At 44.0% G+C, this 71,058-nt stretch overlaps 6 protein-coding genes and 1 pseudogene across 9 annotated transcripts; 3 read left to right on the top strand and 4 right to left on the bottom strand.

The window, feature by feature from the left end:
* Positions 1 to 15,510: 15,510 nt before the first annotated feature.
* On the bottom strand, positions 15,511 to 18,895 carry LOC101784639 (probable carbohydrate esterase At4g34215). Its single transcript, XM_004974944.3, has 2 exons — positions 18,206 to 18,895; positions 15,511 to 16,073 (listed from the first exon to the last, which is right to left on the bottom strand). Exons 1-2 carry the CDS (start codon positions 18,860 to 18,862, stop codon positions 15,861 to 15,863), a joined length of 870 nt encoding a protein of 289 aa, XP_004975001.1. The 5' UTR covers positions 18,863 to 18,895; the 3' UTR covers positions 15,511 to 15,860.
* A 6,511-nt stretch (positions 18,896 to 25,406) lies between these two features.
* On the bottom strand, positions 25,407 to 29,392 carry LOC101771691 (annotated as a pseudogene).
* Positions 29,393 to 29,644: 252 nt separating this feature from the next.
* Positions 29,645 to 30,636, bottom strand: LOC101784245. The gene has a single exon (XM_004974943.3). The coding sequence runs from the start codon at positions 30,424 to 30,426 to the stop codon at positions 29,830 to 29,832; it is 597 nt and encodes a 198-aa protein (XP_004975000.1). The 5' UTR covers positions 30,427 to 30,636; the 3' UTR covers positions 29,645 to 29,829.
* Positions 30,637 to 38,884: 8,248 nt separating this feature from the next.
* LOC101783834 lies at positions 38,885 to 40,064 on the top strand. The gene has a single exon (XM_004974942.3). The coding sequence runs from the start codon at positions 38,889 to 38,891 to the stop codon at positions 39,819 to 39,821; it is 933 nt and encodes a 310-aa protein (XP_004974999.1). The 5' UTR covers positions 38,885 to 38,888; the 3' UTR covers positions 39,822 to 40,064.
* Positions 40,065 to 40,844: 780 nt separating this feature from the next.
* On the top strand, positions 40,845 to 41,982 carry LOC101771298. The gene has a single exon (XM_004977650.3). The coding sequence runs from the start codon at positions 40,872 to 40,874 to the stop codon at positions 41,754 to 41,756; it is 885 nt and encodes a 294-aa protein (XP_004977707.1). The 5' UTR covers positions 40,845 to 40,871; the 3' UTR covers positions 41,757 to 41,982.
* A 6,775-nt stretch (positions 41,983 to 48,757) lies between these two features.
* Positions 48,758 to 52,724, bottom strand: LOC101783429 (protein REDUCED WALL ACETYLATION 3). 4 transcript variants are annotated; one of them, XM_022828111.1, is made up of 16 exons: positions 52,646 to 52,724; positions 52,480 to 52,571; positions 52,115 to 52,234; positions 51,943 to 51,999; positions 51,768 to 51,840; positions 51,415 to 51,573; positions 51,088 to 51,237; positions 50,714 to 50,969; positions 50,512 to 50,633; positions 50,245 to 50,331; positions 50,064 to 50,152; positions 49,909 to 49,971; positions 49,645 to 49,701; positions 49,317 to 49,413; positions 49,083 to 49,241; positions 48,758 to 49,011 (listed from the first exon to the last, which is right to left on the bottom strand). In XM_022828111.1, the coding sequence occupies exons 1-15, from the start codon at positions 52,655 to 52,657 to the stop codon at positions 49,083 to 49,085; spliced, it is 1,593 nt and encodes a 530-aa protein (XP_022683846.1). In that variant the 5' UTR covers positions 52,658 to 52,724; the 3' UTR covers positions 48,758 to 49,011. The 4 variants fall into 4 exon arrangements, with proteins under 4 accessions (XP_022683846.1, XP_004974998.1, XP_022683847.1 ...); XM_004974941.3 differs by having other exon boundaries at positions 48,758 to 48,991; XM_022828112.1 differs by lacking the exons at positions 52,480 to 52,571; positions 52,646 to 52,724 and having other exon boundaries at positions 48,758 to 48,991; positions 51,415 to 51,626; positions 51,938 to 51,999; positions 52,115 to 52,156.
* An 11,846-nt stretch (positions 52,725 to 64,570) lies between these two features.
* Positions 64,571 to 66,021, top strand: LOC101783028 (BTB/POZ and MATH domain-containing protein 1). Its single transcript, XM_004974940.3, has one exon. It carries the CDS (start codon positions 64,701 to 64,703, stop codon positions 65,769 to 65,771), a length of 1,071 nt encoding a protein of 356 aa, XP_004974997.1. The 5' UTR covers positions 64,571 to 64,700; the 3' UTR covers positions 65,772 to 66,021.
* Positions 66,022 to 71,058: the final 5,037 nt, after the last annotated feature.

Here is a 71,058-nt window from a genome sequence, read left to right as displayed (position 1 = left end):
TGAACACGCCCGTACATATCCACCATGATGTAAACAGGGTTAGCCATCTGGAAGAAAACAAAAATGAGGGAGTATGTGAGCTAGGAAAACCTCTTATCCAAGAATGATAACTTATTTCTTGATGGATAGTAAAATGGCCATAACTCGAGAAGTACCTATCCCAACCTCTCCAAATTTTACCAGAATATCCCTTAGGTATTTGGCCACAACTTTGTTATGACGCTGTTGATGCCTTTTTCGGTCAACACACAAGTGCGCTGGCTCGTGCATGCACTAGTTGATCACCTCGTCGGAGCCTCTGCTCCTAGCCGATCAAACCGGCCTAGCATAGGGACACCGCGAAAGCCTAGAAACACCACCTCAGGATGGATCCCGTTGGAGATGGCGTGCCTAGGGTTGCTCTGAGATTGGTCAGGCCACTCAGAACGTCCTCAAACGCAGTTGAGACGAAGGAGGAAAGCAAGGGGGTTGGAAAAGTTAGGGTTTGGAGATAAAAAGGTAAATAGATTTGTTTGACAATTGGGTGCTAGCCCTCAATCGGTCAGGGCCCTTCATATTTATAGGGTGGGAGGTCTTTTCCTGCAAGGAAATCCCGATTTATCTCCAATTCAACCAGGACTCCAAATCTTGCCTCGGACTCAGGCTAACGGGTCTAACTGGTCGGGGCCACCGGTCAGACCGGTGGGTGCTCGCCAGATCGGCTTTGAGCTTGATCAGTGCCACTGCCACTTTTGGGCGTCAACACATGCCCCCCTGTTTCTTGGTAAAGCTTGCATACCAAGAAATAAATCTAAGGGCGATGGATTCAACCAGCCATTTGTCCTTTGACATACAGCACTTTCAGATGACTTTCAGTAGCTTTAGGCTTCTGGAATACAGCTTCCTTAGGCCCAAAGTCAAGGTCAGCCAAATCGTACTCCGATATCACATAACCATCCATCGACATATGAATCACATTTGTATCCAGGGTCATGCTCTTAGGCGAGGTATTGTAATCATCGAGTTGTTCATCATCCTTGAAGTCACGAACTGATGTCGACTCATCATCACAAGCCGTAGAGACCGAAGAAGCGAACCCGGGCGGCAACACTAGCTCGACTGGTCTGACCGACTTGGGTGTCAGCATAGACGCCTCAACCAGTCTGACCGGTTCCTCATCCGATCTGATCGGTGGAGCTTGGGCGGCAGCCTTGAGTCTCCACTCCTTCCTTTGAGGTGTCGTGGGTCTGTATCTATTGAATGCCTCATCCCTTTGCTTTTCTAGCTCCTATTCCTTCTTCTCTTGCAACCTCAGCCTCTGCAACTTTCTCCTTTGTGTGCGAGTCAACCCGGGAGGACACCACCTTGGCAAGAAGTACTTGGAGCTTGACCTGCTACTGCTAGCGTCATGATCATTAGCAACGGGAACCTTTTGATTAGACGACGTGACCAAATTGCTTGTGCCAATCCGTCCTTTTGCATTAGCCTCAATGGGAACATCCATAGACCCAATCTGGATAGTAGCTTTCTCTTTGCCCTTCCCTGAGTCTACTTTCATCTTCTAAGCCTCCTCCCCCCTCTATTTAGGGCAATATACTTGCTTCGGGGGAGGAGTCTAGGGTGCTTGGACAGACTGGTCCTACCGGTCAGGGTGGACTGGTCTGACCGGGTGAGTCTATGGACCCTGACCAGATGAGCAGGGTGCCCAATGGCCTTGCATGAGGATGAGATCCTGTCCAAAGCTGACTTTCTAGAACCTCCCCATCTAGGATGGAAAGACAGCTGCTGCACGAACTGGTAGGGCACCCACATTATCCCATTGTCATCCCACACCGAGCGCGAAGGATTTGGTGCCGGAGGAGCCCAGGATGTGGAGGGGTACCATTTTGGTTGAACATGGTCACTTCTCTGTTTAATAATCTCTCTCGACAGCGAGCCTTGTCTCCCCTGATGAGTAGGCAACCTCATTCTCTTTTTTACTGGCTGATCACTTGTAACGGCCTTTTCTTTAGTATACTTGTCTAGAAGCATATCGAAAGTGACTTTTTCCCTAGGATTGCTCCCCTGATCCTTTGCCAAGTTGAGCTTCCGACTCCCAATATCTGGATGCTTTTGTTTCAGCATTTGGGGGCATTCCTGGGTCTGAGCGGTCCCCTAGACCGATCTGACCAGTTTGGCCTGACCAGCAGACTTGAGCGACTTTTGACCCGATGCCAACAACGTCACTTGCCCCCCGTGCCCAGAAGCTTTTATAGTGATTTTGAATGACTCTTTACCATCTGGTGTTCATGTACCACTTCCCTTGTCAACTGTTTTCCTCTCAAATCGGGTTTCTCTTCCCCGATGACCACATTGTTACCCTTAGTGGCTTCAGCTTGATGTGGCCAAACCAGTACCTTGGGCTGCTATATTTCCATTGTATTGATAGGGAACGGTGCCTTATCCACTTGCATCTCATGGAATGTCAACCGGCCTTCATTTATAGCCGATTGAACCTGACGACGGAACACATTGCAATCATTAGTAGCATGAGAAAAAGTATTATGAAACTTGCAATATGCTTTTCTCTTCCATTCTTCAAGTGGAGGCATAGTATGAGGTATTTTCAGATGTCCAAGTTTAAGCAATTCATCAAAAATACGATTACACTTGGAAACATCGAAAGTAAATTTCACTTCTTCTTGCTGACTCTTTTGGGTCGACTTAAGAGATGCACGGGAATAAGATTTAGCTTTAGAAGGCCACACAAATTTAGTAATATAAACTTCATCATTCGAATTATCGGAATCATACTCAATAGCATGTGTATTAGACCGACGAGACTTAAAGTTATCCTTTTCTTTAGCAATTCTAAGCTCCATTGTCGAAGCCTTCATAAGCACTTGTGCAATAGTATGAAGCTCAAAACCTTCTAGTCAATCCCTAAAGGATGAACTAGGCACAATAGCGAGTAGCACGGGCGTTTCAGGGACAATGGCTAACTGGCCGGCTTGGGAGGCCTGACCGGTCAGACTGCCTACCTAGACCGGTCGACCACTTCAGCCATGTTCGGCTTGGCAGTTCGGTCCGGGGCAGCGTCTGTCCCGCGTAGAAGTTCAACGGCATGCCATACTTAGGGTTTTCAGGAGTAGCCCTTGGATTTGCCGATGCACTTTATGCATGACCCCACATGAATCAACTTGAAAAAAACATCTTTATTAGACGTAACAGATTTACTTTCTACCAGTTGATCTATTCGTGCCATTAAAGAAGCAGTAACCTAATTTTGCTCAGCAAGGTTTTTACAGAACTCTTCATTAAAAGCGGACTGATCGAGGGGAAGATTACTCACATTGCCCACTTCCTCAATCATGCTATCTTTCATCTTGATCGCGGGCAACTCGAAGTCCTGCACTCTCGTCACCTTGCCCTTGCGATCTTTCTTGACACCCATAAGTTATCGCATCTTGATGTATTCCAGGAGCGTCGCAATGTTTCGCTGCTTCTCCTCGCTAAGATCCTCCATGGACGCCGTGATGATGTTGTCCTTCTCGATGTTCGTAGTAGATCCCATCTTACTAGGGTTTTTCCAGAACAGTTGAAAAACAAGATCTTTTTTCCCTAGCAGATTCGCCAAAATGTGTTGACGCCATTTTCAGTCAAAATATGAGTGTGTTGGCTCATGTGTGCACCAATTGATCACCTCGTCGGAGCCTCTGCTCCTGGCTGGTCAGACCGGTCAGGCAGGCTGGTCAGACTAGTCCGGTACAGGGACGCCACAAAAGCCTAGAAACACCACCTCGAGAGGGACCCCATCAGAGATGGTGCACCTAGGGTTGCTCTAAGATCGGTCAGGCCACTCAGAACGTCCTCAAACGCTGTCGAGACGAAGGAGGAAAGCAAGGGGGTTGAAAAAGTTAGGGTTTGGAGATAAAAAAGGTAAATAGATTTGTGTGACGATTGGGTGATAGCCCTCAATCGGCCAGGACCCTTTATATTTATAGGGTGGGAGGTCTTTTCCCGCAAGAAAATCCCAATTTATCTCCAATTTGACCAAGACTCCAAATCTCACCTTGGAATCAGGCTGACCGGTCTGACCGGTCGGGGCCACTAGTCAGACCGGTGGGTGCTCGCTGGATCAGCTTTGAGCTTGATCAGTGCCGCTGCCACTTTTGGGCGCCAACAGACGCGTTCCCCAGATTCCATCGTTAATGTTGCATAAAATGACTTTGTTTTACGGCTGTCAAATCTGGAATTTTCTGGAACTGAGCACCACTAAACTGACCATAAATGTTAAGATACTCATCTAAAAATCTTGAAATTTTACGAGAATATTCTCCACTATGTTATCTACAACTTTGCTTTTATGGAAATGGACCAAAACTAATCCCAATGTAGTCAAACAATTCAATTTCGGTCAGCTGTAAACCCAGAAATTCTGGCAAACAGTCGGTTACCAATTTGAGCATAACTTGAGTTATACTTTGCCAAATTTTATGAGAATTTTATAGCATAACTCATGCTAAATTTGGAACAAATTTTGTATAGAACATTTTTAAAAAAAAGATCATTTGATAGCCCGAAAAATTCCAACAGTAGGTAGTTACAGTTTGTGGACAGCTAGAAAATCCTTAGGTGATTGGCAAGAGTTTTTGTGAGAGAGACACTAGGTTGATATGCCGCCCATAACCAATTTGTAGGTTTTTAGCATGATGCATGCATGTCCTGTATGTCCTCACAAAATTCAAAGAATTGCCAATATCTTGGACTTACGGGGTTAGTGCTGGTGACATGGCATAAATTACGGCTCTCCCTATAATCTCTAACTGAATCTCTAACCGTTCTTAACTTAATGTAATCATGGTTAGTGTACTAGCAGAAGATCATCCAGAGCATAAATTGAACCTTTCGTGCTAGCATTCATGAAAGCGTCCCCATTCATTACCATTCACTCCAGAAAGCTCACTTTTTATGTGCTGCCATCATACTTTCATATGATGCCGTGGGTACGTTACAGCAATCATCGTACCCCTGCGCCAACCATATTTTTATGTACCGCCACCATATTTTCATACGGTGTCGTGGGTACGTTACAGCAATCGTCGTACCCCTGCGGCAACCATTGTGCAAGAAAGTAAGTTTTGTCTGAAAGTAATGTGCTAGAAGTCAGTATTATATAACCATAAGTTAGTTAGCCACCTGATCAACCCACAATCCCCTAGGGCTTCACAGACTATATTTCATCCTAACGAACCAACGCACTTTTCAAACGCGATTTTTCTGGGCAAGTTTTATCGAAATAAGTTTTTAAGGCTCGTTGCTTTCTCTGGTGCATGCTTTTCGCTTTGAAACTAGCTGTGGCAGAACCACGCAAATTAACCAGACTAAAGTGAGCTAAACATCGCCATAAATGCGACCAAACACTTTAATCGGATCAAGATGGTAGTCTATCAGGTTTCACCCGATACAACCATGTATTTGCGATTGAAACAAGCATACAATACTCGTACAAAGATGAGCCTAGAGATTATAACAATCCAGATGAGAACATTACAGAGGTCCATATTTATTTATTACAAACCAAGTTCAAATTCATAAAGTAGTTCAGAGATCAAGTGAAGTGGAAAGAAACGATGATCTAACGATGATTTATGATATCATTGTGAAGCCATCCATAACATCACTCACCACGGTCTTCGCCCGCTGAGGACATGTCTCACTCAACCGTCCATCCCGGAGGGAGCTGGTACAGCCATGTCACACTAGCAACTATTGCATCAATTGCATTACCTGAAAATAAAACCACAAGCAAGGCTGAGTATACTAATACTCCGCAAGGCTTACCCGTCAGGTGGTATCTACTCCACTGACTCCTAGACATGCAATGCTTTTTGGCTGAGGGGTTTGTTTTTGCCAAAAGCTTCTAAAGTGGGTCCTTGCTTTAAAGTTTTAGCATCAAATTCTAGTTGATTAAACATTCTAGATAAGCATCTATTCTAAGCAAGCATGCTAGAACAATCAATTTAACCAAGCCTCAATATTAAGTATCATCATTGTTCACCTTCTTACTAAGTGCAGCATAGTGATCAAGTAGTCTCAATAACTGCGAGAAACAGACGATTCGAATTGAATTTCTTAACCTTGTAAGGTGGACCTAAACACACGATATGTGCATACCAGACGGGTCCACACATTATCAACGGTTCCCATCGATCCCCGGTGCATGTCAGAGGCCCACTTCCCTTGGATACAAGGCCCCACCAGTCCTCGGACGACGTCGTGCCGTGGCCGCACTTGTACCCACATGATGCACCAAGGGAAACTATTTCTAGAGAGAGCAGGGAAAAAGTCCATGACCTAGCTCAATGAGGTACTAGGCTTACTGATTACCATAAGTAACAAGAATATTATATAAATTTGGGAAACCAGGGTTATGCTTCGGGGCTTCCCTTCTTGTCCTAAATCAACCTTGGGCTCTTCCGAACTTTGGTTTGGACCTTGGTTTGCCTCGATCCCGTTCAGCTCACCCATCAGCTCACCCACCTGCTGTCCTTCTTCGTGTTCCGGGATGAGCTCGTACATTCCGTCGGCGAGGTTATCTCTACACGAGATGCATATACATAACATTTCTCTTATATTCTTTCATGATGTAGGTTTCATTTCGTTAACCATTACAAATATATGGGGTGTATTTTGTTTTGGCCACATTCACCTAGACAAGTTTATAACCATTTCTTCTTTTTTGGCCACATTCACCTAGACAAGTTTATAAACATTTCTTTCCTTTTGGCCATATTCACCTAGACAAGTTTATACACATTTCTTTTTCTTTTGGCCACATTCACGTGGACAAGTTTATAATTATTTCTTTTCTTCACAAAACAAGCTTGGTTGGAAAGAAAACATAGATTTTATTGTGATGGTGATTGTGTACACATATAAAATTTTTAGAAATTTATTATTCAAAGGACAGTAGGTGGTGGTGTTTTTGTACTGTTTAGCAAACTCTTAGTAGCAATTTCTTTACTAAATTAACTAGCATTCGACATGAATAAATGTTCAGGAAGCATCTGCTAGTATATGTGACATCCCTAGAATTTAAAGGGGCCAAATAAGAGCATTTAAGAATGAAATTAGAAATGAATCAAAATGGACAAGTGTCAAGTTTCAAAAACCTTTCAAATTCCTTAAGTGTTGAAAAACACCCTAAAATGCAATTATTTGGGGATGGATTTAAAAAAAGAATTTCATATGTAAACTCAACTTTTGGCCAATATAAAGTTGTAGAACTTCTCAAGTCAAGAAACTTTCATAATTTGGACTTCCTCTGATTTTGAGCGGAAGGCATTCAAAAATTGGATCAAAAGTTGGCCAAATTTGGGCAAATTCAAATTTCAACGTAGCCAGCGTTCTACCAAAATTTGCACAAGTTTATTTCCCAATCTGTTGAGAATTAGACCAAACAGCTTTCGTAGAGGTTGTAGCACGAGGTTCAAACTCCAACTTTTAGATTTGAAGATTTCAAAGTTTTGTTCAAATTTTTGGATAAAATTCAATGGAAAGACCCAGCCCTCGCACGCCTGACGCAACGCCCACATGCACTGGATCAGGGTGATCGCGCACGGCGCGTCGCACAGCGCCACATCACGCCGCGCGGCTGGTGTAGCGCCGGCGACCAACCCCCACCGGTGAGGTGACCCAACGAGCCCGGCCTTCGCCCAGTCCCCAGCCACACTATCACCTCTTCTCCATGCCAATCCCCGCCAGCCAGTCGCTGCCCGCTGCCCATGCGCTCCCGCGCCCCACACGCCACCGGCGGCCAACCCCGGTGCCTGCTCTACCTGCGCCTCTCCCGGCCACCTCTCGCTCGCCCAACCATGCCTCGAGCTTATCCTGGCACCGCTTAGTCGCACATGTCGCTTTGCCGCTATAAAAGCCCCTCCCGAGCTCGCCAGTGCCCCCTCGCCATCGAACCACCTCACTCGACCCTCACCAGAGCTCCCTGAACCCTTCGAGCACCACACGCGCCCAACAACACCTCCCCGAGCACTCCCTCGGCCTCCTCTGCCACCGCCGTCACCGGAGAAGAAACACCCCCGCCGCGCCTGAGACCTCACCGTCGACCGCCGCCTCCATACCTCCTCCGCTCGTGACTCCCACAACCCGCCAACCCTCGGTGAGCCCCTCAACACACCTGTGCCCTTAGCTCGCCCTATCCTCGCCGGAATTCCTGTCGGAGCGCCGCCGGAGCACCGCCGGCCAAGCCCCAGGACATTGCAAAACCCCAAATCTGTCCAAGGTCCTCAGCGCAAGAACATAGGAGCCAAGTTGTGAAACTTTAAAAGTTTCAAAGGACCAATCTGTAAAACGCAAAGTTCAGATTTGAATTTAAAATCCATTTAAATGGCTAAAACTTTGGAAATGTGTAGAAAAATGTAGAAACCTGGGAAAAATATGAAACTAATTTTGCTAGGTTCCTGATGATGTCTAGTTTCATTTAAAAATATTCATGAGCATTTTAGTGTCATGTATCTAGCCTAGAAATTATTTTGTATAAAAGCCATTTAAATGCATAATAAATCATAGGATGCTCTGAAAAAATGAAACCACTTTTGTTAGCTTCCTTTTGACATGCATATTCAGATCTATAATTTTTGCCCTATTGTTTTAAATTCAAATAATTAATTTCTATTTTAATCTTGTTATTTGCGTAATAAATAGTGGAAAATAGGTCAGCATGCAAAGTAAATTTTGTTAGGTTCCTGATGTACATGTGTGACTAGTAAAAATAATGGCTCCTGTAAAATATGTCTTTTAGATTGCTTAAGAAAATACATGTTGTTTAAGGTCTTTATTATGTAATAAATAGTTTGCATGCTCCTAAAACTCTAAACAATCTACAGTAATATATATTAGTGTTGGTAACCCTTCTGTAAAATTTGTGGAGCTAGACTGTTGATGAAACTTAAGTTAAAAATAATTCTTCATGTTCTGCAAATTAATATTATTTGATTTTTAATAAATGCTGTAGAAGTCAAATGCATCTCAAATTTTTACAGTAGATCACTTGTGCAAAAGGGAAGCATTTGTAGAAATTTCAGAATCATATCTTCACAAATTCTTCCAAAAACATTTATTCATGTTCAAGGGCTAGTTTAATTAATAATCACCATCGCATCGTTATGCGAGGCTGTTTTCAATTTGAAATCTTCTTCTATGAAAGAGATGGGCATGTGTGCCGACTCTAGCTTGGCTGGAGGCCCATCACGTATGATTGTATTTACTTGCCTGAAGTAATCTCTCTTTTGTCTTTTATTTTTGAACTCAAGAAGAGATCCTCCAGCTATTGGCATTATCATGCCATAGGTGGGCAAGGCGTTTGGACTGTCTTTTGGGTGTTCAAGTTGCGAGGATCCTCCTAATATTGGCATTATCATGCTGTAAGTGGGTAAAGCATTGGGGTTGTTGTTCTATGTGTTGTTAGCCTCGGCTTTAGGAATTTCGTTGGATAGCTTTGGTGAAGGTAGTGGTATCTCGTGTAGAGGCTGAGAGGACGCGAAGCTCGCAGCTTGTGAGGCTTGCTAAGTTTGAGGCTGGAATTGTGGTGAATGTTGCCACATCATAGTAGGTTGAAAGTTTATGAGGTTAGTGTTTGGGAAGTATGGTTGTTGTGGCCAAAAGAAGTATGGTGGATGGTTTTGGGTGCCACAGCAGCTTTTTTCTCTTCAGCTATTCTTTCCAAGGTTTTTTTTAATTTCTAGACAAAAGTCAGTTCTGTGGTTTGCTTGCCATGGAAGGTGCAGTAGAACATTCGAGGTTGGTTGTTGTCCTCTTCCTCGGCCTCTTCCTCTTTTGGTGTAACTACCTCTCCGTCCACTACCAAAATTTGGTGGTTGCTGCTGCTAAGGATGCCTGTTATAATTTTGATTTTGTTGCTGCGAGGATTGAGCACCCTTGATTGACAATACTTGTTGAGCTGGGTATGGGTGCTGATGTTACACGTAGTTGTACCTCGAGGCTTGCCAGTTTTGATCTTTTTCGGCTTGCCTTTGGTGGTTTCTCTCCATCACTCTTTTTTGTGATCTTCATCTAATCTGCAATACTTTTCCAGCTTAGCAAACAGAACCTCCATGGTTTTTGTCTTTCCCTTGTTAGGTGCGAGGCTGTTGGGCCTGGAGTTAGCCCTCGGATGCAAGCAGCTATGGCTACACTTTCATCCACATCAGGAGTTTATGACTTTAACTGCACAAATCTTTTGACATAGCTAGCCAAAGGCTCTTTGTCTTTTTGGATGCAATGGAATAGGTCACTCGGGTCTGAAGCTATCCAATGGAAACCTTGGAAATTTTGTATCACCTTGGTTTTGAGATTTATCCAGCTGTATGCAGACTGTGGTGGAAGTAGTGAGTACCAATAAGCGCTGCTCCCTCGCAGGCTATGATTAAGGACTTGGCTAAGACCACATCATCTCCTCCAGCAGATGCTACTGCAGCCTTGTAGCTCATTAGGAATTGGCGAGGCTTATTTTGCCCATTGAATTTTGGCAATGTGACCACCTTGCAAGTTGTAGGCCACGGAACTGTTTGCAAGCTCAAAGATAATGGAGAATTTTTGTCAGTTGTTATGCAGGTGTTTGTCATCGTTGTGGTGTTATGTCCAACAAGGCTAGAATTTGGCTGTGGGATAGGTGTGTCATTTGTGGCATGTTGTTCAAGAAGTTGGCGGTTGTGGTGGTGTGGTGTGTAGGTATTGCAGCTCATCCAGCTCTTCTTGCAATTCTGCTAGCTGTTTTCTTGCTTCATTCAATTTTGCTATTTTGCTGGCTGCTAGTCATTGAGCTTGCAGCTCTTGAGCGAATTTTTCTTTTTCTTTTTTCAACATTTCAAGTAGCTTTAGTACCAAGGCTAATTCTTTCTCCATCTCTCCAAGTGGATCATTTTGTGTCCTTGTTTGTGGTTGCGCTTGGCTCGAGGTCTCCTACTCAGCTCTTTTTTTCTCACTCCTTGTTCTTAGGCTGGCTTCTATTCTTTTCAGTTTTTCTAAAGTGTTCATGTTGTCTTCTTCAACAGGAACGAGTTGTATCTACTGCTCTCTCTCACCCTCAACAGTCTTCTTCTTCTTTTTTGGTGGCATCATGGGTTGCTTCGTTGTTGAGAACACGGTGGACGCTTTGTTGGTCTCAAAGGAATTCGAGCACAACTGATGGAATGGGTAAAACACTTACAATCTCTTGAAAACCATCCGCCTTTTACAACGGGGTAGGGCTCCCCTTTTATAGTGACTTGGAGGTCATTTTACATACCGTAAATATCCTTCCTCACCTACTACATTCCTAGGATATACCCTACATAAAGGTCTTTAGGGTAACATGTACAAATTGAACTATCCTACGTGGTCACGCAACTCACGCTTCCTTGTAGTCACGCTTCTCACACCTTCATGTAGTCATGCTTCTCATGCCTTCATGTATTCACGCTTCTCACGCCTTTGAGTCCTTAACCTCGGGGCTTCTTCTCTGCGTCAGTTTAAGTCTTCTGCTTCACAACCTTAGCCTTGTGTTGAGGGAATTCCTTAGCCTTGTGTCTCCAACCTCGAGGCATACAGATCAGTCCTGACCCTGAGTAGAAAAACATAGCGAAAAGTTTGGTGCTCAAGGTTAGCTTCGAGCGCTTGAGGGTATCTTAGCTATCAAGCAGATAACCATTAGTCTCGAAGTCGAAATGGCAAACGAATTGCGAGGACCTAGTTTATAGGTTAGTTTAGAACCTGCGAGGTTAAATGAATTTTGTCCATTGTCCTCTATCTTGTGAGGTTAGAAAGTTTTTGTCAATGCACGCTGCTCGAGATTGCTCGGTTATTGGGCGTGTCCCAACACTCCACCAACGTATAACATATTCATTTTTCCTTTCGTGTTTCCATCGATCTAGGGGGGGTGTTTGGATACAAGGTATTAAACTTTAGGAGGGTCACATCGGATGTTCGGACGTTAATTAGGAGGACTAAACATGAGCTAATTATAAAACTAACTGTAGAACCCCTATACTAATTCGTGAGACGAAACTATTAAGCCTAATTAATCCATCATTAGCAAATGGTTACTGTAACACCACATTGTCAAATCATGGACTAATTAGGTTTAATAGATTCGTCTCGTGAATTAGACTCCATCTGTGCAATTAGTTTTGTAATTAGATTATATTTAATACTTCTAATTAATATGTAAATATCCGATATGACATGTTCTAAAATTTAGAACGCTGGATCCAAACAGACCCCTAGTCTAGATCTACATGATTTTTTCAATATTTAATTATTTTCTTTGTTAGCTGCTGTATCTGCCCTTTTATTCCAGCTACACAGAAGCACAACCGTTTCGTAACAACCTGTTTCCCCAATTCATCCCGCATGATTTACTTTGATTTCTGCTGACCTTTTGATTTTCTCCAAAATCCGATTTGACCACAGCCATCAATCAATTGATGGCCACCGGATTCCTCGATTGATAGCATTTACTTGTCCGATTCATCAAACCACACTACCATGACCGAATCTCTGATTTTTTTGCCGAATGTTTGTACAAACTGATATAGAAATTGCTTGTTAGTAGTTCTTCTCCATGCTAAGTAGTTTCTCCTTTCAGGTTAGCATATAATTGGTTTAACTGGCAGGTTAGCATATATTAACTAGTTGTTTTCTGGTACAGGCAGTGCTCGCTGTCCGATCATGAAGGTGAGCAGCATTAGCCAGAATTAAGCTTGGAGCACATTCTGGACAGCATCGCCCACAAGATCACAAAATCAGTTTAATGTACTTTTGTTTTTGTCCAGTACATCATTTACGTCACTAAAACTGATGTTGTAATTCATGCCCTATATCATCCATATTTTTCTATTAATTCAATTCAAATTCCAGTACATTGTCCCTGCCGTTGTCGGAATTCATACTTGTGCTACTGCTACACAATACCTAACATATTGGTCTAAAAAAAAATTTAGCTACCATTTTATAGTAAATAAATTACACCATTTGTGGCAAATGCCACCATGGTTTTACCATAATTTGTATTGCATCCTACTCTTATTTCCATTGAGTTACATCCTGCTATTCCTCGGAGCATCTTGACCTATCCTCAAAGCATCTTGATGCTAAATAGTTGTGGTAACTCCTAGTCTAAATTATGTTACAATTGATTTATAATAAATTATGACATACAAAAATGGACATATCAATTCTAGTAAGTCGACTACATTGTTGTCTGAAACCATATTAGTTATAAAATAGCATGATAAATTAATCTTTGTTATAGTAACTGGTTCCTCGTAACTTCAATATAACAAATCGTACCTTATTCTGTAGTAAATTGATACTACTACATGTAAATACAAACAAATAGTAAGTTGTGTCCAAAATAACCAAAGTAGTAGTACTTGCGCCATTGTCGTAATTCACGTGCTACCAAATTAAATAGCAAATTCCAATATGTTACCTGAGCCATTCTCGTAACCATTGTGCACTGGCATGCACGTGTGAACAAAAAGAACTCAGGCACATTCTGTAGCCCTGCAGCGCGCTCACATGAACCATGTAGACAAAATAATAGGCATGCATGTTTTATTTAGTAGTAAATGCAACGGTAATAACGGTCATTTACTAGAAAAACCTGGCCGGCTCATGCAGCCTGCACGTCGGCTCGCTCGCCCTGGCTGGATGGCTTGTAGCTCATGCAAATGGAAACGGAACAAGCAAGGAAGCCGCGGCAATTGGACGGGGAGGACTGTGGCCGTGTGAGGAACCAAACGTCAGTGTATCTAATGCGTTGGATGTGCAGAATAAGCTATTTTATGGCTGGACATAGATTATAGTCATTCTCTATAGCCAGCCACAAAATAACTATTATGTAGCTGTTGACGTTATTTATTGACACGTATTAAAAGTTGGCGTCAAAAGGAAGCAGAGATGCTGATGCGTGATATAGGAGCAATGGCTAGTAAAATTGGCCGATGGAGTCCTGGAGGATCGGCCAATGAGGACAGGAGGATTCAGCCAATGGGAACCGATGGGGTCTAGCCGATGCAAGTAGGAGGGTTCCAGCCGATCAGAGGTGCTGGAGCTTCGACCGATAAGAGGCAAAAAAAAAAGTCTTGATCGACGAGGAGGTTGCAAGATAGTGGATATAGGGTTGGTTAATAGAGTCCAAGTTCATTTTCGACTCTTATACGAGTCGTTTTGTTTAGAAAGTTTGTTTCTTTGGTTATAGATATTGTAGTACGTCGTAGTCGACCAGGACTAGGAGTCTTGAGTTTGGGATATAAATAGAGACCCAGAGAGATCTAAAAAAGATGTACACACCAATAAACAAATTCACTTTATTCACAATTTACTTTCAAGTCGGCGACTTCGCCAAAGTTCCCTTTTTCACGGGTTCTTCCAAGCTTGGAATAGATTCCAATCAGCTGCTTATCCTGTTTTTCAATCAAGAATTGTTCTATAGGCGACTAGATCTGTTTCAAGTGCGGTTCGTGTAGCATTGTTTAGGTTGTTTTTTAACAATTCCTTTGCATTGATTACGCATACATCAGCTGACCTAGCTGATTGTCTTTTTCTGCATCGGCTACTTGGCCGTTTACAATCTCTTGGAGCTAATCGGAACACCAGCCGATTCGCTCTCAGATTTAATGCCTTCATTGTCCTTGTCAATTGGTAGGTCAAATTGACTGGCACGCCTTGGATCGAGAGGGTCAACTTGTACTTGAGCGAAGCAGATCTCTCAGGTTTCGTGTGTTAGTACACGAAGGTTACTGTCCGATTTTTGCATTAACAGTAGCCAGATCCGACATATATATACAATTCTATTAGATTCATATATAGATGTTAGGATCACGACCATATATATGGAATTGAAATTAATAGGTTCGACTTGAAAGACAATCTCACTATAGCTCGGCTTGGCTCGTTGAGCACGGTTGAACTTGGATTTCAAATGATAGAGACCATAATAAATACAAAAAAAATCAATCTGAAACTTTGCAGCTGAATGCTGGTCGTTATATGTATGGGTTTTAGAGAGTTTTACAAAGATATATGCAAAATGTGTTTGTAAATCTCTGCATAGTACTACCTCCATCCATAAATATAAATGTGTTTTTCAAAGCTTGTCATAAATGTCATATATTTGAGAACGGAGGAAGTAGGGACCGAATTGGTTTAGGCACTTAAATGGATAATTCGTATCCGAATCCGGACATTCAATGTCCGTACATATTTGATACTCAAAGTTGAATTTTCTAAGATCCGAATAGGATGAATATCAATAGTTGACAAATCTTGGCACTATTCCTATTCGAATTCGATCCGAGAAAAAAATAACTATATGTATTTGTATCCGCATACATCCGTTCATATCCAATCTGTTTTGTATTTGTATCCGCGTACATATGTTCATATCCGATCCGTTTTCATCCTCCTAGGAGGGAGTATTACTATTGCATTCTCTTTTTCTAAGAAAACAAAATAGACCTGTAATCGTTCGAGACCACGCTAGAGCTAAAATCGTACCATTGAAACACAGCCTTGGTTCCATACATTTCCAATCATCGAATATGATCATAGTTTGCAAACATGATCTAAATGTGCAATGACTCCATCAGAAACTAACAAAATGCTGGCAAATTGTATTTCCTGAATGGAGGGGAGGGCTCTGTTTTTCTTGTGTAATATACAACACTTGAACTATTTGTGCTAAGTTTCTACCGGGTATCCACCCTTTTATTACATGTGCACCCATGAGTAGAAACTCATTCCTCTTGTACAATGATCTACACTCTACAACAGAATATCCCCAAAGAATGATGGTATTCGTCATTTGACCCTACACCTAACAACAGGTTCAGTGAATATCGACATCATTGTCTTGAATCTGTGGATGAGTTAAATTTCAAATAGGCTTGGCCCAGCATGTCACCCAGCCGGAGATGAGCTTCTGTGGAGAGGTGCAACTGATCGTCCCGAAGTGGCAATCCAATTGCATCCACAAGAATGACGTTAGGAAGTTTGATATTTTTCTGAGCTTCCCTTACAATATCAGTGTAATTCCCCTCTCCTGATGCAAGACCAACCTGAAGGGAACAAGTGACAAAACAGTTTCTTATTTCTCACTCTGGATACACTGACGTAGGAAAAATAAAATAAATGATCTTTTCACCAAGGATAATAAAGCTGAAAACAGAGGTAAGTGGGTGTAGATTCGTTAAATGTTCAGAGCTTAAGATCCCAGAACATGTTATTCACAGATTTTTAGAACTTTACTAACACATAAACATATCCAGATCAATGGGGTAACCAGAATGTACATGTGTAAACAAAGTTAGTCTTGAGGCATAGAAACAAGAATAACCAATGTTATTTTCCCTACATCATATTCACTGAAGCTTCATTAGACAGAGTACTGTACTGGACTCCAGTTCATATCTCAACTAAAGCCCAGAATCACAAAAAACATGTGAATTGACCGCTGGTAAAGGTAGTGCCTTAAAGGGTAAACTGCAGAGTGACTAGCAACAATCTCCTAGCTCCTGGTGGTAAAGTGCCCTCCTTGGACCATTCGGATTAAGCTTGTTCAAGGAAAAAATGGATCATTAAACCTGATAAAAAGGATCTACTATACTTTTATCAGAAAATGAAAATCTCAAATTAGTCATCAGTCCTGTGCTATTCTCACAAAGACCAAAAACATAACCACTTTGAGTCAAAGGTAAGAAATATGATAGTGATGTTGGGCGCGCTTGGTACCTTGGCCAGCCTAGCCTCACCTCGCCAGCTCGAGCAAGGCCTAGCAAAAATCCCTCTCCCTCAGAAGCAAGCAAAAAGCTTGCCATCACAGACTTCAGGAAGAGCTTGCTCAGAAACCAAATGCAAGTTTTCTTGCCTAGCTAGGCAAAGCAAGGTCCAGCAAGGGATCCAAGCACCCCCGTAAAAGTCATACCTAGTTATTAGGTAGTGTGTATTGTGTCCTGTAATATACTAACTGTTGCTTGGAGGAAGACCATTATTTAAAAAGATGCTTGGCAAGAGCCACAAAATTTCTTAAAACAAAGTTATTGCGTTTAGTTTGGTTGTCTTTAGCATGCTGCCATTTCATATGGCATCAGCCATTTGGTAGGATGTACTATTTCCTTAAAAGGCTTGGTAGCTAAATGAATGTTCCATTCTTTACTCCAATGGTTCACAGAAGGGTGGCCCTAGTTAGCACATTGACAACTAGAGTACTTTCAGTGAGTCACAAGCAACTTTTTGTTACTTATGTTGGAACTTTAGTACAACATGTTTTCAGTCATGCCATTCTTGCATGGAGGTTTTCATATGTACTACATGTTGCATATCTAAGAATCAACCAATTGATTTACATTAACCTGCAGTTATGAGATAATGATGACTTCCTCACCCACAAAAAAATGCATTAACTTAACTTGATCTACTACAGAAGTTGTACTCGATGCAGAGTTTCAGTGTGTTTCTATGTTTCATTTCCACAAAGAGTGATGGTCAAATGTATGGGAGCTCTCTATCAGTAGTTCCTCGGGTCATGTATCTCTTAACATTTTGCAATAATTTCATGTGGATTGAGTTCTAAGGACTCAAAGGGTCATAGGTTTCCAGCTGGAGTATGTCAAAGACATGACCCTTTCAATCTGGTTTGATTTTCAAGTGAATGCAAAAGAGTAGAGTGAAAGTAGCGTACATGAGGAAGGGTGACTGGCATAGTGGCATGTTCAGCATTCTTTCCCCCATACAAGGCCAATCGTCGGGCTACTAATTTTATAGTTAGTCAAGATGAGCCCGGAACAGCAAGTACACCTGGATTGAAGGGACAATTTTGCCCATAAAACAGCCAAATTTTGTTTAGCCAATTACTAGTTCCTCAAGCAATCAATTTGCATGGAAACGAATGGAAATTGAGCAGAGCATTTGTAGCATCCACACTGTTTGACTAGCAATGGAAATTAAGCTGAATTTCAGCAAAATTCTTCGAAATGACCAGGCTGATGACCTAAACTGATCAACTTTATCACTTGCTTTCAGTAAAAGTAAGGCCACCAATTGCCTAAAAGAGTGTTTACGCTATCAAGCAGTACTGGCGCTGATGTTAATCAGAAAGGAGCCAACTTTTAGTAGGCTCAATAATGCCTAGACTAGTTTTCCCGTAAAGAAACAAATTTGGCCTGATGCCACGACGGAAGCAGAAGTTGACCTGTATGACGAGCAGGTCGGGGATGCCGAGATCGGCCCTGAGATCGTTGACGAGGCGCTCCATCCTTCCACCGTAGGCCGTGGCGTCGTCCAGCTCGATGGTGTCGCTCTCCCCCTGGAACCAGAGCACGGCGCCGAGCGTCCCTCCGCCGGCGCCCAGTGCGGCGCGCGCCCGGGCGACGGCGGCCTCGTAGAGCGGCTCCCCTCTCGCCCACATCCAGATCCTGGTGCCGCCCACCGCGGACGGCACGAGGCCCAGCACGAGGGAGGAGTCGCCGCCAGACTCCCGGAGGAGGCGGTGCGCGAAGGGCATGGCGGGGCCGAGGCCGCAGGCCTTGTGGGTGTCGATGTCGGCGTGGAGCGGCGGGGCGGCGACGACCCAGCGCCTGGAGGCGGCGAGGCGGAGCACGCGCGGGTGTGGGCGGAACGGCGGCGGCAGCGGGGAGGGCGCGATGCCCCGGCCGGCCATGTTGGACTGGCCGGCGAGGAGGAAGAGCAGCTTGGGGCGCGGCGCGTAGGGGGAGGCCGGGAAGGTGAGGAGGAGGGTGGAGAGGTGCGCGGCGAGCGGCGGCGGCGGCGCGACGAGGAGGAAGGAGAGCGCCGCCGCCGCCGCCAGCGCGCACAGCAGCAGCGGCCGCCGGGCCGCCGCCGGCTTCATGGTTGACTGGGCTGGGCTTGTGGCTCCGGCTCGGCCCAGCAGCTTTTGAGAAGGGACGGTTGGCTTGCCCGCTGCGTTGGTTGACTTGGACGTTTCGGCTGGCTTTGGCCTTTGGGTGACCCCCACCACACCACGGCACCACCTGTCCACCCACACACGTGCGACACACCCTACCTGCATGTTCAGACTTTGGCCTACATTTGCTAAATTCTGTGTTACGTGACAATTTTTTTTTGAAAAAAGACGCGACAAAAATTTGAGATTGAAGCAAAACGGTACTAGCACAGAATTTTCTAAACACCACGGAATTCCGGCATTTCAAGTAAAGGACTTGGAATAAACGGCCCTGGCCAACACGTGGGCATACTTAAAAGTGGGGCTATTTCGTACAAGTAAAAGCTGTGTTGCGTTGAACAATAATGAAAATAGAGATCGAGGAGGATGATGGCAGTGTTTGAACCAAATCTTCAGTGCCGTTTCCTAGAACCCGTTTTTATCGATGCCATTTTTATAGATTTTAATCCTTTACCAGTGGTGCCAGATGTATTCTCCCCTGTGAATTAGAAGGATAGGATGAAAGATCAAGCCAACATACTGCTGAAAGTGTACTGTGAGCATCTATGCAGTGCAGTCCACACGAGCATCGAATCCTACATCTTCAACCAGTGTAATACTTATACCGTACGGGTGAGATTACATTCCTACATAAATTCAGTTAAACATAGCATGGTAACAAGCTATGTACAGGGTCTTGATTTTAACCACACCCTTAGTCTCACCCTAAAATTAAGAGAGTGTTCGGATACTAGGTGCTAAACTTTAGCAGTGTCACATTGGATGTTCGGATGCTAATTAGGAGGATTAAACATGAGTTAATTATAAAACTAATTACAAAATCCTTGGGCTAATTCACAAGACGAATCTATTAAGCCTAATTAATCCATCATTAGCAAATAGTTACTGTAGCACCACATTGTCAAATCATGGACTAATTAGGCTTAATAGATTCGTCTCGCGAATTAGACTCCATCTGTACAATTAGTTTTGTAATTAGTCTATTTTTAATACTCCTACTTAGTATCCAAACATAGTTTAGCTTATTCAACAGCCCCTAAGTTACCTGGACGCAGTAACACTAACACTGGATTTTTACCAGGAAAATTAGCGCGACAACAAAAGCCAGTCCTACATCATTTTATATACTTCTAGAAGTTGGATCAGTGGGTCAGCACAGCAGCTAGGCTTCAAGGGCGCCTCAGCTGCTGAACCTGGGCTACCGGCAGAGACAGTCTAGTCCCAGGAGCCCCATGCTGGTTTGTTCTGGATGCCACGGCAGCCATTAGAGAAGCGATTATCACGCTCCGCTCCAACATAAGCTTCTTCCGCATCTTCTCTGTCAATTCTCTCGATCGTAAGACCAGATTTTCAACATCAGAAAGAAACGACATCTTAGCTTCCATTTTCTGAAACTGCATGAGAAAGGACGTCAGTGAGCCAAAGCGCACAATGTTAAACAAACAAAGAACAGGTATAAGTATTTTCTGAAATTTCCTAGTACAAACGCCTAGTCAAAAACAAAAGGTGACATTGGAATCTGAAACTTTGTTGGAAACGTTCCGCTTATTTTTAGCACTCGTCACATCGAATGTTTAGATACTAGAAGTATTAAACGTAGACTATTTACAAAACCTATTACATAAGTGGAGGCTAAACGGCGAGACGAATCTATTAAGCCTAATTAGTCCATGATTTGACAATGTGTTGCTACAGTAAATATTTGCTAATGATGGATTAATTAGGTTTAGATTCGTCTCGCCGTTTGACCTCCACTTATGTAATGGATTTTGTAAATAGTCTACATTTAATACTCCTAATTAGTATCTAAACATTCAATGTGACACGTTCTAAAAATAAGAAGGGGAATTAAACACCCCTAGAATCATTGCCACATGAGTTACCTGTTTTTCGATCACAAGTGCAGCTATTGCCGAATATGATCTTCCTGCTGAAACGGCAGGTAGCCTTATTACGGGATCAGCAGCAGCAGCAGTAGCAGCAATGATGTTTTTTTTGTTGCTATTAGGTTCTGTGATCATATACGAGCCAAATTATTCCTACGTCACAGAAATTATTTTGGAAACAGTGTACCTAGAAATGATATAAAAGCTAAGCTGCATTTACAAGTCACTTTCCATATAATATTTAATAACTGAAATGCCAATGACTCCCTATGCTACATGATATAGGAACCTCATGCAATACGAGAATTAAACTTTGTAAGTATTGATGATCAGTCTGTTAAAGGATAGGTATATTTCTCGTAAAGAGTCCTGTGTTAACATGTCAAATGAACGTGATAACATTGAATACATAGATGCGTTGGTTAAACCTCGAGCTATAGATAGATCATGTATAGATAGACAAGGTTTAAACCATCTGTGTCTTGTATCACAGGTTGTAATCAAACTCTTGTAATCTATTGGGAATTCCTCCTATATTAACGCGGAGTTGTGCGCTAGCCTAGGCAGGCAGCCACGTTCACCTAATCACCATTACTTCTTTCATGGTAATCAGAGCCACTTCCTCAAAATACATCTACTGCCATGGCCTCCAGTTCCTCGTCGTCGTCGTCAAGTGCTCTCGGGCCACCCATCTCCGAGAAGCTCACGCGAGAGAACTTCATTCTTCGGAAGGCCCAGGTGTTGCCACCGATCAGGGGTGCTCGCTTCCTTGGCATCCTTGACGGCTCAATTCCGGCACCAACAAAAACAATCCAAGATGACAAGAAGAACGACGTCTCCAACCCAGCGTATGAGATCTGGCTAGCGCAAGACCAGCACGTACTCGGCCATCTCGTCAACTCCCTGTTGTCCATAGTGTTTACGCAGATAGCTACGTTGACATCATCGTCCGAAGTTTGGGCGGCATTGGAAGACATGTACTTGGCAGAATCACATGCACGAGAGTAACCAATCTACAGATGCAACTTGCAAGCCTCAAGAAGGGAAGCATGAACATCGCGACGTACTTCAACAAGATGAAGGCCATAGGAGATGAAATTGCTGCTGCAGGGAAGTCTATTGACAATGATGAGATGATATCCTTTATTTTGAATGGTCTTGATTTTGAATACAATCCCATTGTCTCCTCTGTCTTGGGACGGTCAGATCCCATCTCTATCAATGACCTTTATGCTCAAGTCATGGCATATGAGATGCGCCTGGACATGTTTGATCAGCGTTCAGCTAGTCACTACCAATCCTCGGCAAATTCAGCTTCTAGAGGTTAGGGAGGCTTCAACCCTCATGCCCACGATGGATCTAGTGGAAGTCGTGGGCGAGGGTCAGGCGGCCGTAGCTCTGGAGGGCGCGGCAACTTCTCCAACAGCAGCAATTCCTCCAACAGCAACTTCAAATCTAGAGGACAGTTAAGCAGGCCCCAGTGCCAGATCTGCGGTAGGACCAATCACACCGCTCTTGAATGTTGGCACAGATTTGAAGAAGATTTCCAGCCATCGAACAACAACAAATCAAGCTCAGCCGCCTATGGTGTTGATAGCGGTGCGACTGATCATATTACTAGTGAATTGGACAAGATGACGGTACATGACTAGTATGGCGGCCATGATCAAGTCCACACAACGAATGGTTCAGGTATGAAAATCAGAAGTATTGGTCATTCAACTTTACATACCCCAATTCGCAACCTTTTATTAAAAAATATATTGCATGTTCCTAGCGCTCATAAAAGTCTTGCTTCAGTTCATTGTCTTGCCTTTGATAATAATATATTCTTTGAATTTCATCCAAATCTTTTCGTCATGAAGGACAACCGGACAACAAAGAAAATTCTTCATCAAGGCAGGTGTGAAGGAGGCCTTTATCCCCTAGTTTCAAGCTCTTCTGAAGCAAGCACAAATAAAGTACAGTTTGGAGTCAATAAGCCATCCGTGTATAGGTGGTGTAGTCGTTTGGGTCATCCATCTTTTCCTATTGTTAGGATGTTCTAAAGAATAATAAATTATCTTTTCTAAATGATACTAGTAGTAACTCAGTTTGTGATCCTTGCCAAAGAGTCAAGAGCCATGAATTACCTTATGCAAATTCAAATAATGTGTCTACTTTTCCTCTCCAATTGATTCACTCTGACGTATGGGGTCCAGCTCTAGAATCTGTTGGTAGACATACATACTATGTGAGCTTCATCGATGACTATAGTAAATATACATGGATCTATTTGCTTCGAAAGAAGTCTGAAGTTTTCTAAGTCTTTCATAATTTCCAAAACCTTGTTGAGCACAAGTTTGATAGGAAAATTTTATCCATGCAAATAGATTGGGGAGGAAAGTATGAGGGGTTGCATTCCTTTTTCCAGAAAATTAGCATCTCCCATCGAGTTTAATGTCCTCATGCTCATCAACAAAATGGTTCTGCAGAAAGAAAACATAGGCATATAGTAGAGGTTGGGCTTGCTCTTCTTGCAAACGCATCAATGCCCTTAAAATTTTGGGATGAAGTTTTCCTAACCGCTACTTATTTAATTAATCTTTTGCCTAGCAAAGTCATCAATCATCACATGCCAATAGAGCTTCTTCTTCAAGAAAAAACCAACTATGCCTCTCTTCGTGTCTTTGCATGTTGGCTAAATCTTAGGCCCTTCAACACAAGAAAACTTGCCTTCCACTCAAAAAGAAGTGCCTTCCTTGGTTATAGCTCTATTCACAAAGGATTCAAGTGTCTTAATATTCCAATTGGTCATGTGTATATCTCCCATGATGTAATCATGTGTAGCATTGATGATAGAAGATCTACTAGTGGATTTGTTGTTTATTTTGGTCCAAATTTAATCTCATGGAGCGCTAGGAAACACGCAATTGTGTCTAGATCAAGCACTGAAGTAGAATATAAGTCATTGTCTAATGCAATAGCTGAGACTATTTGGGTAGAAGCGTTACTGTCCGAGTTAGGTGTGAAATTAAAGGAACCTCCTTGTCTATGGTGTGACAATCTTGGTGCAACATATTTGTCAGCTAATCCTATTTTCATGCACGTGCTAAACATATTGAGATTGATTTTCACTTTGTAAGAGAAAGGGTAGCAAGGAAGTAGTTGGAGATTCGCTTTATTTTGTCTAAAGACCAGCTGGCCGGTGGTTTCACCAAGGCAGTTTCAACTGGAGAGTTTGAGAAATTCAGAGACAATCTAAACCTCAGAAGCAAGCCTGGTTAAGATTGAGGGAGGCTGTTAAAGGATAGGTATATTCCTCGTAAAGAGTCTTGTGTTAACACATCATATGAATGCGATGACATTGGATACATAGATGCGTTGGTTAATCCTCGAGCTACAGATAGATCTTGTATAGATAGAGAAGGTTTAAACCATCTGTCTTGTATCACAAGTTGTAATCAAACTCTTGTAATTGTTGGAATTCCCCCTGTACTAACATGGAGCGGTGAGCTAGCCTAGGCAGGCAGCCATGTTCACCTAATTACCATTACTTGTTTCACAGTCATCAGTTATGCAACTTTGATATGTTGATTTTCTCTCTCTCACACACACACAAGATCCCATTACATCTGCGATTTAAATGGGTTACTTCCACATGACAGTAAGTTATAGTCACTAGTAATCTATCACAAACATCATCAATTGTCAAATTTAGTTTCTGGAGACTGTCTATAGGAGTGGGCTGCCTATTAACGAAACAGGGGGAGTAAATAAGCACCAGCTGCAATAAAATTATCTTATTTTGAAATTGTTGTTTTTTATCCAATATTTTGGATAACCACAGCTTTCCATAAAACAATTGAAGCTGGCCAGTTTCTTAATCCTGGTTGGGGCCAGGAATTTGATGACCGGTCAATAGCCCCACTTGCAGGAGTTCAAAACCATGGGACTGAGGCACATTCCTCAATGGTGTGCAATGTAAACAATAATTACAAAGGTCGAATGAAGTACCTTCAGTGTTTCCATTTCCAGTTTGGTTGGACTCGTGTTGTTGCATGCTAGATGAGGCAGCAGGTGCATGTTCAATCTCCTCTAGCTCTACCTTTCCATGTGAAGGTGACTCATCATCTGGTAAATCCTTAGAACTTGGTTTGTCCCCTTCTACTCGTTCAGGGTTGGTTGTGTCCTTTGTACTTGCTGCCCTGGCTTCTTGGGAAGCTATGGAACTAGGTTCGTTTGTATTATTTGAAGTAGCAGAACATGGAATGGTATTAGACCATCTCTCATCTTATCAGATGCAACACTACTCTCCACAATAGCAGTTTGATTATCAGAATCCTTTGTGCTGTTGGATATGACCTCTGCTTGGGGATCTTCAACAAATGATTCCTTTATGTTAGATAATTCTAGTTGATCTTTCTGTGAGGTGAATGTAGCATTCTCCTTTTCCAGAGCTAAAGCATTTTCTTCACATTTTGAGCAATGTGAGCACCTCTCCTTGGCACTCATCGCCTGCGCAAGGGCCACAAGTTCCAATTTTTATCAGTAAAATTTGGCAATTGCAAATCGATGCTAAACATGAGTCTTAATGAACTACGCTACCTGAAATTGCAAGTGGGATCTTCGTGGTTACTCGGTGGATCTGGAAGAATAAAACAGTGCCCAGTTGCCAATTCGAAAGCAGGAGATATTTCTGATATAGCTCTCAGTGAATTACAACATGAAGTAACAGCATCATCAAATTCCACAAGAGAAGCCAAAAATGCAGCCTGCAGGTTATTTATCCAAACATCAAAGAGCACTCTTGTTATGTAACAGGTTTCCCCTTGGTAACAGGTGATTAGTCCTATGTATGTAAGTTGATGGTTTTTTCTGCTCAGGTTTTTTCCTTAAAAAACCTGGCTGTACCTTGGGTTTCTCAACCCTTTCTTCTTAATAATATATTGATACGCGACTCTCCTGTGTTTTGAGAAAAAAAACTCTTGTTATGTAAGTAACAAAAGATTAATAAATGCAGAAATGTCTACTCACTAGTGCCATAACAGGATTTCCTGCTTCAGAAAAATGAACCCAAGTCTTCATTATACAGAAAGTGACCAACTGCTTCAAAAGTAGATCTCAGGACATCAATAATAAAGTTGGATGCGTGTTCCCCAGAGACATCAACATCAGCTGAATTTTTCTTATTTTCATGATCCATCAATGAAGATTTGTTTGATTCATCAACAATGGAAGATGCAACTAGATCATTATCACCAGGATTCATGGTACCCTCTTTAGCAGAAACAAAGTGAGCTAATTTTGTTTCTGTTTCTGAAGAACTAGCATTTGCTTTCTTGAAAGTTTTTCATCAGTGCTCTCTTTTCCTTTTGCATTGTCATCTACATCCATTTCCTTAGATACATCAAAAGTGCCAGTTTCTGCTGACTCCTTTTGTATGATCTTCTGAGGTGTTTCATTGAAATCTTCACCCTCTAGAAAGGAGTCCAAAATTGGCATTTGGAGAAAGTATAGCATGCACTGTTCTTTTGTTTTTGTAGCAACATGCTCAGCAATCATATCCCATTCTTTTCCTTAAAATTTCTAACGCTTCCAAAAGAAGCAATGTCTCCTGATCAGTCCAGTTAGAACCACCTGAGCCTGGAATCTCTGCATATTCCATAAGGATGAAATCAGCTTTTGACATGCCTTCATCAAACTTTCCTTCATTGTAGCAATCAGAACACAAATCAAAGTCTACCTGGAAAGAATTGAGGTTAGATCAATCAGCATTAGACCCCAAATGAATAACAGATTATCAGAGTTCAGGAATGATGATTAAATAATATTTTGTGACAGGGTAAACACGCCATAGTAAGATGGGGGGGGGGGTACCACTTAGCATGGTCAAGAGTAATCTAAAATATGCACGGGTTGAAGCAAATAGGTGAATATGATGTACCATAATAATTGGAATGATCACGCTACATATTAGGTTAAGTTGCCTCATGCAAAGCTAAAGGTTGCCCCTTCTGGGTACAAGTGTAGAACGCACATAATGCACAAGGTAAAGTATGATTCCCAGTTGCGTAGAATTTATGTGAGCCTATGAACACATCATTTCTTAACCAAAATAATAAGTTGTTGAACACACCCTACTTGCTACTCGAGGGGTTACCCAACGACTACCGTTTAGTGTTTAGGTGAAAATTGGCTAAAAATGACACTGTGCAATTAATTCCAAGTAACAATTTGAACGTGACAATGCATTGGGCATCACCACACAAACAGCCTAAGGAAGTGCCAGTATGCACAGAGCAGGTTTCAAAAGTTAGATATGAACTGCAATACATGTCTTGTTGTGTTTTTTTTTCTATACTGTACTTTCCATAGGCTGGCTGTATGATGAAATGCATTAATGTACTGACGGTGCTGCTCATATGCAATATCATGCAAAACATGTTTATTTGGTAATTGGTACCAAATTTCAAAAGGTCAATTTTAGCCTAATTCAAATTCTGGAAAATGAGCATACGCGTGCATTCAGAAAAGAGTGAACACAAAAATTGAATAATATGGTTGTTGATTATTGCATCTATACGCAAAACTGCCATGGGAGTGTAGCTCCTATCACATTGACAACTATTTCTTGGCAAGGCTTACCGGCAAAGGTAAGGATGATATGTACAAGTACAAGGACCGAACTAATTTGGCAAACTTGATTGCAACTGAATCAAGTTAAAATTTAAAAGCTAGTGCTGGCTAATCATGGGCTTACCGGCGAAGGTGGGGGACGTGTACGCCGCGGGACAGGACGACCTCGATCTCCTACTCCAGCGACGGCCGTGGCAGCGGGGGAGGGGGCGGCGCCTCCTCCTCCTGCTCCTGCTGGCGCGGAGGATCAACGGCGTGGCGCGGCACTTTCTTCCGCGCGGGCTTGCCCCGCGATTTGCGGGCGGCCAGGCGGCTACCCGGTGCAAGCGGCGGCGGTGGGAGGGGCGGCGGCTCGACGACGGCGAGCTCCCGGGACTGGCGCTTCGGCAGCCGGGACGCGGAGAGCGCCGCGGGTGCGGCTCTCTCCTTGCGCTTGGTCGCCGCCCCGCGGCGAGGGTTTTGGGCTCCATGTCGAAGCAAAGGAGCTGGAGTGAGTGAGAGTGCAGGGTGGCGTGCGTGCGCTACTGTTGACTGGAGAAATGAGCCGTTTGAGGTGGACTTTGGCCTTTAGCAGGGCGATGCCGTTTCACTGAATAGTGGGACCTTTTTTTGCTCCAACGGAGTGAAAAAATGATTTTGGAGAGAGAGAGAGAGCGCACGCTTATAGTTGGTACTCACGGGTGAGAGAGAGAGCGATGTATATATAGAACAAATCCAAAAAGGGATAGATTTAGAAAGAATTAGGTCCACCCTAAAAAAATAAGGTTTGATGGAGAAATCATGTCCAGTTATCAAGTGAAGTTTTTTCAATATGATGTTTATTAGTCCATACTATCAAAAATAGAAATTGAACCATGCTCTGGGAACCCTGCCTCAAAAATTCACACCACAGCCGGGTTGTTCTTATATATGGAGTAGTATCCAATGATGCAGCTAGATAAAACTAAACTTTAGTATTCGCGTTAATTTGCAATAAGGTACACATATAATCTTTAGGAATGTTCAAATTCTTTGACAACTGAGTCTCAACAAGCCGGCCAACTAAATATGACTAAACTTTAGTGTTTTTCTTAATGAAAAATGCAAATTGATTGAATATAATCTTTCATCAGTAATTTTGCTAAATACATAAAAGTAGATAATGATACACCAGTATCACACCGTTCCGTTGGCACCGTTTAGTTGGGTAACCAGACGTTGACATAACAGTACCCGTCCTTCTATAATATTGCTCGTCGAAAATATATTACGGTTGCACACCTTTAAATATATCCTTTAGGAGGGTTTTAGTAGGTGATAAGTTACAAGAATGACAATCTGGTATCAAGACTAGTAAATATAAATTTGCAGAAGGGCAAAGATATCTTTATATGGTCATGCAAATGGATCTTTCTCAGTACGCTCTATGTATAAGTATCTTATCAATAGTGGAATTAGAGTCAGGAAATATGGCATACCAAGTTATCATTAAAAATCAAAATTTTACGTGGTACTTAAAGAATGGGGGTTATACTTACAAAAAATAATCTAGCATGAAGGAATTGGAATGGTAGTAAATTTTGTTACTTTTGTAATGTGGAAGGATGCATTAAACACCTGTTCTTTGACTGCGCTTATGCTAAGTTTCCATGGAGGGCTGTACATATTGTGTTTGGTATTGTTCCTCCTTTTAATACCGATAATCTTCAATAGTTGGATAAAATAGGGGGCACAAAAATCAAACTTAGACTTATTGACAGGGGTGGCAGCGTTATTTTGAGCAATTTGACTAATGAGAAATGATGTGGTTTTTGATAAATGTCAACTGAAAACTTTTATGCGGGTCTTATTCAGGGAACTTATTGGCTCCGACAATGGGCGCAGTTACAACGCCGTGATGAGCAAAAGGATATGATGATCCAAACATGCCCGGACGTTGGAGACTTCGGCACTTCATTTCTTCACCTCTCATGGATGGTCCTTTAGTTTACGTACTGATTTTTAATTATGTACGATGAACATATAAACAATAGTCATGCATACTACGTGTAATAATTTGTGGGTTGAAGCCGGATTTTTTTTATCTATTATCTTAAGAAAAAAAAGTTGGCAACTTACTCTATCCCATCACTAAACTAGTACTATGGAGTAGTTTGGTACAGTAATAGAAGGCAGCACAATCATGTTTGCCGACCACCTTTTCTACTTTGAAGAGACGATATCCTTGTAATGCAAAAAATATGTATTTCCCTAGTTTGGGAATCCTTTCTCAATTGTGCATAAAGTTCCAGAATCCACTGTTAATAATCACTCACTCCTTGTGTAATGTAAAAAGAAAAAGAAAAAAAATAAAAGAAAAGGTAAAAGAAACTAGCCCAGAGGGAGAGAGCAGAGCGCAGGCGCCGGTATTCAGGGGAGGTAGTGCGTGAGGGCGTAGGCGACGGTGGATCCGTAGAAGATGAGCCCACCGACGACGAGCGCGGAGAGCCCGAAGGTGGCGCCGACGGCGAGCGGGGTGCCGCAGGAGACGATGCCGAATTTGAGCTGGATGGCGTCGACCATGGACAGCAGCAGGAAGAAGGTTCCCATGATGGAGCACCCGGCCGCCAGCAGCATCATCGGCTGCGCGAACCTGAGCACGGCGCGCCTCCGCTCCCTCGGCCCCGCGGCGCGCCACGCCGGCATCTCCTCGCAGTCGTCGGACGGCGGGGGCTTCTGGTCGCCGTCGCCGTAGAAGTCGTCGGCGGCTAGGAGCGTGACGGCGAGCTTCATCCCCTGCGCGACTAGGCTGGAGAGGAGGTAGAAGCCGAAGGAGAGGATCTCGAAGAGGAAGAAGTTGCGCGCGATGTCGTCGCCCGCGACGCAGGCGGGCGGGATGGCGGCGGAGGGCGTGATGGTGCCCGTGATGCCGATGAAGACGGCCACCGTGAAGAAGGTGTTGGCGGAGACGATGCCCTCCAGCGCCTTCACGTGCACGTCCGGGTTGCGCCGCCGCAGCGTCGGCATCGCTGCTGCTCTGCTTCCCCTGCTGCTCTGCTCTGCTTCACTAGTATAGTAAGCCGCTACTGCTAGTGATCGAGTGATGCGGCTGACGAGTTTCTTGTCAATGATGGCAAAGGTTGTTAGGAACAATAATCATCTTCTGAGGTGGTTTTAACTACTACGAATAAATTAAATATTTGTTGTACTAGACTAGAATAGAATAATTAATATTCAGAACCAGCATTCAACCCAATAATATAAGAGCGTGTTTCCACTTTCCAATGGTGAGCCCTATATCTAAATTCATGGAGTTTATTCGAAATATAAGTTTACACCCTAAAAATACTATAAAGTAATTCTCTATATGAAACCTCTCTGAGATGGTAATTCAATATAAATGCCTGTAATTTAACTTCCACAAATAATTAAGTTACACATCACTCAACCATGGCAAGCCTTGGCAGTGGCCAGCGATGCGTGACATCAAATTAAACGCCAACACAAATCTGGCAAAATTGTGGCTAATATCTCTGTAATTCAGGGTATTGGATAGCTACGGTCACACGTTTCCACAATACCTAGTTAAGGGACGCCCACACGTTTGCATTTCTTAAAATTAAATAGCTGCGGTCAATGACTGGTCAAACCCAAAAAAAAGAAAATGAAAACCACGAGGTTTCCCAAGACAGTGTCGACAAGTTATTGTGAATTGACCACCTTTTTCGATCAGCTTAAGGTTGAATTGATTGGTGCATGCAACTCAGTATGGTATCAGAATCAGAGATCTCGAGTTCGAATCTTGACCGACGTGATTAAATAAAATAATTACAGTCCACTTCAATTTTCACGTGTGGCAAGCTCGATAATGATCAATCACACTCCTACTCCATATAATTAACCTAGCTTAATGCCTCGTATAATGTGTGTACTACTGCTAGAACAATACTTGATCCATACTTAAAGCAGCTCCATGGAACGTGCGCTCAGCTAGCTTTGCGGTTGGGCAAACCTGAAAGGTGTGTTAATTAGCTGCAGATGATCCCTATGATCAGGTCGAGAAGACGATGCACGGATGGATGTGGCCCCAGTCCCAGCCCTATCGATTCTGATAGCTGCGTGCCAACAACCGGTGGTTGAGAACACCGAGCCAGTTTATTTCAAAAAAAAAAAAAGAGAGAGAACATGGAGCCAGCAGGCACAGCATACAGGATATAGCGCAGCAGGCAGCTAGTGAGTTATGTCCATGGCGTATTTGTTTTTTTTTTTTTGCGAACCCATGGCGTATTTGTTGTCTACTAGTACTAGTCCACTGCCTCAATCAAAGAATACAGGATACAGCAGACAACAAGAATGACTATCATACTTATTTCAGTTTGACCAAGAAAGTGTAAATGGTAGTCATTAAGCTTCTTGCTTGATCTTACCAATAGGGTCATTATCAGCTTTCGGATGTGGTAAGGCTATCACATGACTTCTACAGATCTTTGATATTTATTTTTTTCGAGTCGCTTCCTCTTAGGAAGAAGTACATGGTGAACAACTTGGTTCTAGACGTTTTCTCCTTTTCTTCTTTTTGTATTTAAGCCAAAGCTCACGAATATTTTTTTATTTTTAACTCTTTTTTAACTAATATTTTAAAAATAACTCACCCAAACACATATTTGCAGATATGACCCTTTTGGTCGCGTCGGTCCGCGTGGCGCGACAAGTACACTCTGTCGCGCCACATGCAATGGCATGACAACGTGTGCCACGTCGGAGAGCACGGAAGGGGTCTGCCAACGCATAATCCATGTGAAAAGCTTGTCACGCCACTCCTGCTGGCGTGACAACACACTCTTGTCACGCCACCCGGAGTGGTGTGATAAGGTCTGATTTTAAAAAATCATAACTTTTTCATACGAACTCGGATGAAGATACTTTTTATATGAAAATTGTAGCTCTTGACGAGATCTACATCTTTGTAGTTTTGAGTTTTTCATTTAAAGTCATGAACATACATTAATAATTGATCTAAACTTTAAACAACATATTGAGCGTCTGATCCTGTTTTCTGTCATCTCCAACTTGGCTTGGTTCATCATGGTTCCACCAAATAAGTTCTATACAATATATTATCTATGAAATTATAGGAAATAGATAAAGTTAATATGTCAAAAACTACTACAACTAAACTGAAAGATATATAGTTATCAAATATGAAACATATATAAATAAAGATAACAGAACTCAAACTTCTGCTTTATTTATATACCTGGTTTGAAGCAGAAGCCTTTATAGGAGTTGTAGAGTAAACTTAGACCACAACTTTGTTAATTTGAGTTTGGGCTAATTCACCCTGGAACATTTTCAAATTCGAGCTCAAAGTAAGCACCAGCTTAAATGCAGCACACAGCTCTAAGTTTCAAAAACAGTGAATGTCTTCCATTTTGGCATGTGATTTCTACAAAATTCAAAACTAAACTGGATGTAAACCTTTTATAAGATTTTTAGTATGAAGTGTGTACTACAATATTTCCCATTTGACCCTTGTCTAAATCGGAGCTGAGCCATTTCAAAACTTGAGTTAAAGTTCAGCTAAAATATTAAAAACAGCTCCATTTCTAATCCTATACGGTGTTAGAAAACGAAGCAACGACATAAATGATATGCAATGCTCCAACATGAAGTTCACGACTTTGTATGATCAATGCAAACTCGATAATTTGAAGAAATTCGACCCATTATAACCAAAACAGGAGCATCTGAAATGAAGTTGAAATTTGCATTTTATCCTAAATAAAATATTGAAATATAGACAATGTTATGCATACTTTAAATCAATATCTTCAAAAAATCTGAGTCGAGATGTAATAGTTTGAAGTGCACTGAATTGCACGGTGCCGTTCTTGCCATCTTGTGTAGTTAAGTGGGAAATTTTGAGAATCTTCAGTGCTACCTTTTCTTTATAACATTCCTTTTCTAATCCATATACAGCTAGGATCATGCTTCGCTGTTTGAGGCAAGCCATAACTCATGGAATACGTACTAGAAAATTAGACATCCTACAGCAGCACCAAAGAGATAGAAGAAGCAGACACTATTAAATAATCCTCCAGTCATTCACTTAAATCAGAATGTTACTGCAGGTTGTGCCACGGTATATATGGCAGAAAATATGTTCAGGATACGGTTTCTAGTTGCTATTAGCACTCCCCAGCTGGTTGCTGATGTCCACCGAATCTAAAATAAAGCTGAGGGTAGTTTACACAAGAACCTACAGTTTTAACTGGATCACAGTAAACATTGCTAATGGACTCAGTACTTTTCTTTTCTAATAGGGGCTAAAGAATAGAATAGCCCCCTACGTTAAGAATGCCACTTTCCACTCTAGCGAAGATGCGCCTAACAGGATTCGAACCTTGGCTGCTTACTCCACGGATGGAGCAGCTAGCCACCCAACCTTCCTCCCGCTCCCTTAGTACTTCTTTTTTATTTCTATATTTTCTCTCAACACAAAATTCACTTGGAACCATTGGCTTACTCATAGCTAAGACAAAGTTTAAGTAGATAAGGCAAAATAAACTATTCCTTGAACTGACAAATATACAGAACTCCTGCAGCTCTCACTAGTAGAGAATTGGCTTTCGATGCGCCCCATTTTATCCCGGTTTAAAGTTGGCCCGGGACAAAAGGTTCACCAACCGGGACTAAAGCTCGGTGACTGGTGGGAGCTCACCAACCGGGAGCTTTTATCCCGGTTGCAAAGGCTAGTGGGAAAAAAAGATCCTGAGAGGTCTTTTATCCCGGTTGGTAACACCAACCGGGATAAAAGGGTCCCCAACGAGGTGACTGAAACAGGACTAAATCCCTCGAACCCTTTTATCCCGGTTTGTAATACCAACCGGGATAATTACAAACTGGGATAAAAGGGGGTCTTTTATCCAACCGGGATAAAAGGGTCCCCCACGAGTTAATACAAAAGGATAGCATCCCCTATATAGTCAAATGTGGTGTGTAGGTGGGATGGCAAGGAAGCCACGCGCGAGGCTGGAGGTTGTGGGTTTGAATCCCACGCAGCGCTTACGCACATATTCCCTTTTGTCCCGGTTGGTTTATCCGGATGGATTTTCGGGAGATTTGCACCCTACCAACCGGAATTAAAGGTCAATTCTCTACTAGTGTTTGCAACAGTTAGGCCTACTTCCCAGATTCCCTGAAGTAGACCAGATGGTTGAATTCCAGTTTCTCATTTTCTTACAGTTCAAAGTAATAGAAGTTTGTTGGCCCTTGCTACGGTGCTCCGGATTACCTCTTGGGAGGTAAGAGTTCGAGTGAATCACAGCCGTCCGTTTTTAGAATAAAAGATAATTAAATAATTCAAATAATTCAAAAAAAATAGAAAAAGGCTGGCAAACTCGCAGCGCTTATTTTCATCCCTTATCCATTCACGGAGGAAAAAATAAGATTCTATTTGATCAACCATGATGCCATGTTCACGTTATGGAAAATTATGAAAACTGTACATGTTCAGGGAAAAAAATTAAAACGATATGCACTATTTTTCCTCTGACACCAAGTCACGTTCACGTTAGAACAAACGACCATCCTGCACATATTCCCGTTATGAAAAATAATGAAAACGGTACATCACGTTTGGCCTCTCACGTGCTCGTGTCACATCTTTTTCCTCTCTTTGAAACTTTGTATCACGTTACGTTCTATGCAACCGATGCATGTTGGATATATTTAGCCTATCATATTAGATGATTCAACCCTGCATGCATGGAAGTTATATCTAGAAAGATTTTCCCATACTTTTCATATTTTTTAAAATAAAAAGAATATAAATAAATATTTATTCTATTACCTCCTAAGAGGTAATTGTTGACGGCAGTTAGCACGCTAATTTGTGAACCACAAGTGCACGGATCAATTGTAGCTCTTCCCTTGGGGTTTGGTTTATCAATACGTGGAACAAGTGTATTTGCACGCTTAACTATGCACTAACCTATGTAACCGAAGGTTCTTTGTATAAGATAGAATTGAACTAACAAAAGAACTAAGTGATCTAGATTAAAGTAGATAGAGAGTATGGATGTGAACAAGATAGATAAAATGCTTATCCTAGAGATCTAAGATCACTTGTAGATGCAATCGCCAAGCATGAAATGACTCGATCTAAGTGTTATCGTGAGTGGATGTGAACCATGCCTAACACTTTCCTTCTCGCACGTTGTCACTACACGAGGGTACTCAACTATTGGACGATAAGAACATGGCATGATGATCATTCTAGGTAAGCAAATAAGCAACCCAAAGTAGTACTGACTAGCCAACGGGAAAAGTTTTAATTCTCTTTTATTTATTGTGTGCTTGATTCTGTGTGCCGTAAAAAAGTTTTAATTCTCTTTTATTTATTGTGTGCTTGATTCTGTGTGCCGTAGATCGCGGAGTACCTGAGGATGAGCACGAGGAGGAGTTTGACTGTGAGCCCAAGCCCGAGGAACAGTACCGTGAGCAGGAACTCCCGAAAGGCTTTGAGAACGGCAAGTCCAATCTCACCCTTTGATGCATATTTATCCTAATTTTTCAAACACAACCTATTGGCGGTTTTTATAAAATTGCATATTATTTTACCGCTGAAACATGGTTGGATAGCCACCCCTTGATTGTTATAATTATTCCTTGCTTGTCCTATAATTATCTCTAAATATGACTTGCTCTGTTTGGATGATAATTACTGCTAGAATGCTTAGGACTTGTTATACAATTCAATCATGACCACAATATGTTTTGTTAAAGAATAAATGTGTGAGTGTTTTAAAAAGGGAAATGGGGTTCTTTGGAGGTAAAGGAAAGGGATGCTTAGATGAGATGGATGGGTGTTTCATGTGTGAAATGCTAATATGTTGGGCTCGTACCTTGGTGGTTGAGCAAAGTTGGGAGATATCCATCTTGTCATGGTTAAGGACCGAGTTGATGTGTCATCTTGCCTAACCCAACCCTCGTGCAACAAATTGACCGTTGTATGCGGCAACGGCTTAGCATAAATCCCACTAGCTAAACTGTTAGTCTTCGGGTGAGTTGGTGAGCAATGGGAGCCCATGAAAAAGGAGTGAGATCTTTGTGACTTAGGTCCCAGTTAAGGCCTCATGGTTGGTCGTTAACCCCATGGTTGATTCCGTGTGGACTAGTCAGTCTTAGCTAAGGTGGGTAATGGCTTTGTTAGAATCCGCACTGGCACTAAGGTGATCTTGCTGCGGTACTCTACTTGTGGGAAAAGTGTACAACCTCTGCAGAGTTAAAACCTATACGGGTAGCCGTGTCCACGGCATTGGATGAGTTACAGCTTGATCACATAACTAGCACTTGGAGATGGATGGTTTTTATGGCGTGTGTTGAATTTTGGAAGTGTCCGGCAGTTGTGCCGTGGGCTATGGTGGACGGGGAGTCCAATAGCAATAAAATTTGGATCCTTTGTGTAGGATCAACGCCACTTAATGTTTTGGTTACTAAAGGAAAGCTTTGCAAAAACTCTTTTAAAAATGAACCCTTGCATGTGTTGAAAATCTAGCTTTATTGCAAATAAACCTTAACCTCATCCTTGTTATATCCTGTGCATACTCTTATTGTATCCCCCTCTGTGGATGGGGTTGGACTTGTTGAGTACTTTTGTACTCACCCTTGTTTTGTTGCTTCAGAGGAAGACCCAGACTACGTCGCCGAGGATCTCGAGTAGGAGGTCGTGTCTGCACCCAACGCTGCTTGTGGTGTTAGCCTATTGCAGGATACTTACGCTGACACTTAGTTCCGATTGCAGCACAGAGTCCAACTGGACTGCAACTTGGATTTGTATCGTTATTGGTTTAGTTCTTCTTTGGGTGTGGCTTGCCCGCCCACTCCTTCGGGAGTTGTACGGTTTTTGAACCATCTGTCGAATAAATGTGTTATCAGCCTCCTAGGACTGATAATTGTATCACATTTAGTCTCTACTCATGTGAGGATGCTTCATGGAGAGTGATGGGGGCTCAAATGTGCGCTAAGTGTTTGGAGAGAGTTAGAGAGTCTTCTATCGAGAGAGAGAGCATGTGCCCCTTTTATAGTTCAAGGGGACTACCTTACAAGTGAGAGAGAGAGGGTGCACGGGCGCTGCCTAATCTTGTTAGTGCCCACGTCATTGGGTATGGGATGGCCATCACCCTCCATCCCTGTTTATCACATCCAGTCGCTTCGTCGTGACGGGTAGGTAGCACAGTGTCCGCCTGACATGGCACGACAGCACTGTGCGGCGCGTGCGCAGGGCGTGGCGAGGTACAATCCTTTGTACGGCGGTTGACCTGAGTGTCTCCCCTTATCTGCTTCACCTGCTCCCCGGGCCCACACCAAGCAGGCATCCCGATCGTGCTGGTTAGGAGGGAGCGATGTGCGTCGGTCCGATTAGAGGCATATCCCTAGTCGGGGAAACTTGGTCGGAGTCGGACTGTGGTCCTAGCCCCGACCATGCCTCTTGGTCGGGGCTGCCAGTCGATGGCCGGATCGTGATCGTGGCCTGGCGTCGCGTATCTAGGTCGGCCCAGGTGCGCGTTGTCGATGCGCCGCTTTTTGGGCCGAGCGTTGTGAAAAAGCGGGCCCATTGGAGACCCCGAGTCTATGGACCCGTCAATAGTCGATGGAAAAACCCTAGAGATGTCGTGGACGTCATGCTGAAGAAATAGGAGGCCGACTGGGCCCAAGAATGGGCCAGGCCAATCAGCTTGGGCCCTCTCTCACCCTCTTGGTCCTCTCCTTCCTCGTGCTAGCTTCCCTCGACAATCCATGTCCAAATATCCATTAAGCTCTTTATGTAAACCTACTTGATTATGTCGTATTTCCTGTCATAATGCAATATACTCTAAAATACAACAAATATGTAATAATAGGGTTATTTGAGGTGCCAACTGACGAGTTAGTATAAGATTAACTATGCAAATACTAGTTAAATAGCACTAAAATGTGTCAATAACCAGCATCAACAGTAATACCTCACCGTAACTACCACAGCAATGTCCAAATTTGATTTGTACGTGTTTTTCTAGTTTCTGATGAGCTAAAAGCCTGCATGGAGTAGCTGAAGATTAATTTAGAGGAGTGCATCGATCACACTGTATAAAAAGTGATTAAAAGTTTTTTTCTTTTGAGAAAGACAACAATATATATAATTTAAATCAGCATGTGGGAGTTTGGCCAAGCATTTTGAGCGAGTTCGTACGACCATTCTCGTCTGCCTAATCACAGGTGAGAGGTACTCCTGCTGCTTGACTCTGACCAAAGCACCTCAAGCTGCCGATGTTGACATTTCCTTCGATACGACCACGTGCGCACATCAAATCCAGTACGCTTGTTTGTCTTTGTCAACGTTTAATGCATGGAGGACACATGAAGCAAACAAGCCGCAGCTATAAAGTGATCTATCCAACCCCGTTCTCTGATGGCGTAACAACTAGCTAGCCAGCCAGCCCACCACAATGCTGCTCTCTGATCGTATGACCGGTGCAATCCACAGGCTCGCCGTCCTGCTCCTCTGTGCGGCAGCAGCCATCTCCGGCGGCGCCGGGGCGGCGCGCGTGGACACCTTCAGCTACCCTGCCTTCGACACCACCACGATGCGGGACCTCGTGGCGGCCAGCAACGCGGCCATCCTCCTGCCGGCGTCCCTCCTTTTCGAACACGACGACGCCTTCTCCGAGTTCAACCGCACCGAGGGCTTCCTCCTGCTCCCCGGCACCGTCGACGTCTGGCGCCCCGGCGCCGGCGGGGCCCTGGCCGTCGAGGCCTCCTTCAACACCAGCTTCACGCTGACCGCCGCCGCGCCCGTCGCATTCGTCCTCCTCCTCGACAGCCTCCCGCCGCTGCACGGCCGGGGCGGCCTCCGCGGCTTCGCCAACTACACCTCGCCCGACGACGGAGTCAGCATCGCCGCCGCCGGCGGCCTCGCGACCGTCGAGGCCGGCCCGGTGAGGTCGTACGGCCCGGACGACCCCGCCGTCGGCCTCAACGTCACCGTCACGCCCAACGTTACGGCGGCTAGCAGGACCGTGTGGATCGAGTACGCCGCCGCTGGACACCGTCTGTCCGTGCGCGTGGCTAGCGCCGGCGAGCCGAGGCCGGCCATGGCCCTCATCGACGCGCCACTCGGCCTCGCCGGGCGGCGCACCACCGAGACCGCGTCCGTCGGATTCTTCGCCGCCGCGATCCAGGACATCGTCGTCGGTGTCCGCGACTGGCACCTGGCGGTGGACAGCTTTGAGGGCGGCGGGAAGAAGGGCACGGCGTGGTGGGTGATACTGCTCGCGGTGCTCGGGTCTGTGGCTGCCACGGCCGCCGTTGTCACCGCGGTGGTGTGCTGCTTGCAGTCCAGGCTGCGGCGGGAGCGCAACATGCAGCCGCCGAAGATGTAGCTTGGCATCATTTAGTGATACGTAGGGCCCGTGGCAACAAGTATTGCTTATTAGTAGTATGTATGCCTTGATCACAGTTTGATTAGATTTTTAACAAAAAATGTTGTATGTATGTATGTAATCTCGCTTAGTTAGGGGTTTAAAACTCTGCTAAGACTAAGAGATAGTATGGTTATGGTTCTTGCTATGTCACGTGCTTTTTTTTAGGGTCACCTGGGGAATCCCCGGCCCACCTAAATTTCATTAAAGGACCTTAAGTAACCTAAAATCAGTATAAGATTTTCAGCATGTCGCCTGCTTTTTATGTAAAATATGAGAGCTCGCCTTGCCACGCGCTTTGCTCTCTACAATGAAGCGCAATGTTACTGGGTGGATTTGCTGAAGGACACCAAATTTTGTCCAGTTAGAATCTGAATATAGATACAGGTTAAGCTTTCCGATGTAGTAATTTCTTTGTTCAGTGTCCTCTCGGTCCTTGCCATCATGCGGTTGGTACTAACTGCTAGTAAAAGTATTCTAAGTTCTAACCATGGATGCAAATTAAATAGCATCGAGAACAATGAGTTTCAGAAGCATTTAATTTTCTTGAATTTTAATCTACCAGGTTGAATATGACAGCTAGCTGTATTTCAAAAATAACCCCTCTTTTCCTTCAAAAGCAACCATTGATCCAACTTTCTTCTGCCTTAAGCGCTCGTTTGCAATTTTTTACTACTAGCTAGTAGCCCAATCAACAATGCATGTCTCGTCGCTCGTTAAGGTATCTGCCATGATGCAGTCAACCGATGTGTTGAATATACGATTGCTTTGTTCAAAAGAATTGCTTGTGCTCATCTCCTCCTGTGTCTGTCAGTTCTATATATAAGCTGTCTATGTTTATTACTTGCAAAAACAATCTGTTTGTGGAAGCGTGGACGCAATTGATTGGCCAAGAGGAGATCAGGTCGCCGCCATGCTTTGTTTTGAGCACGCAGGTTTGACCAAAATCATTAAAAGCACTTGAAATGTATATATACATCCTGATGTTATAGAGACAGTACCGTAATCGAGATGCTGATCAGTGCAACAATGCAGAGGCTTGTCCTGCTGGCGCTGTGCGCGGCAGCGACCTCCGCCGCGGCGTCCGGCGGCGACGTGGATACCTACAGCTTCCCGGCCTTCGACGCCAGAACGGAGGACATCGTCGCCGTCACCAACACGTCCATCACCGGCCTCGCTCTCCTCTTCGGCCCCGCGTCATCATCAGATGAGCACTACTCCCGCGTTAACCACTCCGAGGGCTTCCTGCTCCTTTCCCAGAGGGTCGGCGTCTGGCGCGCCGGCGACGTCGTCGACGGCGGCGGGGTGCCGGAGCGCGAGGCGTCGTTCAACACCAGCTTCTCGCTGGCCGGGTCCTCCGCCGTGGCGTTCGTCGTCCTCCGGGACATCTACCCGCCGTTCCTGAACCGGGACGGGTTCCGCGGCCCCGGGAACGTCACGTTCGCCCCGGACGCCGCCGCGTCCGGCGGCCTCGCCGCCGTCGAGGCCGGCGCGGTGAGGGCGTACGGCCAGTACGAGCCGGGCGTGGGCCTCAACGTCACCGTCACGCCAAACGGCACAGCTCCTAGCAGGACCGTGTGGATCGAGTACGACGCCGCCGCGCACCGCCTGTTGGTGTACGTCGCTGCTGGCGCCACGGGCGCGTCGTCCAGGCCGCCCGAGGCCCTCCTCGACGCGACGATCAGGCTCGCCGCCGGCCGCCGAACCACCCAGAACGCGTCCGTCGGATTCTTCGCTGGCGCCGTCCGCGACGTCATCGTTGGCGTCCGTGGATGGAACATGACGTTGGAGAGGTTGGATGGCCGGATCTCGGGTGCCGGTGAAGGGAGGAAGAAGGGCACGTCGTGCGCGGTGATACTCCTCGTCGTGCTTGGGTCGGTGGCGGTCATGTTCTGATTGAGATTGATGCTCTGATGGTTATACAGTCAGAGCTACATCGACAAGTTTTGATGTAAGCGCTGCTGCAGGGCATATCCGTGTGCTATAGAATCATGTAGTTGACCTGACGATTTTTTAGTCCTACAAGAAAGTAGAAACTCTAATAAAGTAGCACATGGTCTTGCTACCTTGGGAGTAGTTGTTCATAGGAGATGGATCCAATTATGAAAAATCTTTGGGGTTATATTTGTGCACGGGTGGACCACGGTTTAGTGGTGTTTACGTGGTTTAATGGTGAGGATAAGGGTACTCACTGCTCCTACACGGCTCCTACAGACCAGGATACTGGTCAGCTTGGCAAGTGGGCCCGCTCGATCATGGTGTGCGGGGCAAGGTATGGCATAAAGACGCATGGAGCACAAGCTCGAAGATCGGGCGAGTAGATTCCGCCCGAATATTGCGGGATATGCGTTGTAGTCTAACTCAGGTTGCTTTTTATGTAACAACCGACTAGGATTAGATCCTATCTGACTTGTAACCCTAGATCGCAGCCTATGTAAGGTGGCCAGGGACACCCCCGAGGGCAAGGCATCCCAACTCATCTCATACCAACAATACAACCCACCAGAACACAGGACGTTGGGTGTTAAACCTCCTCGGTGGTCCGAACTTGTCTAAACCTTACGCCTCTGTGTTACCATTTGAGTTCTTGGTCTTGCGATCTCGCCCGCCTACAAATCTATCACCTGGGCAGTCCCTTGGTGGACTTCCAGTCACTAAATCCGACAGTTGGCGCACCTGGTAGGGGTGATCGTGAGATCCTCCCCAGCGATCTCGATGGCATCCTGTCCCGGCGTCATCTTCCCCGAGAGCATGAATGACTTCCTCGCCAACCTGATCTAGCTTTGCTTCGGAAGCATGCCGGTGGAGTCTGACTTCGCCACCACCTTTGTCAGCTCAGCATCCATCGAATCTGCATCGACGGAACTCGGTCTTCACTCGAGGTTCATTGCACCGATCATCTAGCAGGTCGGCGATCTCTCTCTTTCGACAAGAGTTCCGCACACCCTCGTGGCAACCTACCCACCCATGTCATCTGATCTAATCACGAGGCTAGATCAGATCAGCAGTACCATTCTGAATGCATCAACCTTTCCGAGTTGGTTTTACGCCTTGGAAGGTTGGGCCAGGCCCTTCCTGCGCCCACTTTGACCTCAAAAACTTGGCTGCCATGTTTTCCCAGAAATTAACATAGTCATTTTAGATCCAATCTGACGACCCACCCGTACCCTACCCAGGTTTTGGACTATGATGAATTTTAGGTCCCTCGCTTTGCCTTGACTCCGAACTCTTACGGCGAGGGTGACAATGGAAACTTCACCTTACCGAATCAGGAAGTCTTCGTTTCCGTCGATGAACCTCCATAGGATGGCAAAACTTCCTCCTAGGAGGAAGGCTGCAACTCTAGGCACTGGGGACAATACCGTAGAAGGGTTCTTCACAGGGCTGGAGCCGCTCGAAATCGAAGTCCATGCACTTCAAGGTCTCGGTGAAGATGATGTTGAGACTGCTTGTGATGACCTGCCCTAATCCTCCGGGTTAACCTTAAATCCTAACCCTGATCATCTGTCTTGTTTTGCCTCACCTGAGGGCTCAGCCTTCCGCCCGGTCCCGACCCCTGAGACCCGACCCCTCCCCGCTTCGCTCCGCTCCCGACCCCGACAAACCCAGCCCACCGTCAGATCCTTCTACGTCCTTCACAAACGCCGTTCTGTCTGACCAATGGACCCTTGAGATCTTTTCCCCAGATCTTCCGCGACCAGCGCACTCAAGTTGCATGCCCGCTTCAGAGTCTCCCTGCCACGTGGCTCATCTTCTCCGACGCCCGCCGCTCAGTTTTGTCTCTGGCTCGCGACCAAGTGGATTCTCGCGCCCCCTTCCCCAATGGCGGCGGAAGCCCCTCTGCAACCTTTCTGCAGCACATTGCCTCCCGCGCCCATCATCACACCACCAGATCCCGGCCGTAGAGCCCGATGTCGCCCGTCTTTTCCGTCACTTCGATCTCAGTCGCGCCGCCTGGTCTCCCGCTACACGACGATTCCTCCATCGCCAACCCCGACCATGGCAGCGACAACTCCTTTCCCCGCCCTATCAGAAGCCGCCCGACAATCTGTTGCTCCGCGCTCGCCCGCGCGCCCGCGGCTGCCTGTCTTCTCACCTGTGCGCCCTCGATTCTAGCGCCGTTAAACCGGTCGCTTCTATCAAATCTTCCGCACGACGACGCCCGCCTCCGCCAAATCTCAACCAGCGGCATACCCGCTCCTGCGCCACCCTGACGGTAGAACCCAATGACCGCTGGCGTCATCCCCGAGTCCTGCACCACCGCCCTTGTCGCTCAATCGCCGCCCCGGCAGAGCACTCCATTGCTTCTCCCCGGCCTTCGCGCCGCTCCCCTTCTCTCTCTCCCGCACCGCTTCCCTTGCCGTTCCAGCAGCTATAAAGAAGAGTACACAAGCCCGCCGGAGTTTCCCTCCGCCATTGTTGCCTTCAGCCACTCTCTCGCTCCCTGCTCAAGCTCCTAACACCACCCCCTAAAGCTCTTGAGGAACTCTCCCCTCAGCTTCCCTCAGTTTCCCCAAGTCACCCAGCCGCTTGCTCCTCCGTGCTGCGTAAAAGCTTACTTGTGATCCGCAAGAAGCATCGCCGCCGCCGGAGCATTGCCGGTCTTAGTCGTTGTCCAAAGCTTTAGTCCCTCCGCCCAAGTCTGCCTCTTCCCGACCCCAAGCCTTCCTTTCAGGAAGAAGGTAAGCTGCCGACCCCAGTCCGCTTCGCCCGACCCCTCTTATCCGCCCGACCCTGGTTCCGTCTCGCCCGACCCTATCTGTTCCGCCGACCCTTATCCGCCTCGCCCGAGGGCTCAGCTGTGATCTTTTTCTTCAACCCGAGGGTGTATGTGTAAAACTTGGGAACCCTTCAGCGCTTGCGTCGGAGGATCCCTAGTATACCACATCCTCTAGTTCAAGGATCAGATCATAAGTTCCTTTCCGACCCTTGCCTTTTGATCTTCACCAGCTCTCTTAAACCTCCCCACCCGCCTGCTCCTTGTCGCAAGTTTCTGGGCTCAGGCGAGCAAGTGTTGCTGTTGAAATAACCGTCTATGCTAACTCTTGCATTGCATTCGTGTAGAGCTGCGCCTCGTCGACGGCTTCTACGAGCTGCACTCGGCGCCAGAAGACGAAGCTGTAGCTGAGCTCTTGCCCGCTGAAGCCAAAGTCGCCCCCGAAGTCGAGCAATTTCCTTCCTCTTTGCTCGAAGGCAAGCCCCGGTTGCATGAAAACCCTGCATGTTTTACCAGACTTGCGCATGCCTTCTGTAACATGCTTGTGCATTTACGTATAGGAGTTGTTTGAAACCCTAGATGCATGACTTAGTTATCCCCATGATCTGAGCACTAGTTGTTGGACCGAGTCGTTGCCTTGCTTAACTAGGAGACGGTAAAAGTCGAGTGATTTCCTGTCACTTGCGAGTTGTAGGAGTTGGATGTCTACCTTTCTGTTACAACTATAAGGACGATGGATGGGGCATGGTTTGGTAACTCTTTGGTGGACGGATGGTGGCCCCGTCTGTCTATGAAAAACTTGCTAAGGTCCGACAGTGGTGGTGTTCGTGATCAAGTGTTTGAAAGTACTAGCCTCATACTTAGTATGGGATGAGGAAGCCTAGTACTGGATTGAACCTAGACGTGAGCGGTCGCCCCATTGTTCTTGGAACGGAGTTTCCCCTGCTGGATGTCGCACGTGGTGGCATGCGTGGCCCCAGAACGGCAGAGGCCGGGTCTGTGGAACCTTGCACCAAAGGAAATGGGCCCGACACGGGTTAGGGGATTGATGGGGAAGGCCGACACAGGAAGCGACCTCCGGGTGCGTGGATGTCGTGAGGCTAGGTTCGCCATGCATGGTTAAAGAACTCGAATTGATTCGTCTGCCTCTCACAGTTTGAGATTGCTTGATCGCTATGTCACCCTGAGTAAAAGAGGAATCTGATGATGACATGGTTGTTGTTGATATACATACCTTGTTTGGCCCTATGATTGCTTAGAATAGGTTGCAAAACCTAGATCAGTTAAGGAACTTAAAAATTTGAGCTAAAACTTGAAAATAGGGTTTTACTTAGTGCTTTTTGGCAACCAAACCCCTCAGCCAAGAAAGCCCTGCATGTCTAGAAGTGTGGAGTGGTTTCACTCCTATCGGTTAAGTCTTGTTGAGCTTAGTAGCTCAGCCTTGTTGTGGCTCCTGTTTTTCAGGTGAAGCTGCTGCTCCCGACCCCTCTTTTGCTGGCGCTTGGCCGCCCCAGCTCCCGCCGGGCTGGACGGTCGAGTGGGATCCCTCCTCGGACGGCGAGGAGAGGGATCAGTGATGTCCCGGCTGGCCTCACCAGGACATCCGACCCCGACGATTGCTTCCGCTAGTGTTTTATCTTCTGCTGTTTTTCCGAAATCTTGTAAAACTCTGATGTTCTTTTTCGCAACTAAATCCAGTAGTAAATTTGTTAACTTGGTGGACTTGTTGTACTCTCTGGAACCGCTCACCCTCGTGTGAGTCTGCTAAATCGGTCCTGTTCAAAGTGGTTAAATTGGAGGAAAATCCGACGGCACTTCGTGTTTACTCGGCTTAGGCATGAGTGTCGCATATCAGGCGGCTAAAGCATGTTTAACCTAGTAGATCCGAAGTGGATCCGCCACACTGCTGCCACCATCAATCAGTTCCTTGAGGAGTAGCGCCCGATCTATGGTTGGGCAAACCACCAGCGGGTACAACCTAGGATCTGGGGTATGGACCTAGTGACCTTGCTTGGAGAAGGTTATAGACTGCTCTGACTAGCACAGATACTGGACTGGCTGTATGGAGATAAAGTGCACCTCTCACTAGCGTAGCTTCTATTGGCGGTTGCTGCAAAAAACGTTGTGGCCACCCACGATGATGTTGACTTGGCACTCCGGTCACTGAAAATCCCCATTTTGGTTGGCATCGGGCCATTGGGCATCTTGGTGTGGCTGGTCGCAGTGCTCCTCTCGGTTCTGGTCATCGTGGTTATCATGCTCGCGATTGTCACGGTTGCCACGGTCATCACGGTCGTCACGACGACGGTTGCGGTCGTCGTTGTAGCGGTCATCGTGGCGGCGGTCATTGCTGACGTTGCCATCATCATGGTGTTGGTAGTCGTGCCTGTTGTCATCCCGACGGTAGTCATCCGACGGTAGTCAGTGCGGCGGGGCCGCTTGTATTCCATGGGGCACCGAGCTCTTTCTTCAAGACCGTGCAATCTTGGAGAGTGTGACGTGCGTCCTTGTGGAAGGGGCATGGAACATTGAGGGTGCCAATTCCGAAATTGCAATGGGCCAAGCCCATTATTTTAACAAGAGTCCGCTTGCCAATACCACACGCGGAGGATGGTGTGTGCTTGCTTCGGAGACAGATAGAGGTAAAAGAATGACTACAGGTAGAGTAGTTGCAACTTGCAAGACCTCCGCATCAGGTTGGTCATTCTTTGTAATTACTACTAATAGTGAGAATGTGAGATGCTAGATTACTGACTTGGGATGCATGGTCTTCATTTAATTTGATTTCATGCGTGCCTTTCTTGCTCATTTGTGCATTCTTTGTAATTACTACTTATAGTGAGAATGTGAGATGCTAGATTACTGACTTGGGATGCATGGTCTTCATTTAATTTGATTTCATGCGTGCCTTTCTTGCTCATTTGTGTTGGCAGTGGAAGGCGAGGCACCCATCTGCTCATGTGGGGAGGCGAGGCGCTGGTGACCAAAGGTGCCGTGGCCAGCCCCGCTGCGCGTCGGCAAGAGGGGGGGGGGGCAGCTAGGTGGGAGGGTGGCGGGGTCGGGCAAGGAGTGTTGGCGGGAGGAGTGGTGGGGGTCGTGCTCGAGCCGGCGGGACTTGGGCTCGGGCTCGGGCTCGGGCAGGGTGATTTTTTTTTATTTATTAATATCCTTTAGTACCGATTATTTCACCCAGTACTAAGGGCACTCCCTTTACTATCGAAGTAGCAATACCGGTTGCACAACCGGTACTAAAGGGGGTTAGGAACCGGGCTTTCCCGGTAGTGAAGCCCCAGTAGTGAAAGCACGAAACAAACACCACCTAATACGATGGATAAGTGTTACCCACTACATATATCCATATGCCATAAAATAATAATCCCTAATACCGCTTGTGTCAAAAACTAGCATATAGTGCATCAATTTGTGATGCGGACCAAATCTAAACATCCATTCATAAGGGCAGGTATATTGCTACACCTCAGCAGTCTCGTATGTCATCTCGTGCAGTATCACATAGGATTTTTGCTGATGTGGAAAAAGAGGGTGAAGAGAGAGAGAGATTACGTAGATTGCACATATTGTTTATTAAGTTGTCTCAAGATTACATATCAATGCATGAGACCGTCTATTAGACAACGTTAATATACCCTTCAACCCCCTGAGGCTATCCAACTATAGCTCCACTAGTAGAAAAACGACCTTCCATCCTCAACAAAAATCTCGGTCATTTTTTTGACCATCCCGGGTCTAAATTTCATGATTGGTGGAGACCTCTACCAACCGGGATTAAAGGGTCCCCCACGGGTGAATATGAAATGATCATATCCCCTACTCTATTGGATGGGCTGTGTAGGTGAGATGGTAAGGAAGCTACGTACGAGATAAGAGGTTGCGGGTTTGAATCCCATGCACCGCGTACGCATATATTTCGAGATCCATGCGTCTCTCATTGATGCTCAGTTTTCTGCCCATGCTCGTTTGACGTAACAGTAAGGCCGGTGCAGCCAGATCGTAGAGCCCAGACAACCCGGGCTGTTGGCCTCAACGTCACTGTTGCGCCCAACGGCACTGCGCCGAGCAGAACCTCAGCGCACTGCGGCACTGCCTGACCATGTACGTACGTGGCTGGCGCCAGCGAGTCGAGGGGTTCGATGGCTTCTTTGCCTTCTAAAATATGATATGGGAGCTGCTAAAGTTCATTCGATCTATTGCTGAAAATCAGTTTGTTACAGTCGGTGTTTCCTAGGGAACAGTATCACAACGGAGCAGCTTCTTCAGGCAGAGTAAAACTATCACCGTTTCATTAAAAAAAGGTAAAACTATCACCAACTATGAAAATGAATTAACATCAACAAACCATTTTGTAATAAAGCAATGGAACTACCAAGTTCATTCATTCGGAATTTCTTCATCCCTGAAAAAGCAATGTGCGATCTGAGTAGAGTTATATGAGATATGTACCTCAAGACAGGTGTTTGTGAGCTCTGTAAGTTCTAGGTGGTTACCTATACAATTCGTATTTTCTGAAGAATAGATGAGCCGCAATATAAGCAAACGAAGATTGCAATGCAAGCGATAAAATTTTGACATAGACGATTGTTATCCCTGGTCGGAATAAAAGCCTCTTTCAATATGTTTGTGAGCTTAAACACCCGGTATGATATCTGCAATATAAGCCATGTAATGAATATCTTTTGATGGTTTTGCTGAACGGAAATCAATTTGAAGCTGGAGCTTACCAGAAGAAATATCATTGTTGTAAGCAAAAAGTTAAGCAACGGATAATCTTGTATGAAAGATAGAAGCAACTTTGGCTGTCCATTTGGAATACCAGATCTGTAAAAGAAGCCACTGATGGATCAGTCTGAAAACTGAAAACACAACAGAATATCTAAAGCATCTGAACATTCTCTTTTGGGTTCAGTTTAATAAACTTCTAGTATGAAAGGTTAACTTGGTTGCTTTTGATTTCCACGGTTGAATCTTTAATTACCTTATAGGCACATTCATACACACATTACACTGAACGACTACCTTCAGTAATTAGAAACGTACTGAGTCCCATACCTGAGCCAGATGTGGAACTGAGAAATATAACTCTCCATTGTAATTTTGCCAAGCCAACTATAAAAAAGGGATTAAATACTTAGAGATAGAGTAACCGAAACTATATAAAAGCAAATATCCCGATAATAAGTTGATAAAGATTTAGAGATTTTCCTACGATCTTAGAAAGGTACCAAGACATATATACCAATCTCGAATTTTAGTTTTGATAGCTCTTGATAACTTTGCAAAGGCCAAAAGAAACAGAAAATTTTAAATGCTTACACAAAAAGTGCCAAAGAGGTACTCCTCAACTGCTGGGTGCAATTGCGTAAGCAGATGTAAACACTGTAAGAAACATACGGGTCAACTGTAATGAGAAGTTTCTGCCATACACCATATCATAGGAATTTCATTGCAATAACATTTGTTATACATACGTAATAGGAATCCATGATGTGTAGGGATGGTACTTGTTGTATGTAAGTTTGTCTAGCTTGTAGATATATTCGTACCACAGATAGCCAGCCTAGAAGAACAGAACCCCTAGTTAGTTATTTTATTAACCTGAACTCATCCTAATTGGTGTAACGATGATGGAAACATTTGGTCAGAAGTTACCATCAAGGAAATTGTCACAATGGTTCCCTTGATTGTCAGTTTAACCTTATTCTCAGATTCTTCCAGCTTTTCCATCCATCTTTCAACCTGTATATGACAGAAGGATCTGTGTTAGATTAGCATGAGGTAAACATAAGGATTATGGAGCGAACGCTTAAATTAGACACACCAAAGAGAAAAACTGTATGGAAATTAACTTGAATATCTAATGCGTGTTCATACAGTTCAGTGGGAATGAAAGATATATCTTCTATTTGAAATACTTACATTAGGGTGAAAGTAAGCATAGATCATTCCAATGATCCATATGTATCGATCAAGGCCAGAACGGAAATGCCACTCGTGTAACAGGGGTAAGTTTACCTTCGAAGGCTCTGGATTTTTGTAGCCTGAACTAAAAGGACATTTCTGTTCAGTCCCTAACTCAAAATGACAATGGCATACAGAAAGAAATACAGAGTTACCTTACCTATGAGAAACGTAAATGGTGCCCACAAAATTTCAAATACCCCAGGAATTTCCCATATAAAAATGACAGTGAAAAAGCAACAAGCAATCTTAATAGCAATGACTGATGATATCTCGTTGTACTTGTTGAACAGAAAGAGTGATCCATATACCATTAGAGTATACAGGGTGTGCATTGGAGAGATATAATACAGCATGTAATCATTGTCGAGGACAATGCAACAGAGTGCTGCAAAGAAATTCACCCTCCACATCATCTGCATTAAAAGTAAAGTTGTTAGTGTTCAGTGATGGAAAGGTGGAGTTACAAGAAATATAGACAACTCAAATTTATCATTAGTATCAAAGCAGGTAAATTTGAGTTAGGATGGGCACCTGAGCAAATCTTGCAATACTAAAATCTTTCTTCTTATAGTAATATGAGAAATTCCCAAATCCAGTCATCCAGACATAGCAAGCAATGAATACACGAATTGCATTGTATATTTCTGAGGCAGCGAAATAGTGGTACATCAGAAATAAGACCTGGAATTGCAGATTGAATAATTAGACTACTCCTGCAGACAAAACACAACTATAAAAAAATACAACAGTGCATTTGACATGCCATCACGCTCAAGTCTCTCTTCAAATCCATGGTGATATAGATAGCTAAAAATCACACTACTGAAACAACTAAATAAGTCAAGTAAGATCACCAACCTGCATCCACCCTCTCCATTCATCAGTTTGGTGGCGATTAAGATAGAGAATGGATTTTCTTGAAATTGCTGACGGTTCATGGTGCTTCTTAAGCGAAGTAAGTGTTGATGCAATGATAAGGAGAATGTATAAAAACAGAAACATGTCACGGTTGTAGCTCTGTCGAAAACAAAACAGGGATGGGTGTGCTGAGGCCATAGAAGATCAGAGAGCTAAAAGTCAAAAGGACAGTCTTCAGATATCTGAAACTTTCTAAAACTACAGTTTAACTAACAAAACTTATGTTACATCAAATCTCTAGCTACTCTGCTGAGAGTGTCAAGATTAAGTAACAGGACTGACTTTATTCTTACCTTCTTGCTTTCTGCAAAAATGCTTGTCCGATCACAGATGTAAAAGTAAACCAGAATAATGCCAAATTCAGACCTGGAAATGGTTAAACGACAAATAAGGACCATCATTCTCATTCATCACGTAGCCAGAATTCCTAGAGCAGATGTACCATTAATTCTTTATGATTGACCTTACATGGCTCTCAGCACACCCCTGTTTTCAAGCAGAAAGGACTTGTTCAATGTTATGAACCTGCAGCTCACAAGTCACAATTCACAAAAAAACAGAGACATCAACATTCCGCAAACTGTATATGCTATATATATAATCATGATGGTTTTTGTTTTTGTGTTAGTCGTTTAGTCACCTTATTAAATTTGCCTTGGCAGACTTGTCCTGGGATGGATGTTTCCATATGCCTCCTTCAAGTAGCACTGTCTTGTCATCTTCTTTAATGGTTTGGTTACCCAAATAAGCATCAGAGTGGCTGCAGATGATGAAACAATAATCGCAGCAAAATTAGGACGCCTGTTGTTCAAGTTGCTCGTGATGTAACTACCGTAAGGTCTAAACAACAATTGACATTACTGACAACTGTTGCAGTCGAGGTTATCCGTCCTTAAACATTGACAGACTTAAGAATCTTTAGATTGGAGAGAGATATTGATTCAGATCTTGAGTCTCAAATAAAGCTGAGCAAAATCCAGGGGTTTCTGCAGAGATGTAACTTACTTTTTTTCATAAGATGAGGATGCCCTGTATCCCAGGAATTCAGAATAGATCCATGCTGCGAGGACAGAGGAGAGACCAAGCAAAAATGACACCTGCAAGATATTAGCAAAACTATGAGTGCTATGAGCCTAGCAATTATTTCAACAAAAGCATCAGAATGGTTAACCTGAAAAGCCATCCTAATTCGTCAAGCGTCGTGCTGCCTGGTATGCACACAGCTTCTATATATACAGTTCCAAATACTACATAAAGTAGCTATAAGGTTGAACAAGCGAAAATATAGACGGAACTGATTTATTCCACACGCAAGCCTCAAAAGTCTAAAACTATTACACGGGGTGACAAAGTCCATGGGCATCAATTTCACTGACTAATTACCAATGACTGATTCTCAGAGAGAGACATGATTATCAGAACTTAGTACTAACTACTAATAACTAGTCCGGTGCAGCCTCTGCTCCTTGTTGTAGGTGGTACTAGTTCGTGTAGAGTTGTTCAACCATTGATAAAAATAATTGTCTATTTGGAGATGTGTTGGATTCAATTTTGTTGACCTCAATTCAAATTTGTGGAATGACTGGCCTTGTCCACATTAGGGGCGCGAGCATGGGTTTTATTTGAAGGTCAAATTGCATACTTACACCTACTTCTACTTTTGAATTAGGATTTGTGGCATTAAAAAACTGCGAGTCGCAAAACAGCCATCAAAAGTCTTCCAAATACATTCTGTTTGCCACCAGAATCTTTTCAGCGAGCTGGCATCATCTACTGTGTTTAGCAAAATAAAAAACATAAAAATTGCAAAATCCAAGGCATGGAGAATGACACAATTGCCCTCACCTTCCTTTTCAACTCTTCCTTATCTTCCTAATTTCTTATATTCTACTGTTGAGAAAAAAGTATACTGAGATTAGACGGTCCGAAAAATTGGCTGACGTGGCCTGACGAACGCCTGATTTTGGCCCGATTCCAAGGTCAGCTTTCATCTTATAGAGACTGAAACCAATGGTGAAAGGTGCAACTGAGCCTGATTCCAGAATTTCCACACTCCTACTCTAGTTTTTGCAGCAAAATGTTTTTTCACCTTCTAAAGGAAATTTAGTTCCATTCCACTAGTCAAATTACAATTTCAACCTTTGCTACCATCGCTAACCATTCATCTACGTTCATATTTACTTTTAATCACTCTTATGTAGCAAATAAGAAAGTCCAACTACATTCAAAGTTTCCATCTCAATTTGAATAGTCTACACCTAAAAAATCAACATGATTTGAATAGATTCTACCTCAATTATAAAAATTGAACATCTAATTGGAAAAAAGCTCTCCAACTTAAATACAAGAATTTCTAACTAGATTTAAAGATTTTCCAATTCTCAATATTATTTTTTAATAATCTTTATGTCGATATGCGTATTCCTTAATATAGAATTCTACCTAGATGCTTTTGGGTTGACCAATTTTTTTACTCAAATTTAGGTGTGTAGTCCTTCTTAGCAGACAAACTTGAAAATCCACATATATAGTTTCTTCTTATAATTTGCATAGGTGTACCTATTGTCTTGATCTCACTTTGGTCCACATCCTTCGCTATTACACTGAAGAAAGTACACATAAAAGATTGGAAGGTGTAGCCATTGCTGTGTGTGCAGTGGGCTCCAGAAGTTGGTAGCTGCATGCGGCAGACTGAGGGGGTGTTTGGATACGAGGTACTAAACTTTAGTAGGGTCATATCGGATATTCGAATGCTAATTAGGAGGACTAAACATGAGCTAATTACAAAACTAATTGCACAGATGGAGTCTAATTCGCGAGACGAATATATTAAGGCTAATTAATTCATCATTAGCAAATGGTTACTGTAGCACCACATTGTCAAATCATGGACTAATTAGACTTAATAGTGCAATTAGTTTTGTAATTAGACTATGTTTAATACTACTAATTAGTATCAAATATCCGATGTGATGGATGCTAAAGTTTAGCAAAACACCCCCTGAGACATGAAAATACTTGTCCGTATATGGCTGCTCAAGGCTCTGCCCGCTTCTCTGCTTTGACACTTGACAGTACCAAGGCCTACGCATTGAAAAAGCTGATGGACTCCTTCCTGTTTCATCGAAAGAAAAAAAAAAGAAACCTAGGCTCATGCGTCACAGTGGCAAGCGTCGGTGAGCGTCATAGATGGTCGCCACTCGACACATGGTGCGCCCGCCCACAACGCAAGATCTTTTGTATGTGCAAGGACCGGAGGGTCTCAAGGTTGGGAACCTCCTGGTCCAGAGTTTGATTCCAGAGCTATGCGATTTTCTGCTAATGGAGTCGGCCTATTATGGTCTCCAACGAAGGTTAGGTGCATATCAAACGTTATATATCTAGAAAAATCAAAATAAATAGTAATTTGGAATGAAGAGAGTATTAATGTGCAAGGATCGGAGGGGGAAATAGAGGAAGGGCCCACATCGCCGGATCTTTTGTGTGATCAAATAGAAATAAGCCCGGCACAGAACAGTGGTGCATGTTGGTAAGAAGTAAGCTTAAACTTAGTAGCTCTTTAACCATACCCATCAGTTATAAACCGAGAACTTCATAACACATAAGCACTTTACCTTTGATCCCCGTCTCTAGACATAAATCTTGAAGAACAACATGAAATATTGATCATGAATTACGCCAAAGTTGCTGCATATCTGATGAGGCGGAATAAAAACTCGTGGTAGAGGAGAGGTGAGGGAAGAGAATATGATTACCAATTAGGCCCTGTTTGGAAATGGTTTTTTAGAGATAAATGCTCAAGATTTGTGTCAACATCTGATGATGTGGATTAACTCGTGCTAGAGGAGAGGTGAAGGAAGAGAACATGATTACAATTTAGAAACTGTTTGGAAAGTGGTGGAATGTGTACTAATAAATCCTGAAAATTCGGCCTCTTCCAAACAGGCCCTTCTTACAGAACAACAGAGTTATGGAACTGTAGATTCAAGATTTGTACAGCTGGCCATCTACTATGCAGCATGTGCCTTGGGCAGTGCCGGACCGATCACACACAAGACGCTGTGCATGGAAACAGGATTAGTACAATTTAGGCCCTATTTCAAAAGCGGTTTTACAGTTAACTCTTTGCTATGGACACACCACCTTGTTCCCCCACAGAGATAACCTTTTCTCCGTTCACACCATTTTGTGCACCCAAAGATTCAACCCAGTTAAAATGAAGAGTAAAATACATGCGTGGACATTATACTATTTCAATTTAGCCATCGTATTTAGAAAAGTATAAATCGTGACCTTAAAGTTGCTCGACTCTTTCGATACGGTCACTAGCTCTCTAATGATACAGATTTGGATGATGCTAGGATGGCCTAACTGAATATTTTTTTTCAAAAAAGACATGTATATATTTAAAAGTTGCTCTAGCATCACATATGCGTTTTCATTTATAACTTTTTTCATTTATCCCCTCCTCTCTGGTTCTCTTGATTTTATCTATAATCGTTGTTGGCGAACGTATGCGTTATGTTGACCCCTGTTATTTAGTCCACGTTCTTTATTATGATGATAAGATCGGATCCGCCCTAGTGCCATTCATAGGCGGAGAGCAGCGACGGCAAAGAAACAACGACACTTGCCCACGCAACGCGTGAGGATAATTCTATCCATCGCCTACGATGGCTCCCGTCCGTCGGCCAGACAACGCACAACCTTGTACGTGTACAGGAACTTCAATGCATTTTATTTAGCCACAAAAGATTATATACTTCAATTATTTGGACACCAATCTATCCACGATGTAGCACATGCAATTCTTTAATTCCATTGCGGGTAAATGTACATGTGTTTTTTATTAAAAAAAACTCAGTATTGGATGCCACGTCATTGAATACGTATCGCTAGAGAGTTAGGGCAGTCCCAATGGGAGAAACCAACCTAGTTTCCATAGTTTAGGATATTGTATCAAGAAATCATCCTTCAGAATACACCTTTTTTATCTAGAGTCTAAACGAAAATCCAACCAATCATTCTCCCTTCTAGTACAAGCGGTGCATCATGTAAAGGAGCTCGAGTGATGGGTAGCAGCGGTGCAAGCGCAAAGGATCCGGCAATAAGTAAGAAGAAACTACTTGAGTCTCCCCAATGCAGATTCGCTGGTTTCTTGGCTCATTGGTGCGCATGAGGACTTGGTTTCCTCTGTAAGAAATGGTTTCTCTCTCTATCCATAATAAATCTACTGCCACATCAGCAAATTGCTTAGTTGGCATGATAATTAAGAGGGATAGAAACTATCATCAATGTCCCATTGGGACTGCCCTTAGTAGCTGTATTGATGGAGTCGACCAACTTTAATGACCATGATTTACACTTTTCTAAGCACGATGGCTAAATTGAAACAAGCTAAGTCATTCAAGCATTTTACTCTAAAATGAACCATCAAGATCTCTCCTGCCATCGTTTTCTCTCCCATCACTCAAATCCAACGGTCCACATTGTTTCGTTAGTCCTTATTTGGTTAGTCCCTCCGCACGCCCCTCTGCCCGGTTAACTCTTTTCTAGGTGCGCTTCCTTCGCCGGCGTATACCCTGCGACCGCAGGCCCACACACCCAACGCACGCGCCCCTCCCGGTTCTGGCGGCGGCGGGGTGCCGCACCCGGTCCTCGGTGGGCATCGGCCCAGATCCCACGCGACGCTCCCAAGGCGCGGCTTCTGGCCCAGATCGGCACGGTGCTGCTAGGACGCGGCTACCAGCGCGGATCTGCCTCGGAGAGGGCCCACTGGTGGCACGACGAGGAGGACAGGCCCCTCGACGACGGCTGGCGGGGGGCTCGCCTCACTCGACTCTGCGGCGCGACGCGGCCGCCGAGGGGGCCGAAGCCGTGGGTGGGTGCGGTAGGCCGTCGTGGCGCAGGGGCTAAGGGCGCATGGCCGGCCGAGGCGCGGGGGACTCGCCTCGTGAGACTCGGCGGCGTGACGTGGGCGACGAGGGGGCCAACAGTGGCTGTGTAAGCCCGGTGCGTTGCACAGCTGGGGCGAGGGTGCGGTGGCGGCAGCAGAGGAGAGGAGGAGAAGGGCCGCACCGCCTGAGTTAAGGTCCGGCGCGACGACGCCGCGGTCGCTGAGCACGGGCTCCTCGCCGTGTGGGTCGATCCAGAGGTCCAACGACGGGGAGGCCTAACGCAGGGCAAGGCAGGGACGTGGCTGGCGTTGGGGGGCGGGGGGTGGGGGGTGGGGGGGTGGCCTGGCGCCCCTAATGCTGCCGTAACACCCCCACAGCAGCCACTAAACTATTATGTTAATCATAGGATTAGAGCCCCAATTAGACTCACAATTACCCCAAAGCATGATCAGTACTCAGAGACTTGCCGTTCTTTATTTCTCCGACCAGAGTACATATATATCTTAAAGATCTAAATCTTTCTTTCTTTCGATTCTTTTGGATACTGGTCCACGGAGAAAAAGAAAACAATTGATTCAAGTTTTTGGTCTGGTAGTCTGAGAAAAAACATATAATTGACATGTAACTTTCTTCTATTTTTTCATGTTTTGCGTTTCATGCTATTTTGAAGCATAATTTACTCATATACACTTTTCTTATCACCAAACGCATCTGTATTCTCTATTATTGGATATTCTTTTACGAGTGCTCGATCAATGATCACAATTAGTAACATCAATGTGTAATATGAATCTATATATATTCGGGTCATACAACCTAACAACTATTACATGGCAACATATAGGAGGTCCCATTCTACATATACAATCGAATATATATAGTCTAGCATACTCGTTGCTAGAATACCTATAGTCTAGCATACTCGTTTCTAGAATACCTTTGTCGGCCGTGCTATATTATAGCCCTTTTAATTTTTTTTATGAGATAGTTTTTTCACTTGTGTCTCAGCCCCCTATCCTCAAATCTTGGCTCCACGGCCTGAGCCCCGTCGAGGTCACAGACGAGTCGAGTCGAGGTCACAGACGAGTCGAGCCCTCGAGCGCACGAGCAGAAGGTTCAGCCGCTGGAGCTCGCCACCGCTCCCGACGGCGCGGTGCAGGTCCGCAGCGGCGCGGTGGTGACGCTCCCGGACGTGATGGCGTGATCCACGGCATCGAGCGCCTCCTGGTCTGGCGCTCTGTGCAGGAGGCCTTCAACTGGCTACGCAGCCTGGCCGCCATCTCTGCCGTGCTCCCGACCGGCGCGACCGAGGTGGACCCCCCGTCCCTCTCGGCGCGCCGCCGCACATTCCAACATGCATAGCCACATCTCCCTGCCCAAAGTCGCAGGTTTCTTCATTCTTCAAGGAGCTCAAAGCTATGCAAATAAGAGCATTTCTTGTTTTCCCTCCATCTGGTACTGCCATAGAGAATCATAAAAAATTCAGAAGTTGCCGATGTACTGAGAATCATCAAACATTTGTCTTGTATTATTTAGGCTATTTTCTAATTAAGATGGATCAAATCTTGTATGTTACTATGTTTTAGCAAATGAAATACTTTCGCGTTAAGAATAAGAGGCTAGGCATCAGGAGCTGAAAATGGTTGGTCAGACAGTATAAGCAATCTTGCTCCGTTTACTGTAGTGTCTATATTGTGTTCTAAGTTTCAGTTGGATAAGCTGCTTGCGGTAACCAGTTTCACCTGCAATTAGCCAATTAGTGATATTCTTATAAATTGTGATTCAAGGCGCTGTTAGTGGGAAGGCAAAGATAGGAACGCCAGCTATTGGCAACAAAACTGGTGATGATATTTCTTTGATAGTGAGCTTGCTTAGCTTGTGTTCTTTTTCTATGGACCAGGACCATACTGCCTAACCATCTACAGCTACTTTTAGAAAAAAAGAATCAGATTGGTACTTTCAGATGATACAAAGCAACAGATGCTTCATCTACAGCTACTCAGGTTCGTACTGTATATGACTACAAAATTAGATTTTACTGGCACTATCAATTTACCATGCTTCGTTCATGGAATTCTTCAGATCAATGACTTTGCTAGCTCAGTAGCTCTGATAATATTTGAAGTTTTTGAATTTTGATGCCTTTTTTGGGACTTTGACATAGCTGACTCATTTCGAGCTATAGGAAGTTGGACACAGACAAGTGTGCTATGTAGTTGAAGTCAGCGGCAGATGCGGGCTCTAAGTTTAGGAGGGGCTCACCTCTTCTTCCTCCCTCTTTCCTCCCTTCTCTTCTTCTTCCTTCTTCCTAAAAATCATGTAGGGGCTCAAGGGGGCTCCATTGTCCGAGCATACAGATCAAGTCCCACCCACCCTACCGCTAGATCCGCCCCTGGTCGAAGTTACGTACTCCTCCTTTTGTTTTCAACTATAAGTTGTCTCTTTGTTTTCCACTACAATTTGTGGTGAAGTAAACTAGATATCATTAATACTATTTTGAAACCAATGCATGGCTATATGATCAATAATATAATAACTCTTCATAGTATCTATTTTTTTCCGGATCTTAAATATATTTCAGTTTATACTTGATTGAAACCAATGCATGGCTACATGATCGATAATATAATAACTCTCCGTAGCATCTCTTTATTCATGGATCTTAAATACATTTCAGTTTATACTTGATTGTCAAAAATATGTGTCACTTTGCTTATTTGATTTGCACTATTTCTGTTTGTGTGCTTCTACATATTTCTTAGAAGAACCTAATCAAATCATGATTTTGCAGTACAAAGTTCAGGTACTACATCATGCTTCTACACCACTACTTCATGCATACAGATCAGGTCCATGTCTTAACCCTCATTAATAAAAATGGGAAAAATTGTATTGAGATGTCCTATGGTGGTTTTATTGCCCTAGGGAAAGCCAGTATCCTATTGAATTCAACTGTCCTAGAGAAATTCCAAATATTCAATTAGGTTAGTTTGATCTCTGGAATTGTAGCTACCATATATATAGATTAACCTGAGTTGGCATCTACTATGTTCAGCCAACTCTCTACTGTGTTCAGACTCTGATGTCACAATGACTAGGTGTAGACTAGAACAATTTGTCTACATTCTTTATCTCCCAAGTGAGGTTGAAGGTGATGTTTCAGACCAAGAAGTAGAAGATGTTTTGGACGATAGTGAAGCGGGTGGGATGCCTTGTGACAAGAGGAGGTACAGCATATTGAGCTGTAGTGTAAAGATTTGGGAGTTATATTTGTGAAAATTATGTTTGTATGTGTGGAAAATGTCTACAAAAGTGTGACATGAAATTCATATTACCTGTTTATGGACAGCAAATTTGTGGTTTTGAAGACTGGAGTCATACAACATATAATTATTCTTTGTTTTTGTTATACAACATATAATTATTCTCTCATTTTCTTACCATACCAAAAGGTTTTGGTTGCTTACAACTATAATATTCATCTTTTTGTTGCTTTGTTTGCATTGCAAAATTAATCCGTAGCGTTAGCACAGGCATTCTACTAGTAGGACATAAATACATAAGGTTTAGTAGAAATGTGTGCTAACAAATCCTGAAATCCCTAGAACATTCGTGCTCTTGCATTGAAGCCCTTACTACTGCAACAGAAGAGTGACTGATGCCTCAACATTTGTGTCAACATCTGTAGATTATTCTCTTCAACACACCTTGTTTATGAGGAACAACCATGTGGTCTGGCAGGGGCATGCTTCTTGCATGGGCCAACTACTACTAGAACTGATGTCCAATGGGTTATGCGTGAATGCGTTTGCCGAGTTCGCCACTTATATTATATATACCATTTCCTGTCTCTTCTCTCCCAGTGCCTCAGTCACCGAAGGACTATTCAGCATGGAAGGGAGACGTTCTTCTGCTGCGCTCCTCTTCCTCGCGCTTGCGCTCGCCGCCGGCAGCCTCGGTGCGGTGGCGCAACTCCATCCGCCGGCCGGCAAGCGCTACATGCTCGTCGCCTTGCAGACGGGCCGCGGTGACAATTCCAAGTTAGCCGTGAGGACACGCGACAACGCCATCCCCGGCTTCGCCAACGGGAAGCACCAGTGGTTCGCCGTTACGGGGAACGAGGACCTCGTCCCGCCGGGAAGCAACAGCTACCGCCGCAACATCCCCGGCCGCGGCCAGGGTCTCGTCAACATGCTGGGCGCTCTGGTGAATAATAATGGCACACGTTAGGCCGGGGATTGTTCTTTAGTTGTCGTGTACGTTAGGTTATTTTTAAGCTTGTTTCTTTTTTCTTCCATCCTGAGTCCTGCTCAAATCGTGTTACTTTTGTCTGTGTGCTTCTCTCCAGTTTAGAGGAATGAGCTTGGATTTAGCTGATTTCATCTGGAGTCATGCATGATGCTATTGTAATGGTTGAGTAATGTACTCCGTCTTGTCGCAAATTGAAATGGTAGGAATCCTGAAAAGAACTACTGTCTTTCCTGCTTGCTTAAATCTGAAGGGAAATTTTCCTATATGTCATTGGCTAAAACTTTTATCCCTGATGTGCCACCTAAAAAACTCAAATCTTGTAAATGCCATTGTGAATAAAATCTAATCTCTTCCATGCCAATGTTGACTGGATACCGGTAGTCTTAGCTAGCAGACCTTGCCCTTGCTCTTACCTAGACCCAAATTTCACTGGTCAGTGGTGCTTTTTATACCACCAATTGAATTTAAACAATCTGCATATGGATATGTTTACAAATTCTTTAATAGGTCCACCACAAGCACTTCACAACCTAGCTGCATATGCATAGTTTCTTTAAAAAAAGTGACGTTACATACATAGTCTTATAGCACTCCTAAATACATAACCTTTTGACTACAAAATTGCACAGATTTCACATAATTGCGACAGTAAACTACTAAGAGCATAGGATTTGCAGCTAGGTGAATGCATGCATGTGTTTCATCAAAAGTTTGAGTAGGAAGATTAACGCGATACAGTGCTGATGTACGTACCGTGCTAGATTAACAGATACTACATTGAAGTACTAGTAGCTAGGAAGAGACTATTAGCATCAGAATCTGAATGACCTGCGGGCTCCCCTTGGCACCCCACCAATCGAACAAATACAACTCGAAATAGCAACAAAGAAGTGCAGATATTGCACTGCACAGAGACCGGGGGGGGGGGGGGCGGGCGCGTTGTGTTGGAGAGGCTTACAGCTCGGGCAGCCTGGGCAGGTTTATTGTCTCCTGGTTCGGCAGGCTCATCTTTTATATTCTCGAGAAGGCAATCGAAGCTCCTGTTTCACTTTGACTTGTGGCTAGCTCCGGTTGTGTAGTACAACATGCGTGTCTGAGTCAGCCTTGCATTGGCACTACCAGAATCTAGAATTGCCTTGGCAGCCAAAGACCGCCAAGAAAAATGATTCTTGGTAGCCGACCGCGAAGCAAAATCCGGCAAACCCAGTCCAAGGCTCCAAGCCGGAGAGCCACCCCTTCCTGGTCAGAAATGCAGCGCCGTCTCCATCCCTCGACGAGCCTCCCTTCCAGCCATCGTTGATTCGGTGCGGTCAGGGAGAGGCTAGGCTTCCGTGACTTGGGATGAATGGGAAAGGGGCAAAATTGGTATTTCAAATTCTCCTAATGATGGATGCAGGTAGTGGAGATCGACCAAGTTAAATCTATATTGTCTTGGCAAACTTTGAGCTTAACAAGCTTCTTCCGGTACAATCAAATCAATCCAGCGTGGATCCAATGAGCCCCGATGACCTGATATCCGTTGCCGATCCATTACAGCAGAAATCATCATCATCTGAAGAGTCTGAGAGCGGTAGGTGATCTCCTTCCGGTGGCCACACAAACACTGGCTTCGTTAGCGGCACGTCTATGCTGCAGGTGCTCAGCCGGTGCGACGGGTTCGGGTCGCTGCACGCCAAACCGAGGATGAGCACCCCGAAAGCATAGACGGGGGACTGGGGCTCGTCTATGAGCTAGCTAATCGATGCGGGACAGATGAAGAGAGGGCATAATAATAATCATCAAATGCAATCACATCACATCACAGAGGGATGAATCGAAGCAACTTGAATTTTCAGGAAAAAAAAACCAAAGCACCTTCAACTACAAATGTCTATTGCATCCTACAAAATAATTTCCTTTTCTGGTTCAATCTTGTGAAAAGTGAATGGAAAAATATCAGAATTGCAGATGAATCGTGGAGAGCAGCGTCGCTAGGCGCCTGCACATCACCATGGTGGCCGTACATCGGCGCCCCCGAGGTTCTGGAGGTACCTCCTCGTGCAAGCTCTCACCACCGGCGACCGCAGGCCATCACGCACCACCACCGGATCAAGAAGGTGAGGGACACGGCGGCACCCGCCTACCGCAAGCCCTCCGTGTGCCTCCGACAACGACTGCCACTACCAATTATACAGAGCGGGCCCACACGTTGGACGCTTGTTTACTTTTATTTTTTTCTCTGATGAACCCTATATGGAAGAAATTATCTGCTCTTTTATTTTTCTTATGGAATTATATCACTTATCACATATACACATGATTGAATGTAATTTTCTTCGATATAAGTCTAAAATCTAAATTCTACTCCCTCCGTTTCAAATTGCAAGTAGTTTTAGCTTTTTTAGTTCACAAATATTATTATGCATCTACATACAGTGTATTCTTAGGTGCATAATAATATCCATAAATATAGAAAAGTCAAAACGACATACAATTTGGAACGGAGGGAGTAATGTTTACGCCTCATGGCCCTCTCATTACCTTAGAAGGTTGACCAACACATCAGCAACTATACTTGACGGTTCCATTTTAGTGGAAAAGAAGTTTTGGCACCCAGGTGATCCCATTATTGACGATTATTATTGGACATAAGTTCTGAATGGAGATGATTTTAACTTTTCGATTCACCATCATTTCTATCACTATATTTCAACATAGTTCTTCCCCTTAGCAACGCACACATATATTTGCTAGTCAGTCATTAAAGGAACGGTGGAAATTAGAGAAGGATCAATCAAGAAAAGGAGTCACCAAAAGAAGAATCAATCGAGGAAAGGAACCACTGAAAGAATATAAAAAGCAAAAGATAAAGAACATAAAGCAATTAAGTGCGCCGTTGAGGGAATCGTCTCAAACCATATGGGGGCTGTACTGACTGTGACTGCTATATAGCTACCATGAATACCTGCCCAATACCGCGTGCAGCGTGCTTTATGTTCACGTCTTCCCCGCAACAACTCCTACAATAGCAGTGTAGAGCTAGCAAAGCTGCCAGGAATAGGCATAGCTCTGCCGCTGATACACGAGATTTGCCACTCCATGGCCACCGCTGGCAGCAGCAAGCCGTTCGGATCCATGTCGGCCATCGTCGCAGACGCCGCGAGCGGGTACCACATCCTCAAGATCGATGGCTACTCCGGCACTAAGGGGACGCCGACAGGAGAGTACATCAAGTCCCGACCCTTCACTGTGGGCGGCCATCGCTGGTGCATCCAATATTATCCCAACGGACATACCTCGGAGTCTGCAGATTGTGTATCCCTTTTTCTTTCCCTTGATGATGAAAGTGTCACCAAGGCACTGAAGGTGCAACATAGATTCTGTTTCATCGACGATATGGAGGAGGAAACTCCATCGTTGACATCAGAATCCGTAAACTCCTTCGGGAGCCACAGTGGCTGGGGCAGGCCGTGGTTCATCAAAAGGGAAGCTTTGGAGAAATCGAAGCATCTGAAGGACGATTCTTTCTTCGTCCGCTGCGATGTGGCCATCATCAATGAGTTATACACAGAGGAGATGTCCGAGGCCCCTACCGCGACCTTCGTCTCCGTGCCCCCATCGGACTTGCATCAACATCTTGGCGACCTCCTCCAGAGCGAGAAGGGCGCTGATGTGGTGTTTGAGGTTGGCAGCGAGACATTCAAGGCGCATAGGTGCGTGCTTGCAGCCAGGTCACCAGTCTTCAGCGCAGAGCTCTTTGGCCTAATGAAGGAGAGTGATGCTGCAGGCATCGTCCACGTAGACGACATGGAGGCACATGTTTTCAAGGCGTTGCTCTTCTTCGTTTACACTGACTCGTTGCCAGAGCTGAACGGAGAAGCGGAAGTTGCCATGTCCCAACATCTCCTTGTTGCTGCGGACAGGTATAACCTTGAGAGGCTCAAGCTGATTTGCGAACGCAAACTATGCAAGTGCATTGAGGCAAGCACTTTGGCAACTATCTTGGCGTTATCTGAGCAGCACTACTGCCATGGACTGAAGAAGGCATGCTTCAACTTCCTCAGCTCTCCTGTAAATCTGAAGGCTGTCCTTGCAACCGACGCCTTCGAGTATCTGAATAAAAGCTGTCCTTCTGTTTTAAAGGAATTGATTGCCAAGCTTGCTAAGTAAATTCACCGATAGTACTTATATGTCTGATCAATTTCTGTTAGTTGTCACAGCATTATCAGGTTTTATCTACTATTCTGGTAGCATGTTGAGACTGTATGTGCTGTAAGTCCTATGTATCTTCATAACTAATTTTGCTTTACTGTCTTATTATCCTGTGCTATTGCAGCTCTATAGGCATGTATGTGAAATAAAATGTGAAATGGATATCTAAAGCCCAATATACTGAAAAGATATATTTGTTTGAATGTTTTTTATATTTAACCACATCCGGATCTGGAACGCGCCTGCACGCTCTGCTTTGTTTTCTGTACCATCATTCTAGGGGGCTGTGCTTCATTGCTTGCACAGGCCATTTACTGGCCGGCCAGGTTTTCTCAATGTAAACTGGGCTGGATTTATTTGGTCCAGTTAATTGCTCTTTTATAGGTTCACATTGGGCTCATTCGATGTATTTTGTAATACTGTGTGTACCTTTTGCGTAAAGCAGAAAAACATAGTGTCACAATTTCGCAAGCTGAAACATTCCATGGGCCATGGCAATGTTTAGATCCAAAAAATAAAAAATAAAATCACATTTGTCATTAATCGTGGAAGGGTAAAAATCTTGACTACATGAACTGTATAGTGATCTACTGTGCTTTGTTATAAATAATTAAAAACCAGAACAGGTATATTACTTAGCAACAATAGTTTATAATAAATAGGTTACACCAAAAGCATCTGTAGGCTGGTGGGCTTTGGTAACAGAAAAGGAAAACTTAAAGGTACCTTAGCTGACAGCAAGATATTAGGCAGGCCTATATCAGTAATTTTGCTCATATCAAGGACAGTTATATCTGAATGTTGATCCTCTGTACCATTCTTTGAAAGGTAATTTATAGCTTCCCCATTTTTATAGCAAGAATTTTTAGAAAAGCTAGAAACATGAATCAAATGAGAAAAAGATGATCAACTCGATTTCTCTCCAATGCCGTAAATTGAAGTTTAATCACAATGAAACAGTTCACACCAACATACTTTCCAAAAAGATATATCTTACTATTACTAATTGGAGACTCCTTTTAAAGTCTCCAGGTGAAGTCATCTGGTACATTCTTGAAAAGGAGAAATTTTAAAAATTCTCACAAAAAGCAAAACATCCAGTCATGAATCGGTAGACTCAATAATCATGGTCATTGGACGTATGCCATTATGAAAATAGTCCGGAACCCTAAATCTTTAAAGACCGAGACGTGCGTTCAAGCTCAGGCTCCTCATTGGGCCACGTCCTCTGTGATTATCGATCCTCTGATCTTATTTCAACGGTGGAAATCAAAGCATAGGCGCGGGCCGGGCATCTTCTCGACCCTTCGCGTGTCGCATGACCGCAGTTTCCTTCCCCGCGCGCCCTCCCCTGTTCTCGTCGCGTTTCCAACCTCCTCACCAGCGTGGAAGGGACGAGGGAGCAGACGGCGGCGCGTCGCGCTGAGGGATCGGGTGCGTGTCAGCGTGACTAGCTACGATGAAGGCCGATCCCACCTGGCCTACTCCCTAGTTTCTCACTCCGTGCTGCACCCTCCCTCCAAGCACTGGCCCGTGCCTCTGCCAAGCAGTATGGAACGAGAGAGACGAAGCCGGGTGACGACTGCTGGAGGAAGCAAGCGGGCTAACCGGCGGACGTATGAGGTAGGACGTAGGCGACCACCGGTGGGTCGCCGGCAGCCCGGCACACGGCCACAACATCACGGCGGAGGTATGTTGTTCGACGATATGCCCAACCAGGACATGGAGCCGGACATACCTGTTGCTGCTACTTCCTGCTCAAACATGCTGATAGGCAGCAGATTCATGGCACTTGGCACCAGAACAACGAAATGCCGACTGAATTGCGACAATGACTGGCAATTTTATCAATTGTCATCAGTGCCATCTCGTTCATTGCTGGTCGTCCGCCAGACCATGCACACATAATTTCATATCTCCAAAGAAATAAGTTACAATAATTATGGTCCTGTAACAATTATTTTAGGTTGTGCTCCCATCTTCATTCTGAAATTTCAGTTCGTCTAGCTTTTGGCTGTCAAGTACTTCATATCTGTCTGATATCAACAAACATAGTTTTGCTTCTGTTATGCAAGAACCATCATTGCATAAATAATAAGTACTAATGTTAACACTGTTATCCTTACCAGATGAAGGATGATCATAATCTCACCGGTTAATTGCGCTATGAATTTTACTAATTATTATGTCCGTGTCCAATCCATTTATTAACCTCAAAGTAAAGACCACCTTCTGCGTTCACGAGCCCATGAATAGTGATCAATTCATGGATTACACAACCCTTGCTTCCTCCAATGTTTGCTCAGCAAGGACGGTCTCTGATGTATTAATATTGTAGATACTTTTTTTTCAAGAGAAAACGAACAAACCCAAACCAGAATATCTAAAATTGAAGAACAATTAGTAACTAAAGTTATATATTAACAAGAAAAATAACAACGGATAACTCTATTATGGTTGCTCTGTCATAATTTTCAACCATTTCTGTACCGATGAAATGAACCTTCTCAGTGTAGCAGTACTCTGTATATAGCATGAAAATGTAATGCAATCAATCAAATAAAAAAGAAAATGAAGTATCATGATAATTTTATTACCCAACAGAAAGGCCTCAGCATAAGACAGAAATCTAGCTCCTGCAATATTGCTTTGATCATGTTCTCGTTTACGCTTATATATCAGGGTTTCAAGAGTTGGAGTCAACAATGAGCTGCATTAATTGGCAGTTCGCCAATGCCTTGTTTCATCTAATATCCCGCTCCTTTTTCCAGCAGGGGAACAGACTCCCAGGCAAGAATATACAAATATCAGCCAATTAGGGAAGCAACATGAATCCATGGGCAGAGCGCGGCGAAGCACTTGTATTTCTAAGTATAATAGGATCGTGATCGCGCGTTGCTTCCGGCAAAACAAATTTCATCTATAAGCATCAAATATTATCGTGAGAAATATTTACTCCTACAAACTCAAACACATGCGAAATGCCTCCAATGTGAAACAAAAAATAACTTTGCAATGAGTAATAACATAAGCATAAGTGCGCTTGGATGCTCTTTATCTCAACTTGCAAAAAAAAATAATCATGTGACCAATTCCCAAACAATATATGGCTTAATCACCTTTACATCGCATTCGTTTCTAGCAAACTCTAACAGCGACTTGAACAACCGTGAACATTGGATTCAGCAGGACAATAATCATGTGGAACAAGTACAAATATAGGTGATCCAAAGGCCACCCTATCTATCCTATTTCTTTGCTTGTGATGCACCAAAGATAATGTTTCACAATACCCGTAGTCTTGTCCTCCAGGCATTCGCTTCGTGCACCAAAAGATCGATGAAGAAGTTGCGCCGCATCGTATTAGCATTTTGTACATAAGATGAGTGCTTACTTCAAGTTTAGCTTTCGTGTGATGGGATTTATCGTATATTGTAAAATCATAAAGGAACGTACAACAAAGTATATTTACTCACTATATAGATGTGCACGTTTCGAGGACCAGCCCATCATGCCATGTACTGTAGAATAGGCCATCCATCTGAAAATCTGTGGTACGATGAATCGTCAGCTATATAAATATACAAACATATATTTTAAGAAATAAAGGATATTGACACTCTAAAATACCGGTGTGTCAGAGCTAGTTACCCATTAGTATCTCCGCAATCCCTTTCATGCGTTCAAATTCCCATTTGTGAACATCCTCCCATGAATCAGTTTAAGTTGTCTAAATGCGGCCTGAAATTTTAGGCGAAACCCTACAATCTATATTGCATAATGTTTATATGGCACATCCGTGGCATAATTTGGAATGGGTTTAGTGTCAATCACAATAAGTTTCTTTCGCTTAATGTCGAGTACATAAAGTAGGTAGGTATTGATGTGCTTCCATGGCAAGAGAAACTGCAAAGCACTTAGTATTAGGACCACAAAGGATATGTAATGAACAAATAACAACATGAAAAGAACTTACATATCTGCAACCTAGTATGTCATATTTTACTATTTTCCATCCACTAATCACATCACCCAACTCTTTACCACTGCGATCTGTACAAAATTTTTCATGACGTGTTAACTCCAATATTTTCTGAAGCGGAATTATATATAGCCATGATCAGTACCACTTATCAATTTTACGTATAATAAATATAAATAGACAATGAATGCGGAATATTCCACAGTATGATTGTAATTATAAACAAGCTAACTTACATAGAACCGCAGATCCACGTGATGCTTTACAACCTTGTTGTTGTACCTTATCATCCCTTTAGCCTCTCGGTATGCAAGAAAATCGGACACCTAAGTTGAAAAATGGTTTAGGCATGGGTGAACCTCATTTCAACGACACTTTAAAATCGCCGAGTTTATACACACTCTTGTAGGGCAAATCACTTCTTACCCAAACCATACTACAAAAACAATAGATAGGGATCATGCATAAGAAATCATAATAAACCGCAATACTATTTGTGGTAAACAAAAGTGATGAAGTATGAAGTATTCAGCTTACTCCAATTCTGCAGGATCCTCGATTGTCAAAATATAATTACAAAAACTCTCAGCTAACTCATCTCTCTTCAAGGGCTAGTCCTTGTTGTTGCTTATCGGAGTCTATCTCTATATCGATTTTCTTGGGTTTAAGTGCATTTTTATGGCTCTTTGTGGATTTTATCTTTTGTTTGATATGCTGAATCTTGTTAGGTTCTACTATTTCTCTAACATCACTTGGGCTTATGATGTTTTCATCCTTGTTATGTAGTAATGGTTTACCTAACTATTCATTAAATATAGTTGATAGTAACACTACTAGAGAACTGACTTTAGATCCCACCCCTTTAGTCTTGGTTTAATTTCAACTCGGGAGAAAAGGGGGTGTGCCATGGTAGGCTGGAATGGGGCGCACCTTTCTTTTTTGCAACCCGGACTACAGGCAACCCTTTAGTCTCCATTAAAACAACTAGTTTTCGGGCACCGACGGCGCCACCCTTTACCCCCGGTTGGTGAGTGTGGCGGAACCGCCCAAATTAACCTGACTAAAATGCTTTGAAATCGCTTGACATGCGATTATGCACTTTAAGCAAGTCAACTTGATCGACCGTCGGATTTCATCCGATTAACCACATAAATAGGATCGAGAAGCATCGCTCACGCGAAGGTGAGTAGCACAGAGGTTACAACATTCCATCACGACAACAAGTTCCACATTTTATTACATCAGAGTTTTCGAAATTCAGAC

Source organism: Setaria italica, chromosome VII (genome assembly GCF_000263155.2).
Source record: "Setaria italica strain Yugu1 chromosome VII, Setaria_italica_v2.0, whole genome shotgun sequence".
In the NCBI taxonomy this organism is placed as follows: Eukaryota; Viridiplantae; Streptophyta; class Magnoliopsida; order Poales; family Poaceae; genus Setaria; species Setaria italica.
The sequence above is the reverse complement of the archived record's forward strand: the minus strand, read 5'-3'. Positions and strand labels throughout refer to the sequence as shown.

Coding starts and splice junctions, on each gene's coding strand:
- LOC101784639 (XM_004974944.3), bottom strand. CDS start 18,862: ATGAAGCCGGCGGCGGCCCGGCGGCCGCTGCTGCTGTGCGCGCTGGCG. Junction 16,074..18,205: donor CCGACCTGCTCGTCATACAG/GTCAACTTCTGC, acceptor TGTTCCCTTCAG/GTTGGTCTTGCATCAGGAGA.
- LOC101784245 (XM_004974943.3), bottom strand. CDS start 30,426: ATGCCGACGCTGCGGCGGCGCAACCCGGACGTGCACGTGAAGGCGCTG.
- LOC101783834 (XM_004974942.3), top strand. CDS start 38,889: ATGCTGCTCTCTGATCGTATGACCGGTGCAATCCACAGGCTCGCCGTC.
- LOC101771298 (XM_004977650.3), top strand. CDS start 40,872: ATGCTGATCAGTGCAACAATGCAGAGGCTTGTCCTGCTGGCGCTGTGC.
- LOC101783429 (XM_022828111.1), bottom strand. Junction 51,841..51,942: donor AGGGGTGTGCTGAGAGCCAT/GTAAGGTCAATC, acceptor AACCATTTCCAG/GTCTGAATTTGGCATTATTC. Junction 51,238..51,414: donor AATGGAGAGGGTGGATGCAG/GTTGGTGATCTT, acceptor CTGCAATTCCAG/GTCTTATTTCTGATGTACCA.
- LOC101783028 (XM_004974940.3), top strand. CDS start 64,701: ATGGCCACCGCTGGCAGCAGCAAGCCGTTCGGATCCATGTCGGCCATC.